Source organism: Artemia franciscana, unplaced genomic scaffold (genome assembly GCF_032884065.1).
Source record: "Artemia franciscana unplaced genomic scaffold, ASM3288406v1 PGA_scaffold_231, whole genome shotgun sequence".
Taxonomy (NCBI): domain Eukaryota; kingdom Metazoa; phylum Arthropoda; class Branchiopoda; order Anostraca; family Artemiidae; genus Artemia; species Artemia franciscana.
This window is the reverse complement of record NW_027062650.1, coordinates 28,462-100,550: the sequence shown is the minus strand read 5'-3', so window position 1 is coordinate 100,550 and position 72,089 is coordinate 28,462. Positions and strand designations below refer to the sequence as shown.

The window sequence follows — 72,089 nt, the reverse complement described above, 5'->3', positions numbered from 1 at the left end:
GTTTCCACATGAAAGTTATGATGTTTTCTTTCGGGAGGGAATTGAACTATTTAAAGTTTTGATTCACAAAACTAAACCCAATCGGTAGATTTCATCTAAAATTCGAAAGGGGTTCGTATCTCATTTGATAATAGCTAGCACTTAATTTCTAAAATTACCAATAGAAAATATTCTATATTAGTCTCTAACCACCTACAAGAATTTTTATATCATTGTTTATATAAGCTGTTTATTTTAAGGGAGCTAAAAGCAATGGTGTCCAAATATATTTGCAATTCATGAAATGAACAATTAATGAAAGAACTGAAAGCGCAACCATAGAGAATATTGCATAACCAGGTAAATGAAAAGTAAAGCATCGTCTTGATTGACATCATTGACCTTGTCAGCAGCATTTTTTATAGGTGGATCATTTTTGAACTGACAGTTATTATTGGTCAGTCAATATAACTGGACAGCCTTCAAATATTCCAACGGCTATAATTGGCTGTCAAGTCAGGGATGACCCTGCTGCTGACAGGGTGAATGATATCAATCAAGACGAGGATTAATACGATCTGGTATAGTGGCAAATAACAATAGCCTGATAGGATAGTAGAATATAATCATTTGCATTACTTCTACCGTATATAAGTTGCTAATAAACATTCTTAATCGCTTTGTATTGCTGCTTTTAACTCAATGTTTCTCTTTCCACTTTCTGCATATTTCGGAAGTAGTGGACTAAAGCTTCTTTGGTGTTTTGTCACTTAAATTTTATGTTTTCAAAGCACGCGCCTTTTATTATTTTAGCTACATTTTGCTCGCTTTTATCGTGTCCAAAGACCCCGCGCTTTCCTCCCACATTACCGCCTTTGCTTTCGCCAACTTCGAAGACTATCAAAATTAATTATAACTTGGTAGAATCTGAAGATTTCGATCGAGAAGAAATACCAACGTATGAAGAAGTGGCAAAACTGTATCCAAGGCCGGGGTATTTTAGACCGTTGGTTTTGATTGGTCCACCTGGTGTTGGAAGAAATGAACTCAAACGGCGGCTCATATCACTGGATCCGGATAAATACAAAACAACCATACCATGTAAGTATCTTTCTTTTTTGTACAAGTAATGGGAATTAGATATAACAAATCTGCCATGTACTGTAGTCGGATTCAGGGGCACCTACCAACTGGGCAGATAGAACATTGAGCGACGAAAGCCTTCTAAAAAATTCTTCATAGTGAATTAGACTTTAAATATAACTTTTTTGTTAAAATCTAGTGTTAACTTACTACTTTATGCTGTTCAGACACACCCTAATTTCATTTTCCATTTTTTTTCAAGGAAATAAACCACGCTAAAGCCAACGGCCTGAACAAAGTGGTTGAAGCCTTAAAAAGTTTCAAAAAGATTACATCGGAAAAGTAGACATAATATGCAAAAAAGTTGTCGCACAATATTCCGTACACTAGCTATTGGTTTTCAGTAGCGCAGAAAATTTCACAGGAAACGATAATGGAAAGAAAAGAGTTAAAAGATTTGTCCAAATACAACAATAAAGTGCAGCAATTTGGCTCTTGCCAAAATAAACTAGTCTAAAATAATAACTAGTCTATAAAAAAATTTTACGCTACAAAAGCCTGCTAAAAATTATTCATAGTGAATTAGACTTTAAATATAACTTTTTTGTTAATAATAATTATCAAAATAATTAATTGCCGGCCTTTTCATGTGTACTGGTGTGCATGCCATTAATTCGTGCTATTATTTCTATTGTTCAAAGGGAGTCGGAGCACAATCAATCATTTAATCAATTAATCATTTATGAATACTAAAAAAAAAGATTGCAAACGAAAAACGTTTACTAAGCCCAAGAAGCTGAGCTTGTAATGGGTGACACAATACAATGATATAATAATAAATTTTTACAAAACATTAAAACACATACAATAATAAAACACTGGAATAAGATAAGGATATTTAACAGATAGGAAGGTTTTTGAAAATGATTTTCTAAAAAGAGAAGAGATACATATAAAATGGGATAGAATTAAAAAAATTCCAATTTTTTTCTACAGGTGAATAGCCAATTTTAACCCATAGCCAGTCAGTTTTGACAGTTTTATCCTCCCAGGGGGTGCCAATTCGGGGGGGGGGGGACTATCCTTCTATTTTTTGCAAAATACCTGCTTATTTGTATTCTAACTAAATAAAACAATAAAAAATGCCCCCTATGTATTTGCAAAAACACGATTTTTTGTATTTCACTAAAACAAAATTGAAAACATCATCTCTCCCACCACATTTATGTGAAATGGCGGAGGCCTTCTAAAGACTTAGCTGCTGAAACGCTACCAGTAATGGCGACTTCACATCAAATGTGAAGTATGTGAATTCTGAGGGGAGCTAATTTGAAGCTTGTTACATCATCCAGAGCATTGGAGGATAAAAGGACAAAGATCTTCAAAAAGCAATACTGGCGCATAGGGCGTAGAATCCACGTTTCCCTGTGCCATTTTTATAGGGACTTGTAGCAAGCCCGGTCCCCGTATTGCTAAGTAGAGCATCAACCCATTGTGACATCATAGGGGAGGGGGGCGTAGGAGACAATAGTTTATTTAATAAAGCTGTTCAGGTTCAGTTTCTGTTTGCAAGGTCGTAGTTTTTCTTTTTTTACAGCTGGTTATTTCTTTGTATTTTTTTTATATTTTTATTGAAATAAAAAGCAAAAAAAAATTTTTCTTTGTAACCTTTTTCGTTTAATATGCTACCTGATCGTGGTTCATGAACATAAATAGTAGCTAATTCATAGTGAGATGTTACAGCATATTCACAAAAAGAAGTATTTGGCAACTCCAATATCGTATTAGAGAAAACCTTATAGAGAATGAGTGGGAAACCGGGCTATATTAGGCTACCAAAGATTATATAGGGTGGGAGGAAATAGTAAAATGAAAACATGAAATAATATTGGTTTCGTTTAACTTTTTTGCCTCACCCTAAATCTAACTAAATCGCTAATAGGCTATTTTAACAGCAAATGCTGCCTCGTAGCTTAAATAGATTTGGCTGCCAATTAGAGCGGGTTCTGTCATGTAATTTTAGAACACCAACAGACCGAAAAAAGCTGTGATAACGTTGTTGACAGCGAAAAAGTAAAGATAATACAAGAGGACCGCTACCCTCTCTCAAAGAATTACTGTTATACAGGATTTTTCTGTATTGTCCTTTCTATTTTACATTAGATACATCTCGATCGCCAAAACCGGGTGAAATTGAGGGAGAAGACTATCATTTTGTTAACCGCTCGCAAATGGAGAAAGATATAGCTGCTGGCCGCTACATTGAATATGGAGAATATAAAGGAAATTTGTATGGCACTGCCGCCGACAGTATCCAAGAACAAATGGATGCTGGCTATCTTTGTTTGCTCAACCCGCATTATCAAGTAAGATTTATTCTATTTCTCAGTTGTTATTCTCAACTTTCTTCGTTTTTCTTCCTCTTCTCTTTGCACATGCGTAAGAAAAATTTTACTGATCTATTCGTCACCGCTGAGAAATGAACGTACTGTCTTTTGATTGTGGAAGACTGAAGAGAAACTAATTACTTTATTGACAGTACGGTTATCCATTAGTGTAGCTAGTTTGCTAGGGGATATACCTGTCCCCTGGTACAAGATCTTCCGGCGCGCTATTTCGATAGTTTTTATGGAAAACGGTCCCACTGAGGCTGTTAAGGGGGCTGGAGTAGATTCAAGGGATTGTTTTAGGGGCATATACCCACCAAAAGGGTGAAAATTGCACTAATCTTTGGGTTAGAGGGACGAAAAATACCCATGGAAGAGCCAAATTTTATGAGTGTTCCTCAAACATTAATTCTGTATCCGCCCCTGAAGAGGGTGAGGGATCTTGTGCTACAAATTTTTAATATAATCTTGTAAATAAAGTAGAATTGTGGAAAATTCTTTCGTTGTGGTATCGTTTCCATGAAACTGTTGGTGTGAAATTTTGTTATAATAGATGTCGTTGTAATTATAGATAATTGTTTGTAAGATGGTATATACGAAAGAAATCTAGTAGTATCCAACAAATGAACGCTGGCTATCTTCGTAAGCTCAACCCTTGTTATCAGGTGAGATATTGTCGCATTTATTTTTATTGGTTTTTATTCTTTTTTTTACTTCTTTTTACTTTTTTTTCGTTATTACTTTTTTTGCTTTTTTCACTTTTTTTTACTTTTTTTCTTTTTACTTCTTTTTACTAGTTTTTTTTTTACTTCTTCTTTTTTTTATAAATATAGATAAAGGAATAAATCTATTGGCCCGGTTATTTCACGTAAACAAATTCTGAAAATGGTGCACAAATGAAGGGAAAAACACCATAAACTAAATGAGACAAAATCTTTTGTTAGACAAAAATAATAAATCATCGTAAATTAAAATATCATGTGGGATATTAATTGTAACACATTCATATTCAAATGACCTTAAAAACTTGGCAGGGTGTTTAATTACTGTTAAAGTCATTTATTTTTATTCAACCATGTTAAGATTAATGTTTACTTTCAGAGTTATAAATACAATAGGCTATATTAAGATTAATTTTGTTAAACTTTATCATAATTAATCATAATTAAATTAAACTATATAAATAGATTGAATTAATATTATTTATATACATTAAATAATAATAAGTTAATGAATACATAAATTCATATTAAAAATACGAAAAATTGATTTAAGAAAAAACGGGTTCAATTTCTATAAAGCAGTGAACAAAAATAAAATATATAAACTACACTTTAACTAAAAAAAATAAATAAAAATACTCCGAATATTTCGGCCCCACGTCCGGGAGCCTACCCAACGGGGGAAAAAAATTAAAAAAATTACAAACCGACTATTTAAGACTTTTTTAAGACGTCGTAAATAAAAGACCACGACAAATAAAACACCACAAAAAAACCCGTTTTTTTAAAATCAATTTTTCGTAAATGGAAAAGCAGCGTGGCTTAAGAAATTATTAAAAATACGTATTTTTATAAAATTCTGAAAAAGTTATTCCAGCTTTGCCTCTCACGGAGATCATCTGTCTTGGCTTTACTCTATTTAGCTGTGACTCTCAAGTTTTTATTCACATCCACCAACTTATTTTTAATTCAAAACTGGTTAATTTTTTTAGATAAAATCAGCTTGGTGGAAGTGAATAAAACTTGAGATTTATAGCTAAATGGAGTAAAGCCGAGACAAATGATCTCTGTGGGAGGCACGGCTGGCGTAACTTTCCTGATTTGTGTAAAAATGATTCATTTTACTTTTTGATAGATCGTCTATCATCCATCCTAGGGTAGAACTAAAGTAGATAGGCATAGAGTAATAATTTAATATAATTAATAATAATAATTTATTTAAACCCTTTTTACATACATAAAATGCACTTAGAAGAGCACAAAAATACAGCAAAATAAAGTGGAAACAATAAACAAGAAAAAACTCACAAAAGAAAAAACAAACAACATGTCAGCTACTTTAGCAGTACAATTAAGTTAAGTGGAATGTCGACAACATTTTCTTAACGCTTGTGGAACATATCCACAAGCTGGTCCATTTTTGAGGAAATATCGAAAGCGCCATGTCTACTGGAAATGTACCGGTTCCGAGTCCAAAGCGGCAATTGCAGAAGATATTTGCAAAAATGGGACCAAGAAAAAGACTTGCGGTGCAAAAAAAAGTTTTAAAGTGTGTCCAGTTTTATTTTGTGAAACTGGCCTTTAACTCGATCAAGCAGCCCATACGATTTTCTAAGCTTTTCCTTCAATGCCGAGACAATGAGTGTTTTAGTATTTTTAACATTTGATCCAAACGGGAGACCTAAATAGTTCAGAGAGGACGATTTAGAAATAGTTTCTGGCCGACATTGACAGTAACGGAAGGTTGTTGAGACGAACCGTAGACGAGAAGCTCAGTTTTAGAGGGGACGACTTGAAGCCCAATCGTATTAAGACCAGAGCAAACTGTATGAATTGTTTTTTGAAGAACCTGGAGATCATCCGATAATTGAAGGATATCGTCTGCGTAACCAAGATGGCTGAGAAAGCTTTAGATTTAGGTAAGACAGACAGACCAAGTGGAAGTGACGGCAGAAACATTTGTGTAAGCGGCAGTGAAGGGTCATTCAGATTCATGTTGAAATGACCACAGATGACAAGCCACGTGCTGGTAGCTTGAATTCTGTGTAGAATCTTTGATAGTCACGCACAAGCTGATGCAAACTTCCTATCAGAATTATGGGTACGGTAATTAGTTGGCATATAAATACACAACACTACAAAACATTTTAGATCAACAGCAATATAAATGTTACTTGAATCTAAAAAAAAGAAGCGGCGAACTTTTATTTATCCCAATAGCTACACCACCTAAAGGTCTGCCAGTTCTAATATTTGCTGGCGTGCAAAAAACTGAGAATTAGGCAAACGCTCTAACAATGACACATTATTTTCACTTAAAAGGTGCTCAGCAAGACACACAATATCAAAAGTATTATACAAATTTTCAATGATTCCTAGTTTATAATGGGCACCATTTATATTCTGATAAAATACTGACATAAATTTTTAACGCCCTGGGGCTGTAACATTGTTTCTTTGGCCTTGAGCGGGAAAGTGTTTTTTCGTTTCTACACAAATCAAGCTGTTAATTCTGTGGGTTTTTCCAAAGTTTACACATTTTATGTCTGCTTGGCACGCATGATCCTTATTAGTATGATCACCCGCACATCTACTACACTTCGTCGGATTTGAACACTCCCGAGCGAAATGTCCGAATCCTTAGTAGTTGAGGCACTGCTTGGGTTTTTTGATCGGTCGAGTGACACGAAATAAACAATATTCGATCCTCATTCCAAACTTCAATGCATGATCAGGGTCATCATGTTTTAAACTTCAGTTGCACAACTCTTGAATTTCCGAAGCGTGTCGCAGAAATTATACTTTTTGCGAGCACGGAGATTTGAGAAACATTAAAATCAGTGTCAATTTTCATAATACCTGCGTACTCGGTTCTTATAATCCTAGCCCGAATTTTCTGAATACTAGGTATTGCAGCCACTGCTGCTACTGCAGAATCTTCCTGAATCATATGGACTGCCAGTCCATTTTGGCGACTAACAATATGTTTCACCTTGTCAGCACAGCCAAGCTTTCACAAAATCACGCTGATTTGTAGGGTTTCGCATATTAATATTGTAAGGAATATTTGACAGCACCACAGGAACAGAGTGGCATTGGCGAGCTGGCATCAGTGTCCAGATAACTGGGCTTGAACTCTGCAAACATGATTCCTGTTTTTCGCCAGAAAAATTAGGCGTGAGGCCACTGTTGTAGGGGGGTCCGTTGGAAAAGAAGGCACATCCGATGGGTCAAGTATTGCAATCATCTGCAAATCTTACTTTTCTTTGATGCCGCATAGCAGTTCAAAAATGTCCGACAAAAATGATGACGCTGGATATGATCCTTTTCTCCTCTCAAGTATGTCAACCGTTGGTGCAACTTTGTAGGTTTCAATTGCCTGCTTAATTGCATCTTTTGCAAAAAATTGAGTACAAACCTTTAACATAGTGTCTTTATCTTTGGAAACTGACTGTTTTAAAAAGTTCAGCACCAGACAGACATGAATAGAACTAGGCATGTATATAATATGATATCTTCTCCGAAAAGTTTATTCGATGCGCATTCAGTAATCATAGTCCATATAGCACGCCAATCCTTTAGTAAGCACACATTAAGCGGTGGACCAAGTCCGTCCAGGAACAGGGGAAGCGTAGGGGCCACTAACCTATTCTCTACAATTTAAGGGTAAATAAATGCTAGCAGGTACGTACGGCCCTTGCGATGGGTCCCTCCCCTCTTCTGCTTGTTGCCCGAGACACCTGCAGAGTACTGCCAATGTTCCTTAATTGCGCTCTCACTGCTGACGCACCCCAAGCATTTGGAATATGGATGGCGTTTCAGAATTAAAATTTTTAGATAATGTTAGTGAATAAATAAGTAGAAACACCACTGCAATTTTCGGAGAGGGAGATTAAAAATCAGTTCGCCACCAAACAATTTCGATAGGTGAACTAAAGACGACACATAACCTTATGTGAGTAAGTACAATATTCAATAGTAATGCAGTCCATAAATAACAATGTGTTATTTCAATTATTGCGAAAAAATTTATAATAACTGACGGTCACTGTATTCCACTGCAATATATTCAAAACTTAATCCGGCTTAAAAACATGTAGATTTTCACACTTCAGATGCCAAACGAATATTATAGCATTAATGTACTAAATAATACGTATATATATAATTGTATTGTATGATATTATATAATAATATTAGACTATATGTAATTTTATATAGAGTATTACCGTATTATATAATACAAATTATATAATGCAATAAAATAATGTAGTTGAATAATATAATTAAATTAAACTTTATACAAATTAGTTTTCCTCTCCTTTCTGTAAAAGCAATTAAAATCTTTGTATTCGTAGTAAAAATTTAAATCATATTAAAATTTTGATAATCGATTTTGGACTGCCCTAAGAACTGTATTTCTTGATATTTGGTAATTTTTTAGTATTTTCTTTGTGTAATATTTTTAGGCATTGAAAACTGTAAGGACCGCTGATTTGAAGCCTTACATCATTTATATTAAGCCACCGGCTTTTGAAGTTCTTAAAGAAACACGCCACTCTTCCTACGCCAGGTCAACTTTTGACGAGACAAACTCAAGAGGATTCACGGTACGCTTTGTTATTCAGGTTCTTTACTTAATTCACTGTACGTGGTTCAGACAGCTACACGGTCCCCCCTTCTACAAGTTCTTAATTGCTTCCCCTGTGCAAACTTGCAAACTCTTAATCCCTTCCCCCCTGAGTTCCTTGCGTAATGAAGCTTTCTCCCTCTAAAAAAATCTTAATTGCTTCTCTTGTGAGTTCCTTGTATATCACGCCCCCCTAAAAACTCTTAATCGCTTCCCCCCCTGAATTTCTTGCATAATACAGCTTTCTTCCTCTAAGAACTCTTAATCGCTTCTCCTGTGAGTTCCTTGTATTACACAGCCACCCCTAAAACTCTTAATCGCTTTCCATGTGAGTTCCTTGCATAATTTTTTGTGTACTTTTAGTTGTTGACTCTTTTTTACAGGGGCACGTAGCCGGCCCGCTGCCGAACCTTGCTTCAACGGGGATTGATTCCTGGGCCCGTGTTGCCCAGCAGAGCATCAATCCACTTTACAACCAAAGGGCTGCAGTAGAAAGCGAAATAAAAAAAGAAAAGAAATAATAGCAATGGTCACATCATAGCCGGTCCTCTGCCTGACCTTGCGTCAACGGGGATCGATTTCCGGACCCGTATTGCCAACAAGAGCATCAATCCACTCTGCAACTACGGTTACGCAGTAGAAAGGATAAAGATAAAGATCCTCCAGATCCATTGCTGGTGCATAGGGTGTAGTATTGACGTTTCAGTTGCTGGGTGCTAGAGGATAAGGATTAACATTATCAAAATACATTGCTGGTGCATAGGGCGTTGAATCGACGTTTCAGTTGCTAGGTGATTTTACAGGGACAAGGAGACATTCGAGTTAGTTTTGGTTTAGTCAGACATTTTAGTAGAGGGACAGGGTAGGAGTTTTTAGTAGAAAGCGAAATAAAAAAAAATAGAAAGAAATAATAACGATGTCCTCATCACACCATGACTTTGACTTTTTCCACAACTATTCACTTTTTTTAAATTCAAAAATCAACGAACTCGGTTGATCATAGCGGGTCCGCTGCCCAACATTGCATCAACGGGGATTGATTCTGGAGCCCGTTACGGGGATCGATTCTTGGCCTCGTATTGCCAATCATAGCATCAATCTACTGTGCAACCACAGGAGTAGAAGGAGAAATAAAAAAAAGAAACGAAATAATAACAAATGTCACATCACAGCCGAGCAGCTGCCCAACCTTGCGTCAATGGCGATCGATTTCTGGACCCATATTGCCAGGCAGGGCATCAATCCACTCTGCAACCACAGGGCTTCAATAGAAAGCGAATCTTAAAAAAAAGGTAAATAATACCAATTTTCACATAAAAAAATAATTAGCATTTTATGCTGGTTAGAAATATAATCAAATTGAAATTCAACTGTTGAAAATGGGTAAAACTTTTAATAAGACAGTGAACTTTAAAAGAAAAGAAAATATGTAAAATAATAATTTATATCCTAGTGTATTGACATCCGAAGGGTTTCATCCATTTTGTTTAATTTCTTCTACAGCATTTTAGTTTTTTCTCGTCTTTTTATGCATGCGTTAAATTACTTAAACACATTTACTTTAGTTAATTTAAGTTAATTAATCAATTTAATACGATTTAACTTTACAATTAAAATTATTTGCAATTTATATTTTTGGCCGAGTTTAATCTAATTTTTTTTGTTACTTTAAATTTATGCAATTAAGTTAATTATTAAGCTAATTAAGTTAATGCATTACATTTTTTTCTTCCTTTTATTTTACCCGTTGGTAAAGGCTTCCGGAAGGGAAGCCGAAATATTGGGGCTTTTGAATAGCCCATTTTCAGCTCATTTTGATTACAATAAAAAGGTAGTGGGGTCTTAAAAATTGTTTGCTGATTCGAAATACGTAAAGTTCATCAGTTTTAGTGTACAGATTACATAAGAATATTACATAAGGAATATTACATAATATTACATAATAATTCTTACTAATTCTTATTACATAAGGAATATTACATAATAATTCTTATTACATAAGAATATTTGCGGTACTTCAGAAAAAGGTAGAAAACATTCTCCAAAAATGCTGCTTTCTTGCTAAGAATCACTCCATCAAATTAAGCATGCTTGATAATCCTATTCAGAAATATTAAGGCCCTATCTGCAAACCAGTGAAATTAATAGTTTTCTGGGGAAGGTGGTCACGGATGTGTGTGTGCGTGTTTTTTTTCAGTGATGATTGTGCGGAATTGTTGGTCGTAAAATTTTTGGGATAGAACTCGTTCAAACCGATATCCAAGTTTCTAGCGCATTTAAAGTCAGAAAAGAAATCACGCCACAGCAAAACGCCGATTTTGGTAATCTTATGCTGTTAATAACGGTGTTTGCTCTAGCTGGCTCAAAATCCTATCTAGTCAAATTTTTAAAATAACGAATTGTAGACGTAATTGTATGATAATGATTAAATTTGTAAATCGGTGTATAGGTACGCACCAAATATTATAAAAGAGCCTACTAGATCTTTTTTTAGGTGTGGGGGACTAAGGCACCAAAAAGAGCATTTAAAGCCTACTTTTTTTTATATAATTAACATCCTTGATATTATTGTAGAAAATAGGAGAAGGGGGCTTGACTTCAAATCTCTGTCGATTCTGAGGAATATATTTGGACTTGAGTATGCAATATAGATGCTTAATGGGGATAGCTCCAATTGTAGAAATGGCAGTTTTTAACGGAAGACAGGAATTTTTAAATATGGAAAGCATTATGAAAAAGAGTTGAGCTTTTGGCGCATTGAGTGTTCGATAAGGTTGTTGGTGTCCCTCGTATTTAGGTGAATCCTGTTTTATTCAAACTCAAATTCACTTTATTTTGCCTTAATATTCTTATCAATTACAAAAATAACTGCGGAGGTCAAAAACAATTTAAACCACCAAAAAATTAAATTATTCAAACATGGTTTATTAACAATTATTTTTCCAAGTTACCATTATAATGATTTACGAAGTGCGGACCAAATGACTTCAGGTACCGCTCGGATGAGTAGATCGGCGGTTGCTCCGGCTTTGCATCGTTCTTCATTCTCTCTCTGAGCCTAGTGGAATGTTGAGTTTGGCGTGTCTCAAAACCCGGAAGAAGATCACGGCGTGTTTCCGAGTCAAGGATTTTTCGACCGAAATCCACAACCTTCTCTCTTTAAGAGACTCCAACTTTAGAAATTTGAGGCTCGTCTCGTTGTCAACATAACCACTTCCCAATATTATTTTGCAGGCCCTTTTCTGCAATCTTTCTATTTTGTCGCTTTTGTCGATGGATAGTGCTATCGACAAGTGTAATTACAAGTATAATTTATTATCTATATATATAAAAATAAGTTGTCTGTGGATCTGTGGATCGTGGATCAGGTGACGTCACCTGAAAAAACTGGATCAGGTGACGTCAAAACTGAAAAAACTAAAAAAAGGCAAAAACTACAAAAGAACTAAAAACTAATAAAAAAAATAAAAAAGCTAAAAAACTAAAAAAACTAAAAAAAGGCAAAAACTACAAAAAAAACAAAAAACTAATAAAAAAGCTAAAAAACTAAAAAAACTAAAAAAAGGCAAAAACTACAAAAAAAAACTAAAAACTAATAAAAAAAATAAAAAAGCTAAAAAACTAAAAAAACTAAAAAAAACTAAAAAAAGGTAAAAAACTAAAAAAACTAACTACAAAAAAAACTAAAAACTAATAAAAAAAATAAAAAAGCTAAAAAACTAAAAAAACTTAAAAAAGGCAAAAACTACAAAAAAAAAATAAAAACTAATAAAAAAGCTAAAAAACTAAAAAAACTAAAAAAAGGCAAAAACTACAAAAAAAACTAAAAACTAATAAAAAAAATAAAAAAGCTAAAAAACTAAAAAAAATAAAAAAAATAAAAAAAGTTAAAAAACTAAAAAAACTAAAAACTAAAAAAAACTAAAAAAAGGGAAAAACTGAAAAATAAGCTAAAATAAAGGTAAAAACCAATAAAAAACTAAAAAAAAACTGAAAAAACTAAAAAAAGGCAAAAACTACAAAAAAAACTAAAAACTAATAAAAAAAGTAAAAAAGCTAAAAAACTAAAAAAACTAAAAACCTAAAAAAACTAAAAAAAGGTAAAAAACTAAAAAAAAAAAAAAAAAAAAAAAAAAAAAACTAAGAAAAGGAAAAAACTGAAAAATAAGCTAAAATAAAGGTAAAAACCAATAAAAAACTAAAAAGAAAAAAAGGAAAAAACTAAAAAAAAATTTTCATCTAAAAAACTAAAAAAAAACTAAAAAAGGTAAAAACTAAAAGAACTAAAAAAGAAAAAAATAAATGACGACACTCAAAGAGAAAGCGACCAGGACAAAAGGAATGTTCGATTAGCAATCAACAAAGCACCGGGACACAGGGAGTATAAATGACGACCAGGACATAAGTAAAAAAAAAAACTAACAAAACTAAAAAGAAGGTAAAAACTACAAAAAAAACTAAAAAGAAAAAAAACTAAAAACTAATAAAAAAACTACAAAATCTAAAAATCTAAATAAACTAAAAAAGAAAAAAAAAGGAAAAAAATAAAGGAGAAAAACAAAACTAAAAAACGAATGTATATACAGACCGGGACACCGGGATACAAATGACGACCGGGACACAGGGAATATAAATGACGACCGGGACACAGGGACACAACTACAACGCGGACACCGGGGGAAACAGGGGGATATAAATGACGACCGGGACACCGGGACAGGGAATGGTCGATTAGCAATCACCATCAACAAAGCTCAAGGGCAATCATTAGAATCATGAGGTATAGATCTGAATACAGATTGTTTTCCCATGGACCATTATATGTTGCATGTTCAAGAGTCGGTAAACCTGACAATCTATTTATATGCAAAGACAATGGGACAGCAAAGAATGTTGTATATTCGTAAGTTTTACGTAGTTAAAACCATATATATATATATATATATATATATATATATATATATATATATATATATATATATATATATATATATATATATATATATATATATATATATATATATATATATATATATATATATATATATATATATATATATATATATCTATATTCACAGGTGGGACATAGGGACACAACTACAATGGCGCGTAACTATTATGGCGCGTAACGACTTACGTGCGCGGGGGGGCTTGGGGAGGGGGCGAAGCGCCCCCACCAACTAGGTGTTGGGGTGGCGCGAAGCGCCACCCCAACAGCTAGTAAATATATAATTTATACAAGTAAAAATTACAAGTATAATTTATAATCGACAAGTGAAAGTATAATTTTATAGTCTAAAGGAAGTGCCACACAAGCAGTTCTTTCTCGAAGCATTGTTGTACAAGTGGGCATGAAGGTAAAGAGTGAGGGGATGGTAGCTTCCTCGTATTTATGACATCCCTGAATAATGTTATGTTTATGATAGATTCTTTTTACTTTCAAATCGAAAACCGATGTTAAATCTTGAAATGATCAGAATTCGCCCTTTAACGGGGGGGGGGGCTTCCGTCTTCGTCCAGGTTCCTGGACTTTACCGTAGAATAAGCCTTTTTTCATGTCTTCTTCAGCAGCAGATTCTCTGATTCGAATTCTAGACACATGTTTCCAAAATTTTAGCATTTGATTGTAAAATTTTTATTTTGTAAAAAATTTTAATGTAAAATTTGTAAAATGTAAAATTGATTGTAAAATTTTAAAAATTTAAATCAATTGTATTTGATTTAAACCATGTTTAAATCAATGTTTTGATAGACAAGCGTAAATCGGGCTAAACTTTGTATTCTACAATGCTTTCAGGAAAGCACTTGGTAGATTAGTGTTAAGATCGGGGAGTGGAGATGAGCTACGGTGTGCCTTAAATATAGGACAATTTCTGTTCGTTTCAAGATCTTTTTTTAATTTATTTTTTAAACAATTAGATCCTACGTCCTCTCTACTCGGTGACATAGTAATCTTTTCGTTTAAATTTATTTTCACTTTAAGGTCACCTACATTAAATTCGAATCTTCGATTTATTTATTTTTACAAATTTGGGTAGCCAGACATAATTGGTTAAAACAAGGTATGCTACTACAAATTCTCAATATGCAAAACTGATAAATTTAGCTAGCCATGATGGTAAATGATAGAGTACGGGAAATAAAAATTAATTTCAGGTAAATTCGGGCTCTAAACCAAAAATTTGAATAATTTATGAAGTTATCATGCTATTTGGAATAATAAGTCTAGAATTAAGACATAAAAGCACTGAAAAATTGCAGCCTAATTCATTTAAGAGCTTCAACTTGGCAAATAAAAGTGCTTATCTTTTTTCCATAGATTTTAGGAAAATCATGGAAGAAAATGAGAATAATAAATATTTTTCGGCCAGAAGTATTTCAACTTTTGGCCTCCAGTAAACTCGGCCGGCACCTTAGATAGCCATGATAGGTTATCTAACAGCACACATTATCAGAGTTGAATAGACTCCATCCTCTATAATATATATAAACAATTCAAAATGGAACTTGGGAAAATTAGAGCGGCTCAGAATACTTGAGTTTATTTTTATTCGCAGCACTGTTCCGTCGAGCTTTTGAGTTTGAGCTTTTGAGTTTTGAGCTTTTGAGCGTCGAGCTTTTGAGTTTTTCTCAAAATTTCGGGATTTCAACGCTGAGCTGGGGATCTTGGAACACGTATACTAACATTACTCTCAAAAACTGTATTAATATCATGAAAAGAGAAATCACCAATGCAACAGCACAAACACAAAAAAAAAGAGAGAGACAGAAGGAGAAAAGGAAGACTGTTTTCCTAAATTAGTGATTAATATAGACCAGCACTTGAATGAGGCCTTAACCCTACTCATCCATACAATCACATAGGTCAAACAGCATAGTCATACACAATCAACCATAAAGAATAATCCATGGACAGGCAGTCATGTCGTCAATAAGTATAAGTCGTCATTTACCAAACAATAGAAAAAATAATATAGACAAATAATTCAGAGGTAACACCCAACATAAGGGCTCATCAGGAGAATACACTGGCCTATATAGGGTTTCGCCACTCCAAATTCTCTACCCTGCAGTGTTGTGGCTACCACAGAATATCCATGGCACCCCCGCGTCAGGTATCCCCCCCAAAATACATGCCTATGAAAGAAAAAAAACAGCAAATGTAAAACAACCAAGTAACTAATATCTTGGGATTTTTCTCAAATGCGGAAATTCTTGCAATTAAATATTCGATATTTTGTTGTGTCAATGGTAGCCCTGCCGTAGAGAACGGATGCGGCCCCGTATGCGTACTAGCCACATATATTCAGTATTTCTCATTCTAGGACGATGAATTCCGTGACATGATTCGAAGTGGCGAGCGAATAGAATTTCACTATTCTCATTGGTTTGACGAAATAATTGTCAACTCTGATCTGTCAGATGCCTTCGATCATCTTTTGCGTGCAGTTACCCGAGTCGAAAGCGAACCTCTCTGGGTTCCTTCCTCCTGGGCTCTTTAAGTTTGTATATTTATATTCGATGTACACTTGTTAGTTTAGCTCATTCAAGAATTCGTTTAGAGGAAGGGCATGTCTTAAAAAAATTGAGCCCTTCACTTGCCAAATTACTTCCATAAACCAATAAACTGAAACTTGAGGAAGATAATACATGCTGATTTTGACCATTGTGTATAAATAAATAAAGAAAGTATATTAATGGACTTAACAGCCATTACCGGTGGTTTTGATTTCTGTTTCACGGCTCTTCAGCCAAGAAACGCAATGAGAGGCTGGGGGCCAGCGATGCCAGGACTCGAACCTTCGGAAAACTTTTTGACGAAAATTTGTATATTCATCTATTTCTCCCGTTCGAAAAATGTAGAAATCCTAGACATTGTTGGGGTTTTCTAAAAAAAAACGGACATTAGGCTTTGGAGGAGTCCAATCCAAACACTGAAATTTTGATATTATTTGCTTAATTTATTTATTTATTATTATTATTATTATTATAATAAATGCTTGAACATTAAACTATTCCTGCAGAAAGTATCAAAATCCAGTTTTTAGATTTCTCATAAAACTGTCGAAATGGGATGTAGACCCACGCCTGTTTGTTTTGAGTATGATGAAAAAATTAAAGTGTTTTTTGGTATAATGCTAGTCAAATTACCCATAACCTAAATGGTTTATTAGTCATAACTCTAAAAAATATCTCTCGTTTTTGGGGCATTTGTCATTATTTCTAGTAGACTTTATTTGGGTATTCAAGTTGTAGGGCAACCAGGTGATTTAATGGAAAAGCCCTAAGAAAATTATAATTTTAATTATTTTAAAATTTAAAAAATTTAATTAATAAAGGTTTTAATTAATAAAATTAAAATTAAAATTTAATGGGAAATTAAATTTAAAGATTTAAAGAAAATTAAAGTGGAGGTATTTATGCTTTTGAATCACTCAATTGTCAGACAAACAAAACTTAGAAACTATTGGAAATTTTTTCAAGACAGTGGAATTCAGTTCAGTGAATATTTTGGCCCTATGGCCGAACGCCCTTTCGACCTTAGGGCTGATTGGAAAAAGCTTTTAAAAATATTTTTTGTTTTAATTTTCACATTTTAATGTAATTATGTATACATATAAACTATATATATATATATATATATATATATATATATATATATATATATATATATATATATATATATATATATACTACTACTACTACTACTAATAACTCACTGCAGCACCAAGCCGCCTGAGGCCAACACAGCTACGCACGCTCCTCCTCCAACCTAATCTATTTAAAGCCTCCCTCTTTACACCCTCCCAGGAAGTTCCCATTTCCTTTAAATCCTTATTTATGACATCCTCCCAACCCAGACAAGGACGACCTGCTTTTCGTGTAGCCCCAGACGGTTGGCCAAAAAGGACAATCTTCGGTAATCTGTCATCCTTCATCCGTAGAACGTGGCCTAGCCATCTCAACCTTTCTTTCATTATAGCCCCAGAAAGCGGGATTGAACCACACTTTTCGTACAACCTACTGTTTGAAATACGGTCAGTCAGCCGGGTACCCAGAACAATCCGTAGGCAATTTCTCTGGAAAACATCTAGTAAATTTTCATCTGCTTTTCGGAGTGTCCATGCTTCAGAGCCATATTTGACCACTGTCATCACTGTAGCTTCCAATATTCTAATCTTGGTTTGTAGGCTTATCTTTCTATTCTTCCAAACTTTTTTTAACTGTGAAAAAACGCCCTGAGCTTTAGCTATTCTACTTTTAACATCTTCACTGCTCCCACCATCTTTACTAATAATACTACCAAGGTAACTGAAGCTCCCAACCTGATCAATCTTTTCGTTACCTAAGGTCACCTGTTCATCTTCACTTATTCCTAACCTTAGTGACTTAGTCTTCTTAACATTAATTTTCAAGCCTATTTTAGCACCCTGAACTCGTAAAACCTCTAAAAATTCATTCATTTTGCTCACACTTTCATCTAATATGCTTAAATCATCAGCATAATCTAAGTCCAGGAGCGTTCTTCCTCCCCATTTGATTCCATGGTCTCCAATTGCCTTTCCTGTGCTCCTTAAGACGAAGTCCATCAAAATGATCCATATAAAGGGGGATAGAACACAACCCTGCTTAACTCCTGATTTAATACAAAACCAGTTGCTAACCTCATTTCCTACCTTAACCGCAGCAGTATTATTCTCGTACATAGCGCAAATCACTTTAATGTATTTTTCTGGTATACCATATAACGATAAGACCTTTGTTAACGCTGTTCTATCAACAGAATCGAAAGCTTGCTCATAATCGATAAAACTAAGGACCAAAGGTGTTTGACAACGAAGGGACTTCTCAATTATTAACCTAAGAGTGAAAACATGGTCGACACATCCTCTACCTTTTCTAAAACCGCATTGTTCTTCCCTTAAAACTTTGTCTACAGCATGTCTCAGTCTAAAAAGTATCATATTACTCAGTAATTTGCTACCTACAGAGACCAGACTAATGCCTCGATAATTCCGACATTCACTCTTGTCACCTTTCTTATACAGTGGTTTAATTAAGGTTTTCCTAAAATCATTGGGTACTTCCCCTTTTTCAAAAATCATGTTCATAATCTTCAGTAGCTTATTCCTAACCTCAGAGCCACCATATTTAAGGAACTCATTAATCATACTATCAGCACCTGGGGCCTTATTATTTTTTAATCCTTCTAGTACTGTCGCTAATTCTTCCTCACTAAACAAATCTTCCTTCACATCCAAGGTATCACAAACTTTTTCATTTTCATCTATATCTTTTCCTGCAACTGTATCTCGGTTTAGCACATTCTCAAAATGTTCCACCCATCTTTCTTTAACTTTTTCCTTATCACTAATTGTGACCCCATTTCTATCTTTAACTGGGACTAGTCCGGATCGGCTACTCCCTTTCAATTTATTAACATGCCAGTATAATATTTTACTATTATGCCGTCTAGCCGCATCTTCCAGATCCTCAGCAATTTTATCCATCGCCTCCATTTCACATCTCCTTAGTTCATATTTTAATGCTTTCTCCACTTTCTTTACATTCCTTTTGTTTTCATACGACCTATCGCTCAGATAATTCTTATACAAACCCCTTCTACTCTCTATTAAACCTAAAGCTTTTTCACTAATATTCCTAGTTGCTGTCTTAGCACTCTTCCCTAGGACACCATCAGCAACTTCACAAATTGTTTTTCTGAAATTATTCCATCCATCTTCCACATTGTCAAATTTTAAACCCTCAAGTTTAGTACTCAACTGTTCCTGGAATTTTTTTCTCAAATTTTCATCCTGAAGTCTACCAACATCATAACTTCCCGGGAGGGAGTTACTCTTCCGAAATTTCAGCTTTAAATTAACCTTAGACACTACTAGATGGTGATCTTTACTTTTAACATCAATAACGGCACTCCTATACACCCTAGTATCTTGTATTGATCCTGCTAGTCTTCTGTTTACAATAACATAATCAATAAGGTTTGCTGTCTTACCATCACGTGAATACCATGTCAACTTATGGGCCATTTTGTGACCAAACACCGTATTGGTTATAACTAGGTTGTTATACCTACAAAATTGCAAAAGTCTATAGCCATTACTGTTTTCTTTTCCTACACCAAAATTACCTAGGCTAGGATACCATCTATCCCTATTTCTACCAACCTGGGCATTAAAATCTCCTAGCAAAAACACCATATTTCTACCTGGTACCCTGTCTATTTGCTCCTGTAACTGTAAGTAAAATTCATCTGAGTCACTAGTATCTCCATCAGTTGGTTCAATGGGGGCATATACTACTATAACTGATACCCTAAACTTTTTAGTCATAAAATGAGCAATTAGTATTCTATTATTAATACCTTCCCAGCCTAAACAAGACTTAGCAGCTTCCTTATTCATCATGAGCCCTACTCCCTGTCTATGTACCCCATCCTTCCTTCCTGAGTAAACAAATTCTATGTCACCTAATTTCATGCTTCCTACCCCTGGGATATGAGTTTCTGAAACTCCTAATAAATCCAGTTCAAACCGTCTGAATTCGTCAGTCAAAATGTCGATGCGATAGTCATTTTTTAACGTCGTAACATTCCAAGTTCCAATTTTCATGTTCTTTAAATCTTTGAAATTATTTTGGCCTCAAGAAAAGCAGTGATCCCGGATACCAGTGCAGGATGGGGACCAACATATCTTCTCAAGTCTACACCGAAGCGCTTAAGCCGGCTTAGAACCGGACAGCAAGAAGTCCCTGTGACCTCCAGTAAGTTGGAGGCTTTGTGCAATCCTGGGCCCATCTTGGTCACAACATGGTTTTCAGCACTTGGCGATGCTCTTCTATCAACAAGAGTCGAAATCCTGCACAGACAGTCCCAAGCCTATTACCTCCGACTCATTATATATTCATGCCTACAAATATTATGCTACTACGGGGAGGCAGCCCATAGTAGATAAATTAGCTAGGAAGAGGTTTTTCAGCCCGAAAACGCCCATCAAAACAAACCAAGCCCAGAAAATTATCCAATAATCAGAATCCCGTACGAGTGCTGTGTTGTTTACTAGGCTATAATTTCCTCGAGGGGTGCCACTCCTCAAGTGGGAAAAATTGACCGCAAGTTTCCCAGTCTTGCAGGTACCCCGAAAGGGTCGAGGCAGCCCTTTACAGAGGCCGTTGTCCATAAATCTGGATCTTACGCCCTGCCGCAGTTGTCCTCCTATAGAGGATCCTCCCACGATGGTGTTCTGCTTCACCATGCAATTTAACCCATTACTGGGAGAAGGTTTGTAACTCATCTGACGCGTGAACACGGCATTTGGCCCTGCTGAGTGTACATTTGAGGGGCCTTCTTCCTCCTCCACCTGAAATTATGACCCCCAGGGGAGGGTTTCCCAGTTTCTATTATGGGCCCCACTGGGACAAGGTCCTACTTGGCCTAAGCCTCCTATGGAGCTACTCTACCTATCTATAGGGCTTACATATATACATATATATATATATATATATATATATATATATATATATATATATATATATATATATATATATACATACATATACATACATATACATACACACATACATATACACATACATACACATATACTCACTAACGTGCAAATATATACCCTGAGTTGGTATAGGCTAGGTCTGTATATGGTGAATATTAATTTCCTTTCTGATGCAAATGCACAATAACTTTGGATTCAGGATGCAATTCTGACTATAGAGATAAGTATTTTTCTTACTTGTCAAAGCTTGTGTAAGATCGATACTTGAGGTTTTACCCGATAGCTATATTAAAAAAAGGTATCAAAAATTGGCATGAAAGAATAGTACACGTTAAAAGCTGCTATTGATTTCAATAGTAATGATCAAGAACATACGCGGGATGAAGAGGGGGAGGGGGGCTTGGAGATATTCCTCCTACGAAAAACGATATTTTTGATGTTCAATTTAAACAATCTCTATAGAACTCGACTTGTTTTTAGATTAATTATTTTAATTAATAATAATAATTACTAATTATTTTAAATTTCCTATGCTTCCATGGAACTCGACTTGTTTTTAGATTAATTTTATTCCTATCTTTTAATTTGGAAGCAATGATAGTTTAAAAAAACGATTTATGGATAAGATAATTTCAGTCCAGCTTAAAGTGTATGATTAGTGAGATTGAAACATTTAGTTTCGCTATTACAGTATATACACACCTAACTAGAACATTAGAGGACAGTGTGTTTGCAGTTAAGTGTATCATGTATGTGTGTTAATTTTCTTAGGCAGTTAACTGTGTTTGCATTACCTGACACACAAACGTTTATACCTTTTTGGTCAGATGCGTACTCTTGATGTTGGATCAGGACGGGGGAGGGATTTAAAGCGTCAAAACTTCAAAAAAGAGGGAAAAAGGTGAATTACATGGAAAATAATAGTCAATATAAAATAATTGTAGTAATTTAGAGGTTTTGGGGAGGGTAAGGGTAGTAGCTGTCCTGGCCGAGTGGGCTGGTGCGCTGGATTCGGGATCCTTTGTCTGAGAGGACGCGGGTTCGAATCCCAGTGTACTAAATTCTTCAGTTTGGGACGGGGTCAGTGGCTTGACACTGTAAGCTTAGCCAGAGTCGACCCAGCTCTAAATGGGTACCTGGATAAATCTGGGGAAGGTAAACAGGAAGGGTGTGCGAAAGCACAGGGTGGCTGGCCCCCAACCCCCCAGTGCACTTCCTGGCTGAAGGGCCAAGAAACGGAGATCAGCACCGCCAGTAGGGATTGTAAAGTCTAATGCCGTATCCTCCTTTACTTTTAAGGGTAGTAAGGACGTCTTTCTTGTGTATATGCTTTGTTGTGGTTATTTTTCTTTTTATTGTCTTCAGCGAAGTTTTTCCTAAATACAACGTTTAAGCTTCTTATACCAAATTTGTAGTCTTGAATCTCAAAGTGTTCCCTCCTATAGTTGAAGAAACGTCTCAAATTGCTATACTGTTTTGACCTAACATGTACTCTGGATCTAGATCTGAGTCGTGGAATAGTGAGATCTGTCGGGAGAGGCATGGGTGGGGTAGGGAGGTGTGGAATTTAAAGAATTCACAAGCTCATAACGTAAAAAGCAGTGGTGTCAATGTGGGGGAGGGCATATGCCTCCTGGGTTTCCTCTACCCCTAGTTTTTGAAAAATATCTTTTTTTGAGGGGTATTTTCAGTGAAATTGCCACTTTTGTTTGTTCTTTTTTTCTACTAAAAAAATTGGAAAAAAACGACGAAGTTGTCACCCCATATGTTTTGAAAAATACTGTTATGTCCTCCTCTTAATGTTCACGAATTGACGCCATTAAAAATAAGGTGCTTAAAAGAGTTGACTTAAAGTGAATTTTCTGGAAAATATCAAAACAATTGTACTAATTTAAAAACATTAGAGGGCGGGGGGAGAGGAACACGATTTGTTTGTTCTTCACGCATCCGTGTTTTGTTCTAATTGTATGCTTGTCCTCAACAAATTTTTAACCTAAGTACAAAGTTTAAACCTCTTTTCCCATTTTTGTTGTTTTGAATCTCGTCTTCTCCGGAAATTTCGTAACCGTAAATCCTTAGAAAAGTCAGGAGAGGCGTTTTAAAAATTGATGTCAATCAAATAAATGGTTACCAAAAAAAGTTCTTCCCTCAATTTTTTTTTATTTCCTATCAGTTTTAGGAGTTGATAGTAATGAAACGATGTAAAATATGTCATTGTGGATTGCAATAGGCTCTTTTTTTGGATTTGTGCATATGAGAAAGGATTGTCGAAAATTGTGTGTTTTAATCACAATACATAATAATAAGTTATTATATGCTGCTTCGTATGAACCGACTAAGTATGAGTGGTTTAAACCCAATATGTATCTTTCATTTAAATCCAATATGTATATCCCCAATATGCAGATAACCAATAAATGAAGAGTAAAAAAAATATATGGATAAAACATCTAAGGACAAAAAAAAATAAAAAAACTAATTTTAAGTGATTAGAAGAATCTTCTTTTTTTTTTGCTTCACAATTTTTCCTTCTAACCGTATATTGTCTACCCTTTATGTAGAATGATGACGGTTGAGTGGATGTCTCGACCGGAATATCTGCACATTTATCCATCCTTTTTTTACTTGGCTGAAATTATCCTCGTTTTTCTCTCCTTCACGTTTTTTTTTCATTTTGTCATGCATAGTATTAGAAAATATTCATATCAAAGAAGGTGCAAGAATGGAAGGAGACAAGGGGAACTCTCTGGATAAAATAGGGTTGGTAGTTTTGTGGCCTCAAATGGTTTTGTCCTATGAGGATTTATCAGTATTAGTTGGTGAAACTTTAGTTTCTGTATGGAATGTTCACAAGTACAAATTCGGAAAGTGGTGATTATCTATCAATCATTAAACATTTTTGTGAATCGTTAAAGGAGGGATACAACTATTTGGTAACCATTTACTGAGCTCTATTAAGTTTTATCCTTAATAGATATATATTAATTGATATAATAAGTAATTAAGTTAATTACGTTGTCCATGCTTGTTCATTCCCTTAATTAGTTTTTCAGGTTAAAATCATTGAATTGTAAGAACTAGCCTAGTTATCAAAAGCTATGTGTGTCTAGTCTAACAGAGGTGCTTAATATATGTTCATGTCAACCTTGTTTAATATAAAAGTTGTTGTAATTCTTGCTTTATACTTCCATTACTGTAGCTTTTCGATTTAGGTATCAGTCAAGGCTTGTATAAAACTGTACTTGTCAAAGAATCTGTCCTTTGCCATTTTCCGTCAGTGAACTCTCTTTGAAAAGTCTAGAAGGTCCTCCTCTTTGAACTGTCAATCAAAGGTCCAGGAATCTCCCAAACAAAGGTACATTTAAACCAGACAAAACTGAGGATGGTAAAGCCAGCTGTCGGGGTGAACACTTACCCTGCGGCCAGGTTTTGACCTTAGATGAGTGGATGAAAAGGAAGATCTTTGGTAATCTATTATCTTTCATCCACAAAAATTATTCTACCCATCTCAACCTTTGTCTCATTATAGCCTTAAGAAGCGGCATAAAACCAAATTTATCGTATGTTAACAATTAAAAAGTTCCCCTGGAAAGTATCTAATAAATCCTTCGTCGTTTTCTGAAGCGACCACGTTTCAGAACATTACTTGACTTTAGACATCAGTGTAGCTTCTAACTCTGGTTTTTAGACTAATCTTTCTATTTCATATTTTTTAAATATTGGATTTTTAATTAACATAATATTTGAAGGTTTTTCAACTATGAAAAAAACTCTGAGTCTTATTTTTTCTAATTTTAATATATCCACTGCATCTACCATGTTTACTAATTAATTCAAACAAAGTTTTTCACCAAATTTCCTTTTCAAAGAAAAGTAAAGAGTTCCATTAAGCCAAAAATGTGCAAAAATAAAGTAAAATATTCCTCCAAGCTTAAAACTACTACAAATCACCAACAATCAGTAAATGAAATTCAATACAAACAGAAATTACCATAGTCAAACTCAAAACTGGTAGAAATTAATTTGATTAGGGGTGACAACCCCCATGCCATCTCTAGACCAGAACACAATTTGTACTTTACTATAAAAAAAAAACAACAACAAATGAATATGGATTGACAGTTTATTATACACATACTTTTATTTATTCCTTAAAGTCTTAATAATTTTTGATTTAATAAAGCTAAAAAAGTGAAAAAGCTTAAAACGCATTTTATTTTCGGTAATTTGCAAATCGTGTTCTGGTCTTGAGAAGGCAGGGGGATTGTCAGGCTACTCACGTTTAATTTACCTCGCTATGAGTTTGATTCAGGTATATTATGTTCAGGTAATTCAGGTAATGTATGTTCGTTTTCAGGTAATGTATGTTCCTTTGTATTACCTAATGTATTACCTAATGTATTACCTTTCATTATATTTCCTAATGTATTACCTTTCATTCAGGTAATGTATGTTCGTTTTGGGTTTCATTTATTTATTGATGGTGCGATTGGAAGAATATTTGACTTTATTCTTTTTATTTTCTGTTTGATGGACCTCTTCTTTTTAAATTTATAAGAAACTATTTTGTATAAATCTCTTTACTGTATATATATTGCATAAATAGCGCAACCTCTTTGCTGTATAAATAGTGCAACTTCTCAAAAATTTGCTGCTGGCACTGGTACTAACAGGCTTTTCAATGTTGCACAATCCACGTCGCACAAGAAAATGATTAACTTTGTTATCACCTCGAAACGTTGGAGTTCGTCAATGAGGAATTGCAGAACGTACAGATCAGTCGAACTTGGAAATGCTGACTACAGACTTCTCTGCGCTGAAGTTCAGCTTCTCTTGAAAGCCCAGCGATCAGAAGCGAAGCCAACAGTTATTGATGTCTAGAAACTGAAGGAGTTGGACGCCAAGTGAAAGAACGTCGTCGAGGTATCAAACCGATTTGAGGTACTTCACACTCTGACGAACAGCGAAGATGCCTGGAAGTATTTTAAGTCTCAAACGCATAAAGCCGTGCAACAAGTCCTAGGCAAAAAGAGGCACCCCAAGAAAGCTTGGATTTCAGAAAAAAACTTCGCATGTTATAGTACTGAGGCGGGAGGCTAGATTACATGGTGACATGATATCCTAAAGGAGCTAAAAAGCATCTGCAACAACGTGAAATCGTGAACGAGAGAAATTTGTCCAAAGCAAAGATGACGAAATCGAGAAAGAAAGACAAGAAAGATGGAAAAAAGACATAAGATGGAAAATAAAGATGGAAAGAAAGAGGAAGAAAGACATAAGCAGGGTGTTCAAACATCTTCGAAATCTTACTGACAGCAAGGTTTTCCTTATTTTTAAATTCTTCAACAAGAAAAGTTCGGTAAAATTTACCTAACTTTTAACATCATCCATCTACTATAAAAGTGTAATATTGATTTTAGTTAGGTAAAATTTAGTTAAAAAAGTAAGGTAAAATAAATTAGGTAAAATTTAGTTAGGTTGTCTACTTTGTACAGCACTTTCACTATTGTCAACTACCCGGCTTCCCACCCTTAAAACCCACTAAAACACAAATGGTGCTTACTATCTAAAATGGGAATTCGTCCCACAGAGTACTTTCTTATTATATTTTTTTCCATAGAAGTCTTTGCTCATACCGCAAAAAGGGGATGAAAAAGAAAAAGCCGTCCAATCTAGATTTTTCTTTCTGTTGGGAAATTGAAAGCAAGAGACAGCAATGCTTTTCTACACTGTCATCCGGTTTTTCTACAAAATAGACTGTCTGGATTATTTTAGTGTGTTCGGACACTTGGGACTGTTCCTTGAAAATACTGAACAGAATGCCGCGGACGTAAGTTGCATCTGTATGTAGTGTTTGACAATAATTTGACCAATTAATATTGATACTTTCGACATATCAAAATCAATGTTTGGATAAGGTTTTTGCTCAGATTAACTCTTGGTTTTGCTAAAATTCAAGTCTGCATGATAAAACTACTGACTGTTTTTGGCTATTAAAAAAAGCAACATGTCAATTTTTTCTGTCTGAGGATCAGTTCCATTTTTCAGCGAGTAACCGGCTAATCTTGAAAAACACTCTCAAAAAAGATGTAGGTGGTGGGCACGAAAATTAATTTCGTGGCAACTTCGTATAGGTATTTCTGATACCCCATGTTACGATGCTTGAATGGATCGTTTTTCTTGGAAATATAAACTCACTTTTGAAAATCTAAAGAACCATGATAGATCCAGTTGCTGGCAAACCATGCTTGGGACTGACTACTAAAACTTCGTCGTGTGAACCCCACAAACTGGCTTGAGTTTGTTGTGGCTGAATCATAGGAACTGTCACGATACTTGCATGACCTGATGCAGATTGAGCAGCCAACAAGGCCTTACAGTCTTACTTTCAACTTAGAGAATATTGTCAGATGAGTTATGGATTTTTTACAAATCCTTATAAAAGTTAGGATTTTGTGAAGGATAAACAGGAAGAAGGCCATAACGCCATAATTTGTTAGTTCAATTGAATGCTGGTTTGCTACCTCAATACTAAAAATTAAAGAATAGCGCGATTAGTATGCTAATGTTTAATTCGAGAATCACATATATACAAGAAACCTTCCGCATGTTGAGTGCCAGGGACTATGTGAAGCTTGATCTTCTGGTACTATTCATACATGGGAAGAAACTTAGTAAAAATCCATAGAGGGCAAGAGCTACCCTCTTACAAGTTCATTTTTTCTTTTAATGGTCAAGTGGGTTTGGCTAGTGTTGTAAACTTACCGTAAAATAAAAATTCGGTAAGTGAAATAGGTAAAGGTGGAAAAAAAGATAAAATTGGTAAATAAGATGAAATTGGTAAAATAAGGTACTCCCTGGGAAATAGAGGGTAAAATTGATTTTTTAGAGTTGCCCTGTAGCTACTAAACCAGTTGAGCCTTTCTTTTTAAGCATTACTTTCAGCTTTTAATGATTTTTTTTTAATGATTCGGATTTTATTGGGCTTAAAAAAGGTTATGCTCTTCATCTAGAGTTTTATGAATTTAATTAACCTTCTAGTTTATACCTTTGGTAATCTTTTGCCTAGGGTAATACCTCAGCAATTGGACAGTGCCTGATTTTGGGACATCTATTTTGTATAAAAATAAATGAATAAAAAAATAAAAAACAAGATAAATTAAGTTTACCATTACTTAGGAGTAAAATCCTATTAGTAATTTTTTCTACTTTTAAACTTAAGAAATGTTACCCTAAGAGCCTTACATATTTAAATAGCCGTATTCAGCTACATTCCTTATATCATATATATGTTATTTTTCATTTATGTATAAAAGTACCAAATACAATAAAAAAAGGGGTTTGTGACACTTTGATGACTTAGATTATATAAGCACTAAATCATAAGAGTGGAACACACAGTCACTTTCAAAGTCGTTAAGACTGTCTTCAACAGGATTTCCTTACATATCTAGCTCCTCTCCTTCAGACTGAGATTGTCATTCAGGTGACTGCGTGTTCAAAAGCTCTCCCCTTCCCCGAATGAAAGTCTTGTATACGGTTCTGATGATTATATATCTATTTGTACCTCCACCCTCCCATCTTCTCTCCCTTAGACCTAATTCTATATTTATGTGAAGAATCTTTCAAAGTAACTGCTAAAACACAAGGGCCGATAAACTAGAATAGACATTTCTGTTAGACACTGTTGTCAGTAACATTCCGTAGCAATTGATTGAAAAGCAGGCTAAATCTTAAAAAGGGGACTGAAATTTTCGACTTTCAATTTTCTCAGCCACCTCCAAAGCTTATTTGACCACCCCTTCCTATAGAAATGCCTCTGGGAAAAATTAAACGAACAAATATTAATACATTGGAGAAGACGGCATGAATACAAGATTTTTCTGAGATGTGAAATTTAAGATAAAAATGAGGATTTTGATTCTGCTTTGACCCTCCACATTGTTGAAAATCTAGATCATGTAGTTCTTTTTGATGAGACAACTTTAATGTTTGAATCAAATGGCTTCCCACATAATTTTAGGAAGGAAATTTAAATTTAAAAAGAATCTATAAATAGAGGCCTTGCTTTAAAAAGAGATACTGAAGATATTCTTATAAGTGCAATTTACAATAACTTAAAAGTAAAGGATTCAAATAACTTTTTTCTTCAGTTTAAATATACGATCATGTGATCACACTTTTAATGAAAGTTGGGTCAGTAGACAAGTTCAGTTAATCATTAAGCGGAGAATTCTGGTCCGATCTAATCGGTGAATAGTTCTTCATTTATTCTGACTTTTTTTTTATTCAGTCTTGTTTCTGATCAGTTAGGTTTAATTCAAAAGGTTAATTTCCCCTTCTTTTTTTTTGAGCACTGAAGACTGCTGGGCGGAAGTCTCTGAAGAAGCATCCATCTCTATCATTTTCGCTTCTTTTTCTGCTTGACATTACCCTCATTTTTCTCAGCTATTTAATGTTATTTATTTTTTTTCGTGTTTTTCTTATGTATGTGTCACCATTTTAAATTTATAATTGCCTATACTATAATACACTTTATCGTTCTGATAACAAGAGAGCTAAGTCAGACAAACCGCCTTTTACACCGGGGAACACAGCTAAACACAAAACAAAATAATATTCAACGTTTTTTCTGCCAGCCTCTTCGCACTTTAGTGCTCTGAAAACTGCAAAGCGTCATAAAATATGTCAGTAAAATATGTAAGATGCCGGAAAAATACCGGTGTAATATGTAAAATAGGTAACATACCAATTTTACGGGGATTACAATTTTATGTAATCCATAAAGTTACGGTAAAATAGTCAATTTTACCGTGACGGATTTTACCAGTTACAATACTAGGTTTGGCATCAAAAACAATTAAAAACTAAATTATGCCAGTAAGGTTTTCCGGATGAAAGCTGATACTGATGCTAAAGTTTATTATTAACCCCCTCCTACAATCTCCACTCTACTCACGAAGCCATCAATAGTTGTATTTATACATATATGGATATATTAAAAAAAAAAAAAAACAGTTACACTTTGGTTTTGTTTTTTTTCCTTTTTTTTTGTTCCTAGCACCCCGATTTCAGCTTATTCCTAGAAAGTGGTAAGGGTCTAACCTCTGCGGTTTTTATGAAAAAGGTGGACCTTAGGCTGGATTGATGAATATGACTTTGTATTTTGGAAGGCTTCGTAGAATTCTTGCCTGGGGCAAAAATTCTATTGTTTCTACCCATTTCTGTTTGTGATTTCAGATGAGTGTATCATTCGGTTTTTTGCAATTGGGATTGCGCTAGAGAAATGGTATCAGATGTGCCTCTTAAGCTTTGAAAGTTCTCTCATTGCTAAAAAAAAATATGGGTTTATTTTGCTCCTTTCTAAGTGATGATATTAGAAACGTGGCCTATGGCAAAAAAGTCAACTTTTTAACTAAGACAGATAGTTTTTTGTTTTTTTTCGGCAGTCGATAGCTCTTGATGAGCTGATCAAAGTATATCTCGTTCATTTTTTGGTAGAAAAATTCCTTCATGATATATCAGTTTGAAAATTTAAAGGGGTTGACAACTTCAGTAGTAAGGTACACACTGAAACCAAAAATAGGCTGATACAGAAATGGTATCAGAAGTGCCTCTTAAACTTTAAAAGTTCTCGCATTGCTAAAGAAATTATAGTTTATCCTTTGCTCCTTTCTAAGCGATGACGTTAGAAACTTGGCCTACGGAAAAAAAAGGCTACTTTTGAACTAAGACAGATAGATTTTTTTTTAATGGCAATCGATAGCTCTTGGTGAGCTGATCAAAGAGTATCTCATCCATTTCTTGTTAGAAATATTCCTTCATGAGATATACCAGTTTGAAAGTTTAAAGTGGTTGACCACTTCAGTAGTAAGGTACACACTGAAGCCAAAAATAGGCCTATACCAATTGTGAGACATATAGGGGAGTTTTAAGCAACAGTCGACTGTTATCTCATGGTCATCTTCGGCAATAAGGGGTTTGTAAATCTTGTTAGTATGTATACCCATTATTTGTTTCTGGTGTATTTGATAGTAAGACCAATTTGGTTCCAGTGGTAAGACATGTGGGGGATTTGTAAGTAAAAATGGGGTGTTAGGCTGCAATCATCTTCAGCGATGAAGGGTTTGCAACTTTTGCGAGTTTGTGTGCCTAGTATTTATTTGAAGATCCTTATAGATTAACAACTTCAGCGTTTAATCAAAGCTAGGGAACAAGACCAAAGTGTTGCTCTAACAACACTACTCGGCGAAGCCGAACAAAGGTTGCCGCAATACCTCACGTTGCCCATGCAATGTAGATCTAGTTTAACAATAAATTTCATAAGCAAAAAACTACTTCGTAACAATCTCCCCCATAAGGCTCCATAGCCGGGAAAGAACAGGAGATAAAAAAATACCAACACAAAAAAATATGGACAAAATGCAAAAAAATCTAGTCGCCCATCTTAATAATCCCCAAAATGACAAGCTAGGCAGGGGTAGCGTATAATTTCGCCAACTAAGTTAAATATCCAACTCAAACCGGAGACATCAACTCCAAGGAAAACCAGAAAATACTTTTTGATAGCTAGAAATTCTCTAACATAATTTTTGAGAGTACCAAACGAGGGGCCGCTTCATGCAAGCTCAGGGAACGTGTTTCAGATCCTGTTGCAAGCTGTTGGAAGGTTGAAGTCAGACCTCTCTGATGGAGTGTGAATAATCTGTAAATTGTTGGAATTGCGGAGATGATAAGTCGATTGATCAAAAACAAAAGATTACATAGGGTAGCAGAGAGATAACCGTCAACTGTAAAAAAAATGAAAGAAGAACAAGGAAGAAAATAGAGAGATGTTGGGGGCCCTGGCTATTCTACTTTTACCATCTTCACTGCGCCCACCGTCTTTACTAATAATACTACCTAAGTAAATAGAATTGTCCACCTGGTCGATATTCTCATTTCCAGTATCACAATAAACAATCAAGAGAGATAAAACTCTACAAAAAGAAAACTTCAAACGAGACGACGGCCAGTAGAATTAAAAGATTAAACAACGCGGATATTTCGCCTGTATAAAACAAGGCGTCTTCAGCACAAGATAGAAAATTAAAAGAAAACTAATCTAAAAACAGATAAAAACCACCACCAAATATAATAAATACAATTGTCGCTACTTATCCACGTAGGGAAAAGCAGCTATGCGAGTGACTTCAATGAGAATCAAAGAGCAACTGAGGAAAAATTTATGAAAATTGAAACTTAGTTAATTATTCTGTTGGGAGCTAGACCAAAAAGAGTTGCTTCAATGTTAGCTTACAAGAGGATTATTTCGCAATAGAATAATTAACTAAGTTTCAATTTTCATAAATTTTTCCTCAGTTGCTGTTTGATTCTCATTGAAGTAACTCGCATAGCTGCTTTTCCCTACGTGGATAAGTAGCGACAATTGTATTTATTATATTTGGTAGTGGTTTTTATTTGTTTTTACTTCCCCATTTGGTTTCATACTCTCCCATTACATTTGCTGTGCACCTTAGGACGACTTTTTACATGCTGACCAATGGTTTGCGCTGCGAAGGCACCGATATCCTCATTCACTGTCTTAGAGTGCAATCCGTGTTTGGGAGCAAATTAAATAAAAAAAAACAAGTTTTTTTAACTGAAAGTAAGGAGCGACATTAAAACTTAAAACGAACAAAAATTACCCTGTATATGAAAGGGGCTGCTCCTTCTTCAACGCCTTGCTCTTTGCACTAAAGTTTGACTCTTTCTCTCAACTCTACTTTTTGAAACAGTAAAAACTTTAGCGTAAAGAGCAGGGCGTTGAAGCAGGAGCAGCCCCTTTCATATACGGCGTAATTTCTGTTCGTTTTAAGTTTTAATGTCGCTCCTTACTTTCAGTTAAAAAAAACTTGATTTTTTTTATTTAATTTCTGAACGTTTTTTAGTTAATCCATGTTCTGATTTCGGCTCTCCGCAGATGAATAATTAAAGCGAAATTTGCATATTTATTTATTTGGCTCAATGGCTTTCCCATAGTTTTGATCGAATGAATTTGCGAAAAAAGGAGGGGAAGGAAGCCCAGTTGCTCTCCAATTTTTTGGGTACTTAAAAAGACAAGTAGAACTTTTAGTTTTTACGAACGTTTTCATTAGTAAAAGATATACGTAACTTACAAATTAGCTTACGTAACAAACTTCTATGTTCGTATGTTTTTATTACGTATATGAGAAGGTTCGCCCACTTGTCAATACCTCGTCAATGACTCTTTGCATTAAAGCTTAAATTTTGTTCCCTGAAACACAAAGGCCGTAGAATAAATAGTTGAAATTACTAAAAATCCTTTAGCGTAAAGAGTGAGGTATTAGGAGGAGGTGAACCCCTTATATGCGTAATATTTTCTGTTTGTTTTAAGTTTTAATGCTACTCCATACTTCCAGTTGAAAAAACCTTTTCATATTTATTTTCTCATTGTTTTTTTAAATAATGCTAGAAAATGCTGCGCCCCCTTTATGGAAATCTTCTTTCCCCATGACAAATTCCTCCATGGAAAATTTCCCCCACATAGCCCCCTCTTCTCAACCCCCTCCTCCCAACAAAAAAATCCCCCTGAAAACTTCTCTACATTTCCCAATAACCATCAATATATACAAACACTGATCAAAATTTGCAACTTGCAGCCCCTCCCACGGGGACTGTGGGGGGGGGGGTAAGTCATCCCCAAAGACATAGTTATTAGGTCTTTAAACTATGGTGAATAAAATGGCTATCTCAGAATTTTGATCCAACTACTTTGGGAAAAAATGAGCGTGGGAGGGGGCCTAGGTGCCCTCCGATTTTTTTGGTCACTTAAAAAGGGCACTAGAACTTTTCATTTCCATTAGAATGAACCCTCTCTCAAAATTCTAGGACCACTGGGTCGATACGATCACCCCTGGGAAAAAGAAAAACAAAAAAATAAAATAAACACGCATCCGTGATTTGTCTTGTGGGAAAAAATACAAAATTCCACATTTTTGTAGATAGGATCTTGGACTTGTACATTAGGGTTCTCTGATGCGCTAAATCTGATGGTGTGATTTTCATTAAGATTCTATGACTTTTAGGGGGTGTTTCTCCCTATTTTCTAAAATAGGGCGGATTTCTCAGGCTCTTAACTTCTGATGGGTAAGACTAAACTTGATGAAACTTATATTTTTAAAATCAGCATTAAAATGCGATTCTTTTGATGTAACTATTGATATCAAAATTCCGTGTTTTAGAGTTTTGGTTACTATTGAGCCGGGTCGCTCCTTACTACAGTTCGTTACCACGAACTGTTTGATCATCCGTCATTTCTCATGTTTTTTCCTAGATTTCTCCAGTTACCCATTAAAGAATGTGCTACAAAATATTTTGAACATTATCTAGCAAGATACGTCTAATGTATTACTTCACTATATTCAGGAAATGTTTTTCTCGCCATTCGCTTTTTTTGTCAAAAAAAAAAAAATTAATCTTGAAGTGGCTATGAAAATCCATAGATAGCAATTTTTTGGGTATAAATATAGAATTGGGAATATTGAGATAGAAACAGGTTACAAAAACAAGTCTCACTTCATATTATACATAAAAATTGTAGTTAACACATATTGAATACTCTATCACTACATTTTACCCCATATTTAGGGGGAGGTACCCGGAAAAAAAGTACACAGGAGGGTTAACTTCCTTCCAATCACCTTCAGCTATAAAAGAGGCACTAGAACACTCAATTTCTGGGCAATAAATCCCCTCCTACGTTTTAACACCAACACCTTCCATTGAAAATGGCTGGAGTAAAATAATAAATAAGAGGCGTTACTGTGTTGCCTCTGAAAACGTTTCAACCTTTACGGAGTTCCCCCTTTCATCACCCACGCACCTAAACAGATAATCTTTGCTTAAACATTTGAGCCAAAACCGTAGAGATCCTGGAACTGTCTTTCTATTTCAAACAATAGAAATAGAATCCTAAAAGATCCCACACTAGAATTTCATGTTCTTACATTCTGAAATAAACAACTGGAAAAAGAAAAGCGTTCCACGTTCCAGCTATTGGAATGGGTCCAGTGACACGGCGAGTTTATATTTGTCAGTTAGATTAGCTAGTTTAGCGCACCAATGTATCTAATATTCCAAGGATTATCAACAATGTGGTGATTAAAGGAACAATATTGAAATAGTAATTAGCTAACGTCTATATTCCAATCATTGATTATTTATTATTGCAAAAAAAATATTTTTCATGTGATATTAATTTGCATCTAGTAATAAAACATAAAAATCAAAATATTTTATAATTAGAAGTACATCTTCCCGGATTCCCCCTCTGTACGCTAAAGTTTTGCCAGCCCTTGACTGAAACAATTTTTGAATGTGATAAATATAGTTAGTGAGCCGTTATATAAGTGTTGTGTTACTGATTCCCCTTCAAAAATTTTAAACGGGAAATTCTTGTTGTTGAACACAAATGAGCGTCCATTAAGTCCTTCTATTTGAGCATTTGCTCTTGAATTATTAGCAGGAAAATTCAAACTTCATTACAAGTAGTGAGGCTGTGCAAGGTAGTCCTCTGTAGAAGTCTTACATAGAATAATTCACGTGTGTTAAAGCTTAAACTTCTTTTGTTCCACCAAAAAAAAAAAAAAATTATTTTATTTACGTTTGACTTTAACACCATACCCAGGATTGCTCTAAAAATGAGGGAAGGGGTGGGCGTATACTCCCTCTAATATACCTCTATTTGTATTTTAACTTGTATTGCAACTTTTACTTCCAACTTTGAGAATAAAGTTATGTTAAGCATATTTTCGTTCATTTTTTTATTATTTCTTCGCAATAATTTCTATTAGGACTATTGACCTTCAAGTCATGCCCCTCAGCCATTGCCTATATTGGGGGGATTGCCGTTGTATTTAGGTCGATATACTTGTGCTAAGGGCAAGACATGCCCCTTTTTTGTGGAAACTTTGAATTTGACAGGAAAATTAATTCTTAAATATTGAAGAATGGTGAAGAAGTAGATCTTAGCCTAGAGAAATTTCTCACCTTATATTGAAGAAACTTTTCCTCACTATTTAGAGTAAATATACGTAAATCAACACCGTTTCCCGTAGCATTGTTATCAAAGCTAAACTACAGCATAAAAGAGCAGGGACCTGAGAAGGTGGGGATATAATCCTTAATCCTCTTTGAATTTAGACCGTCCTGAATACCCTATTAAAAAGAATTGAATTGAGTAAAAATATTTATAAAAATTGTAATAATATATATATATATATATATATATATATATATATATATATATATATATATATATATATGTCAGCGTTGCCAGTCAACCTTTTCAGTTTAATGAAAAGGTTTTATGGTTAGATTGGGCTAGGTTAAGTTAGGTTTTTAACCCATTTCTGATATTGTAATCAAATTTAATCTAAAATAACCTAAATAAACATAAATTTACTTTAACTTTTACCATCATAGCTTACCATTATATACTTTTTACCATTATATATTTATATATATATATATATATATATATATATATATATATATACATATATATATATATATATATATATATATATATATATATATATATATATATATATATATATATATATATATATATATATATATATAATATACATATATATATATATATATATATATATATATATATATATATATATATATATATATATATATATATATATATATATATATATATATATATATATATATATATATATATATGTATATATATATATATATATATATATATATATATATATATATATATATATATATATATATATATATATATATAATATACATATATATAACTTTTACCATCATAGCTTACTTTTACCATCATAGCTTACCATCATTAATTAACTTTTACCATCATAGCTTACCATTATATACTTTTTACCATTATATATATATATATATATATATATATATATATATATATATATATATATATATAAATATATATATATATATATATATATATATATATACATATATATATATATATATATATATATATATATATATATATATATATATATATATATATATAATATACATATATATATATATATATATATATATATATATATATATATATATATATATATATATATATATATATATATATATATATATATATATATATATATATATATATATATATATATATATATATATATATATATATATATATATATATATATATATATATATATATATATATATATATATATATATATATATATATATATATATATATATATATATATATATAATATACATATATATATATATATATATATATATATATATATATATATATATATATATATATATATATATATATATATATACGTATAATGTATACATAATTTAGGAGTAGCTGAATTATCATGGCTTCCTTCCTCCTCTCCCAGTGCGCCAGAGACGACGCTATGGAGCAAAATGTCAAACCTCTGCTGACTTGGACAGCTTCCAACGCGCGTCAGAAATGGCCCACTCACTTTCAAATAACCAGCATTATTCATTAACTAGTCAAATACCACATAGTCATGGAAGCTCAATCACCAAAACTGTACCTCGGGCTTCAATATTAAATGACATTTCTGTGAACTCTATAAACTACCCGAGAGCGGGAGAAAAAATACAACCTAAAGTAGAGAAAAGTCAAAAAATAAATTATACTTCGGTAAGTTCTATAAACTATCCGAAAATAGGAGGAAAGATACAGCCTAAACCAGAGTATAAATACTCTAAAGAGAGAATTTTTGATACAGAGCAAAAACCCCATTTAGAATCAGTTTCAGGAAGAAGGTCAAGTTTAGGCTCAACCAAAGCCACAGAGATTGGTTCCGAGAAATATGCTTATAGCACAATTAAATCAAATTTAAGATCTGGAAAAAATGATCTAAGAAACAAAATGAAAGATAGTGAGAAACCTTTTACCGTATTTAATACTAAAGATGCTACTGCTAGGAGAGCCACCTCTACTGAGGCAAAAAAAATATTATCTACTTTATCAGCTAAAGCCGATATTAGCAAAAGTGATGCTCTAATTCAGGAAACGGGAGTAGCTCAGAGTGGCTTCATAACTCCACATTGTTCTGAGGTGGAAAAAAGTGACCATACAAAGTCCGTACCTGATGTAATTAGAAGTGCAGAAAAAGAGTTTGAAGTTGGTGCAGACGAGTCTAAACAGTTCAAGGACTTAATAAATCAGCATGCTAAAAGAGGCGTAAGGGTTTACCAGAAAAGAAGTGTATCTGATAAATACCTATCAGGTAAGTACAGAACATTTTACTACATTTCGATAGGTCTATGTAATTTTATACATCCAGATCAAAGGGGACAAGAAGACTTGCAAAGTATTCTTGGGCCGGTCCTCCATTATTTTTAGGGTTCTTTCAGCTTGCAATCTTTTTAAGTACTTTGGTAATTCGCCCCTGCCCAGCTCCAAATTGGACTCCACGAAGTGTGGAGGAGACTCTACTATTAACCTTAAGCTTCTTAATAGCACTTTATAGTTTTATAAAGTTTTTATTTTCTCGATAGGTTGTGAAGATAGCTAGGAGACTGGATAGAATATCAGAACCTTAGCGTCACCTTGTTCACTTTTTCTCGCATATTAGACTAAGGCTACTGATTTTCTACAGCGTGAGGGTTATGTTTCCGTGTTTTATGTTCATTGTTCTCTTATCCTTTTGTATGTATTGTGGAATCAAACTTAAAATCTGTAGGTGTCATTCAGTAAGTTGCTGTATATTTTTACTTTTAATCCAGAGACCATGGGAAGTTTTTGAAGTTGGTTTAATTACGAAGCCTATTCCTAAAATAACAGCCTTTAAGCACAGGAAATTGTTCATTTTAAAATCCCCAGATACGTGCGTGAATGTTCTGATATTGTTTTTTTATTAAGAATTGATACCGAATCAAACAGCTTATTTAAAAAAAAAACCTGCGCAGGCTAACAATAAAACATATCGAAGCGTAAAGTAGCATTAAACAAATTTTTTAGATGTACAAAAATAAGGCTTCATAGAATTCAAAATTGGTAGCTTTTACTTGTGTTGGTGTTGGCTTAATAGAAGTTCATACGGAACAAATAATTGAAGAAAAAACGGGTTTAATTTTTTTAAATAAAGCAGTGACAACAAAATAAAATAAAAACTACACTTTAACTAACAAAAAATAAAAATACTCCGAATATTTCGGCCCCACCTCCGGGAGCCTTTTTCAACGGGAAAAAAAAAACAAAAAGGGAGAAAATTACAACAATTTAAGACTATTTTTAAGACATTTTAAAAATGCCACGACAAGTAAACCAAACTAAAAAATATAAACAATCAAATATAAAAGAAACAAGAACTCACATTTTTAAAACAAACACTCCCGCACTTGACTGTAACTTTAGAAAAACTGCAACAATTGTTTCTATTGGCACTTTCCTCTGCCACAATCGCTGTATAAATGGGGATCTATCAAAAATGAAAAATATAAATACTTGTAACAATACGAAAAAGAGGTCACCCAACCCCCAAATCCAATCAAAATCTTACAGGTTTATGAAACACAATTATGAATTATAAATTGAATGGATTTTTTCATTGGCTATTTTAGCTGCCGTCCGTTGACTTCTTACAGCATTGACCATGCTTTGACCTCCTTTCGCAAGGTTATTACTTGTTTCAGGACAATTATGCAAATCAATACTCATTGAAGTTTTTGACTGGTCTTTAATTAAACTATTATAAATTGAATTTATTTTAAATTCCCCCTCATCTCTATTGATACTAATACCCCCATAGATAATCTTTTTTATTTCTATAATTTCTCTGAAACTTTGTAAAAGTCCTACAGACTTATCAATAATTTTTGTCTGATCAAATAAAATACTATGATGAGGAAAATTATACACGTGACCAGCTATAGCGGATTCAAAAGTATCAGGTTTTTTATTTTGTCTTAGCGAGCAATCAATCGCATATTTGTGTTGCTGTAGCCTATTTTTTAAATTCTGCTGTGTTCTACCTACATAAAATTTACCACAAGAGCATGGAATTTTGTATACCCCCTGTTGTATATTTCTTGGAACTTTATCTTTTCCGTTATTTAGCCATGAGCTTATATTTTGTCCTGATTTAAAAGCTGTTTTTATATTATGTTTCTTTAATTCTTTCCTTAATTTCTGTGACAACCTTGGGATATAAGGCAAAGTTATGTAATTTGGTTTTTGATTTGATTCATTTTCTTCTAATTTTACAGGTTCCAGTAACTTTTTTTTCCTTTTTTCAATTATTTGAGAAATCATATTTTCGGGATATCCATTTCCTACTAGAATATCCTTAATAAAAATTAATTCACTACTAATGTATTCTGGTGAAGCTAAATTTAACACTCTATCCACTAAAGAAATAACTACCCCCCTTTTTACTTGGATCGGGTGATTTGATGTGAAAGACAAATAGCGGTTGTTATTAGTTGGTTTACGGTAAATTGAAAACACTAGTTTATTATTCTTTCTATGGATCCAAATATCCAGAAACGGTAATTTTTTCTCTGTTTCATTTTCAATTGTAAAAACTAATTCCCCTCCCAAATTATTTAAATGTTCCAGAAAACCTTCAATTTGTGATTCCCCATAATTCCAAATAACTAATACATCATCCATATATCTGCCCCAAAATTTTGGTTTAATTTCTTTAGTGGATGGAGTGTTAAATTTAGCTTCACCAGAATACATTAGTAGTGAATTAATTTTTATTAAGGATATTCTAGTAGGAAATGGATATCCCGAAAATATGATTTCTCAAATAATTGAAAAAAGGAAAAAAAAGTTACTGGAACCTGTAAAATTAGAAGAAAATGAATCAAATCAAAAACCAAATTACATAACTTTGCCTTATATCCCAAGGTTGTCACAGAAATTAAGGAAAGAATTAAAAAAACATAATATAAAAACAACTTTTAAATCAGGACAAAATATAAGCTCATGGCTAAATAACGGAAAAGATAAAGTTCCAAGAAATATACAACAGGGGGTATACAAAATTCCATGCTCTTGTGGTAAATTTTATGTAGGTAGAACACAGCAGAATTTAAAAAATAGGCTACAGCAACACAAATATGCGATAGATTGCTCGCTGAAACAAAATAAAAAACCTGATACTTTTGAATCCGCTATAGCTGGTCACGTGTATAATTTTCCTCATCATAGTATTTTATTTGATCAGACAAAAATTATTGATAAGTCTGTAGGACTTTTACAAAGTTTCAGAGAAATTATAGAAATAAAAAAGATTATCTATGGGGGTATGAGTATCAATAGAGATGAGGGGGAATTTAAAATAAATTCAATTTATAATAGTTTAATTAAAGACCAGTCAAAAACTTCAATGAGTATTGATTTGAATAATTGTCCTGAAACAAGTAATAACCTTGCGAACGGAGGTCAAAGCATGGTCAATGCTGTAAGAAGTCAACGGACGGCAGCTAAAATAACAAATGAAAAAATCCATTCAATTTATAATTCATAATTGTGTTTCATAAACCTGTAAGATTTTGATTGGATTTGGGGGTTGGGTGACCTCTTTTTCGTATTGTTACAAGTATTTATATTTTTCATCTTTGATAGATCCCCATTTATACATGGATTGTGGCAGAGGAAAGTGCCAATAGAAACAATTATTGCAGTTTTTTCTGAAGTTACAGTCAAGTGCGGGAGTGTTTGTTTTAAAAATGTGAGTTCTTGTTTCTTTTATATTTGATTGTTTATATTTTTTAGTTTGATTTAGTTGTCGTGGCATTTTTAAAATGTCTTAAAAATAGTCTTAAATTGTTGTAATTTTCTCCCTTTTTGTTTTTTTTCCCGTTGAGAAAGGCTCCCGGAGGTGGGGCCGAAATATTCGGAGTATTTATATTTTTTGTTAGTTAAAGTGTAGTTTTTATTTTATTTTGTTGTCACTGCTTTATTTAAAAAAATTAAACCCGTTTTTTCTTCAATTATTTGTTTCGTAAATGGAAAAGCAGTGGGGTCTAAGAAATTATTCATACGGAAATAAAATCCTATATTAGAAAATAGGGAGAAACACCCCCTAAAAGCTATAGAATCTTAACGAAAATCACACCATCAGATTTAGAGTATTGGAGAACCCTACTGTACAAGTTATAAGCTCCTATCTAAAATAATGTGGAATTTTATATTTTTTGCCAGAAGACATCACGGATGCGTGTTTATTTGTTTGTTTTTCTTTTTCCCAGGGGTGATCATATTGATCACCTATATGCAGTGTTTGGATATAGTAATGGTTATTGGGAAGTGTACAGACATTTTCAGGGGGATCTTTTGGTTGGAGGGGGGGGGGGTGAAAAGACGGGGTTATGTGGGAAAACTTTCCATGGAGGAATTTGTCATGGGGGAAGAAGATTTCTTAGCATTATTAAATAAAACAATGAAAAAATAAACATGAAAAAGTTTTTTTTTCAACTGGAAGTAAGGATTAGCATTAAAACTTAAAACGAACAGAAAATATTACGCATATAAGGGGTTCACCTCCTTGTAATACCTCACTCTTTACGCTAAAGTATTTTTAGTAATTTCAGCTATTTATTCCACAGCCTCAAAATTGAAGCTTTAGTCTAAAGAGTGAGGTATTGACGAGAGGGTGAACCCTCTCATATACGTAATAAAAACGTACGAATATAGAAGTTTGTTACGTAAGCTAATTCGTACGTTACGTATATCTTTTACTAATGAAAACGTTCGTAAAGAACTAAAAGTTCTAGTTGCCTTTTTAAGTACCCAAATAATTGGAGGGCAACTGGGCCTCCTCCCCTCCTTTTTTCTCAAAATCATTCGATCAAAACTATGGGAGAGCCATTTAGCCAAATAAATAAATATGCAAATTTCGCTTTAATTATTCATCTACAGAGAGCCGAAACCAAAACATGGATTGACTAAAAAAACGTTCAGAAATTAAATTAAAAAAACAAGTTTTTTTTAACTGAAAGAAAGGAGCGACATTAAAACTTAAAACGAACAGAAATTGCCCCGTATATGAAAGGGGCTGCTCCCTCTTCAACGCCCTGCTCTTTACGCTAAAGTTTTTACTGTTTTAAAAAGTAGAGTTGAGAGAAAGAGTCAAACTTTAGCGCAAAGAGCAAGGCGTTAATAGAAAAAAATATTATTTTGATTCCATAAATGAGAAACATTCGTTAATTAAGGTGAATTGTTGTGAATGTTTTAAAACAGGGGAATGTTTTCTTTAAAATTTTTTGTTGTAATTTTGACGTTTTGAAGGAATACTCAGCTGGTTTCACATAAATGTGGTTCATATTTCTTGTAGTAGAAGGCCTTTAAGAAAACAAGCAGAATTTTTCAATTGCTTTTCTATTGCAACAGATCTTTCAGTATACAATGAGTTTGCAAGATCCATGATTTAACTAGATTTTTCTAGTTAAAACAACCTCCTTGGACGTCATGTAACTTTTCTAGGTGATGCTTCTATCCTTTTTGACTATTTAAAAAAAAAACACAAGTAAAACCCCTTCACAGTCATAGAAAATGGTTGCCAATACCTTGTTGACAAGCATTTCACGTATTTTTTAAATGCCCCTCGTATTACTCTATTTTGTGGTACCGGGAGGGTAAATTCAGTCTCAGGAGTTAGAGTTGAATATCGGAGTCAGGAGACAGAGTTGAATGTCGGAGTCAGGAGTCAGAGTTGGGGACGATACCAAAGCTGCATTGGTAGCCCATAAAAAATAAGTAATAGAAACTTCTTGGTTTTGAAGTCAGGTTATATGGTATAATTTCAGAAAATTTTATGATAGATACAGATATCATTTTTAGGTTTTGAAAACTTTGAACAGTAAGGAGAACACTTTTTTGCGTCGGTCGCATTGATGTGTCTCTTTCTTTCTTTTTTCTCTTTTATGCTCTTACAGAACATTTTAACAAGTACTTGAAGTTACCATGGCACAAAATCAAGCTTCCGTGAAAGCCAAATTGGTAGCTTATCAATTTATATTCAGATTATTTTAATGTAAAATAAAAAGAGCAAGTTTTTTCAACTGAAATTAAGGAGAAATTTATTAAAACCTAAAACGAACAGAAATTATTACGTTTATGAAGAGGGTTGCCCCCTCCTCAACACCTCGCCCTTTACGGTAAGGCTTTTTAGTACTTTTAAAAACTAAAAAAGTGTATTATTGTCCTAATTAAACGGCCCTCGTATTTCGGGAGTCATTTTAAAGAATTTGGACAAAATTCAAACTTTAGCCTAAAGACCGAGGTGTTCAGGAGGGGGCCAGCCCACATATATACGTAATAATTTCTGTTTGTTTTAAGTTTTAATGTTGCTCCTTACTTTCTGTTGAAAAATTTATTTTTTCTTTTTTAATTTCTGATTATTTTCTGAATAATGCCTGGAGATATGGCCCAAAATCCCTGGAAAACCCCCTCCCCACGGGAATATCCTCTAGACAATTCAATCCCGGTGAAAATTTACCCCGGACAATTACTCTTAGCCACTCCGTGCGTAAAACTGAGACGGAAACGAGAGCAAGACATAAAAAAGAATTTGTTTAAGAATCCTGACAAATTCGCGCGGTTTATAATTTTCCCTGATAATTTCACTCCCTGGAAACTTCCCTCCACATGGAAAATTCCCCCGTGGAAAAACCCCCAGCAAAAAATATGTTCCACTACCCGAAAATGTTTGCATGCATCCCACTAACGAATACTATGCGTAAACAATTGCAAAATGCTATAGCTTGAAGATCTTTCTCCTCGGGATGTGGGGGTTCATGTTATAACCAAAGGTATAGTTATTGGGCCTTTCAACTATGATGAACACAATGACTGTTTCAAAATTTTGATCGGGCAATTTTCGGAAAAAGGGGTGGGAAAGAGGGCCTAGTTGCCCTCCAATTTCTTAGTCACTTAAAAAGGCCACTAGAACTTTAATTTCGTTTGAACGAGCCCTCTTCTGATATTCCAGGACCACTGGATTGATAAAATACCCCTGGGAAAAAAGACAAAACAAAAAACAGTTAAACACACATTTGTGATTTTTCTTGTGGCAAAAAATACAAAATTCCACATTTTTGCAGATAAGAGCTTTAAACCTATACGGTAGAGTTCTCTGATACACTGAATCTGATGGTGTGATTTGTAATACGATCACTTAACTCATAAGGGGTGTTTTTCCTTTTTTTGGAAAATCGGGGGAATTTTCTTAGGCACGTAACCTTTGATGGGTAAGGCTAAACTTGATCAAGTTTATACATTTGAAATCAGCATGAAAAGCGAATTCTTTTGATTTGTCTATTGGCATTGAAATACCATTTTTTAGAGTTTTGGTGTCTGTTGAGCCGGGTTGCTCCTTACTTACAGTTCATTACCACGAACTGTTTGGTATGTTTTATTTAGAAACCCATATTAATGTTGAAGAAAATGTGATTACAAATTGTAAGCTAATATTGTACGAGTTTTTGGAAACATATAAATGAGCTTCCATGAAAAGTAAATTGGTAGCTTATTAAATGATGTTCTGACTTTTTGGTATCTTATCTTAATTGACAGAGGATTCTAAGATGCTGTTTGAAAAACCATGAGACTGTTAAAACAGTTACAAAGTGTGAAGTATGATTATACGAGCTTATAGATGCACATAAAAGAGCTTCTATGAAATATAAATTGGTGGCTTATTAAATAGTGATCTGAATTTTTATTATTTTACACATCTAAATTAAAAGAGAATTCAAATATGTTGTTTAATAAACTATATGACTGCTCGATTTAAGACGGTTACAAAGTGTAAACTATAATTATAATTATATGAGTTTTTAAAAGCACAAAGATGAACCTTCATGAAATACAGATTGGTATCTTATTAATTGATGTTCTATAATATTTTAATTGAAATTGCATTCAAAGGTAGAATTTGAAATACCGTACGGCTTTTAAAACTAAGGATAGTTACAAATGCTGAAGTATAAGTAGTTGAAGTTACAGTGACACAAAAAAAATCTTCGTTGTGAATCCAGAGGCGTAGCTCTAGCATTTTTATTAGTGAGCAAGAGGGGTCTTCATCTGGAGGGTCAAGGGGCACAGGCTTTATAATAATTTTTCTTCAAATTATTGTGGGGAATACCCCCTTTTCCCATAAACGACGCCACTTATGATATTCAAATTGGTGGCTTATCAATTTATAATTGGATTTTTGTAATCTTAAGCCTTTTAACTTACTGTGAACTAAATATTTTATTTGGAAATCTTATATTACTGTTGAACATAATATGATTTTAAAGTGTAAACTAAGATTGTACGAGTTTTAAGAAGCACAAAATTGAGCTTCCATGAAATATAAGTTTCTAGCCTATTAAGTGATGTTCTGAAATTTTTCTAATCATAACCATCTTAATTGACAATGAAAAATGTCCTGTTTGAAAATCCACATTCAACATAGCAACACAACACCAAACATAAAATGGTTACAAAGCACAATATCTAGTTATACGAATTAATGGAAGTATAAAAATGAGCTTCTATAAAATATAAACTTCAAGCCTATTAAGTGATGTTCTGACTTTTTGTAATCTTAAGCAGCTTAATTTATAGTAAGGAATGTCTTTTTTGGAAATCCTTATTCAGTATAACATTAAAACACCACACATAAGATAGTTAAAAGCATAAAATATGTTTATACGAATTAATAGAAACACAAGAATGAGCTTACATCAAATAAAATTGGTAGCTTATTAATTGATACTCGTTCTGTGATCTTAAGCATCTTAAGAGAATAAAAATTTCCTTTTTGAAAACCTATATTCAATCTAGCAACATAAAATTAAACATAAGATGGTTTCTCAGCATAAAAAATATGATTATATGAATTAATAGAAGCACAAAAAGGGCTTCCATGAAATGTTTGTTTCTAGCTTATTAAGGGATGTTCTTAATTTCTGTAATCTGAAGCATCTCAATAGACAGTGAAAAATGTCCTGTTTGAAAATCCACATTCAACATAACAACATAACACCAAACATAAAATGGTAAAAAAAAAGGTTATACGAATTAAAAGAAGCACAAAAAATGAGCTTCAATTAAATACAAATTTCTAGCCTATTACGGGATGTTTTGACTTTTTGTAATCTTAAGCATATTAATTAAAGGTAAAGAAATGTCTTCTTTGAAAATCCATATTTAGCATATGAACATAACACCAAACAAGATGGTTACAGAGCATAATTTTTTTTTGCACGAATTAATAGAAGCACATAAATGAGCCTCATTGAAATATAAATTTATAGCCTAGTAAGTGATGTTCCAATTTTTTTGCAATCTTAAGCATCTTAATTGATAGTAAATATGACCTATTTGAAAAACAATATTCAGCTTAACAACATAACACCAAACATAAAACGGTTACGAAGCAAAAAATACACTTATACAAATTAGTAGAAGCACAAAAATGAGCTTCCATGAAATATAAATTCCTAGCCTATTAAGTGATGTTAACTTTTTGTAATCTTAAGAATATTAATTGATTTTTAAGATTGAAATACGAAAATGTGTTTTCAAAAAGTTTTGTTTGAAAATAAATATTTGGTATAACAACATAGCAACAAACACAAAATGATTACAAAATATAGAATAAGTTTATACGAGTTAATAGAAACCCAAAAATGAGCTTCCTTGAAATAAAATTGGTAGTTTATTAATTGGTGCTCTGACTTTTTGTAATCTTAAGTATTCTAATTGATAATAGAAAATTTCCTGTTTGAAAATACATATTAAAAATAACAACATAATACCAAACATGAAATGGTTACAAAACATAAAATAGATTTATACGAATTAATAGAAGCACAAAAATGAGCTTCCATGAAATATAAATTTATAACCTATTAAGTGTGGTTCTGAATTTTTGCAATCTCAATCATCTTAATTGATTGTAAAAAAAATGCATTTTCTGAAAAGCCACATGCAACATAACAACATAACACCAAACATAAGATATTTACAATTCAGAAACCATGTTAATACGAATTAATAGAAACACAAAAGTGAGCTTCCATGAAATGAAATCGGTAGCTTATTAATTGGTGCTCTGAATTTTTGTGATTATAAGCCTCTTAAGTAAATAAAAATTTCATTTTTGAGAACCTTTGCTCATTATAAAAACATAACATTAAACATAAGATGGTTACAAAGCATATTTTTTTTTTTTTTGCAAATTGATAGTAATACAAAAATGAGATTCCATAAATATATAAGTTTCTAGTCTATTAAGTTATGTTTTATACTTTTTGTATGCTTAAGCATCTTAAATGATAGTCCCGTTTGCATCTTAAAACATATCCCGTTTGAAAAGCCGCATTCAACATAACAACTTAAAACCAAACATAAGATGGTTACAAAGAGTAAAATATGTTTGTACGAATTAATAGAAGCACAAAAATGAGCTTCCATGAAATATAAATTTTTGGCCTATTTAGTGATGTTCTGACTTTTGTGTAATTCTAAGCATCTTAATTCATAGTAAAAGTGTCTTTTTTGAAAATTCATATTCAGCATCATAACATAACACCAAACATAAGATGACTACAAAGCATACAACATGTTTATTAACAAGCACGAAAATGAGCTTCCATGAAATATTAATTTTTTGTGATCTTAAATGAATGAAAAACCTATATTCAATATAACAAAATAACATTAAACATAAGATGGTTACAAAGCATAAAATATGTTTATACGAACTAATATATACACAAAAATGAGCTTCCAGCATAACAACATAACGCCAAAAACAAAATAGTTATTAAGCATAAAATGTGAATTTACAAATTTATAGAATCCCAGAAATGAGCTTCCGTGAAAAATAAATTCAAAGAGTGAACTATGATTATGACTAAATTAAAAAAAAAAGTTTTTTAAATGAAAGTAAGGAGCGACATTAAAACTTAAAACGAACAGAAATTACTCCGTATATGAAAGGGGCTTTTCCTTCTCAACGCCCCGCTCTTTACGCTAAAGTTTGACTCTTTCGCTTAGCTCTACATTTTAAAACAGTAAAAAACTTTAGCGTATATGGGTAATAATTTCTGTTCGTTTTAAGTTTGAATGCTGCTGCTTACTTCCAGCTGAAAAAAACTTTTTCATATTTATTTTTTCATTGTTTTTTTTTTTTAAGTAATGCAAGTAAATCCTGCGCTCTCTTCATGGAAATTTTCTTCCCTCATGACAAATTCCTCGATGGAAGGTTCCCCCAGCATATCCCCCTCTTCTCAACCCCTGCCTCCAACCAAAACATCCTCCTGAAAACGCCTGTACACTTCCCAATAACCATTACTGTATGTAAGCACTGGTCAAAGTTTTGAACTTGTAACCCCTCCCACGGGGACTGTGGGAGAGTAAGTCGTCCCCAAAGACATAGTTATAAGGTTTTTTGACTACGCTGAATAAAATGGCTATCTCAGAATTTTGATCCGTTGACTTTGGGAAGATAATTAGCGTGGGAGGAGGCCTAGGTGCCCTCGAATTTTTTTGGTCACTTAAAAAGGGCACTAGAACTTTTCATTTCCGTTAGAATGAGCCCTCTTGCAACATTATAGGACAACTGGGTCGATACGATCACCCCTGGGGAAAAAAAAAAAAAACAACAACAAAAAAAACAAAAAAAACAAACAAACAAATAAACACGCATCCGTGATCTGCTTTCTGGCAAAAAAATAAAATTCCATATAATTGTAGATAGGAGCTTGAAACTTCTACAGTAGGGTTCTCTGATACGCTGAATCTGATGGTGTGATTTTCGTTAAGATTCTATAACTTTTAGGGGGTGTTTCCCCCTATTTTCTTAAATAACGCAAATTTTCTCAAGCTCGTAGCTTTTGATGGGTAAGACTAAATTTGATGAAACTTATCAAACAGTTCGTGGTAACGAACTGTAGTAAGGAGCGACCCGGCTCAATAGTAAACGAAACTCTAAAAAACGGAATTTTGATGCTAAAAGATATATCAAAAGAATCGGATTTTTATGCTGATTTCAAATATATAAGTTTCATCAAATTTAGTCTTTGTCATCAAAGGTTACGAGCCTGAGAAAATTTGCCTTATTTTGGAAAATAAGGGGTAACACCCCCTAAAAGTCATAGGTCATCTTAACGAAAATTACACCATCGCATTCAGCGTATCAGAGAACCCTATAGAAAAAATTTCAAGGTCCAATCTACAAAAGTGTGGAATTTCGTATTTTTTGCCAGAAGACAAATCACGGGTGCGTGTTTATTTGTTTTTTTGTTGTTTTTTTCCCAGGGGTCATCGTATCGACCAAGGAGTCCTAGAGTGTTGCAAAAGGGCTCATTCTAACGGAAATGAAAAGTTCTAGTGCCCTTTTTAAGTGACCAAAAAAATTGGAGGGCACCTAGGCCCCCTCCCACGCTCATTTTTTCCCCAAAGTCAACGGATCAAAATTTTGAGATAGCCATTTTGTTCCGCATAGTCGAAAACCATAATAACTATGTCTTTGGGGATGACTTACCCCCCACAGTCCCTGGGGGAGGGGCTGCAAGTTACAAACTTTGACCAATGTTTACATACAGTAATGGTTACTGGGAAGTGTACCGACGTTATCAGGGGGATTTTTTTTGGTTTGGGTGTGGGGTTCAGGGGAGGAGGATATATGGGAGGATCTTTCCTTGGAGGAATATTTCATGGGGGAAGAGAAATTCAATGAAAAGGGCGCAGGACTTTCTAGCATTACTATAAAAAAAACAATGAAAATATAAACATGAAAAAGTTTTTTCAATTGAAAGTAAGGAGAAGCACTAAAACTTAAAAGGAACAGAGATTATTACGCATATGAGGGGTTCTAAAAATACTTTAGCATAAAGAGCGAGGTATTTAGGAGGAGATAAACACTTCACTCTTTATGCTAAAAATTTTTAAAATAATTTCAACTATTTATTCTACGGCCTTTCTGATTCAGGGGTCATTCTTAAAGAATTGGGATAAAACAAGATTTAGTGTGAAGAGCGAGGTATTAACGAGGGGACCAACCCCCTCATATATATAATCAAAAATATAAGAATATAAAAGTTTGTTACGTAAGTTAATTCTTAAGTTGCGTATTTTTTTTTTTACTAATAAAAACGTTCTTTAAAAATAAAAGATCTAGTTGCCTTTTTAAGTAACCGAAAAATTGGAGGGCAACAAGACCTCCTTCCCCACCCCTTATTTCTCAAAATCGTCTGATCAAAACTAAGAGAAAGCCATTTAGCCAAAAAAAGAATTAATATGCAAATTTCATTTTAATAATTTATGTACGGAGAGCCAAAATCAGACATGTATTAATTAAAAAACTTTCAGAAATTAAATAAAAAAATAAGTTTTTTTAAATGAAAGTAAGGAGCGACATTAAAACTTAAAACGAACAGAAATTACTCCGTATATGAAAGGGGCTTCTCCTCCTCGACACCCCGCTCCTTGCGCTAAAGTTTGATTCTTTCTCGCAACTCTACTTTTTAAAACAATAAAAAACTTTAGCGTAAGGAGCGGGGTGTCGAGGAGGAGAAGCCCCTTTTATTAAACATTCTCATTAAAAATATAATAATTAAAAAATTAATATAATCGAAGGATTACAGTTAAAAAAAAATATGACTTTTCTAAATGAAATGGTTACCAAGTGTAAAGTATTATTACCTAAATTTATAAAAACACAAGACATGGCTTCTAAGAAATCTAAATTGCTAGCTTATTACTTTTACTTAAAGATTACTAAAGAGGTCATTATCACTTAATTAATTACTGGTTATTTTTACATTTGTTTAATAACAGTTACACGTAAACCTAAGATGATAAAAATTATTGAATTAAATTAAAGAAAAAGAAGGGATGATGTAAAGCCCATTTGCCTCTACTTAAAAACCCACAATACACAAGAAGTGCAACATATTTTAATATTGTAAGTAACATGACTTTTTGGGGAAAAATGCGTCTTTCAACTTTTCTGAAAGTTTTAATTTCTTTCTAAACAAGATAATCTAAATTGAACTGGATTGGAATTTAGTGACGAATATATCTACTTGGCAATCAAAAAGCTGATGTATTTATCGATGGCCTTTCAAACACTTTTGAACTAAGAATTTTACTGTTTAATGGAAATCAAAAAAAGAAACCTCTCACTCTTGAAGTATCGTGACAATTATTATTTTTTTTTTTTAACAATGTCCCGTATTATCTTTTTCACGCTTAATCTGCCTTTTCTTTATTATTTCCCTTACAAATTTTACAGGATAGCCTTAGGAAAATAAAATATTCATCAACTGCAATAGTTTGCTATCAATATACACAGGGGAACAAATTTCAAAAACTCTATCAGCCCCAATGCCCCAAAAGACTCACTATTACAAAGCCTTTATCCACAAAAGTTTCAGCTATGCAGTGTTATATAATTGCACACCAGCTATTAGGGAGGATAAGTGTATTTTTGAGATGGGTGGTATCTATAACCTCAAAAACTGCAATACGGGTATTGTGAGGGGCGAAGATGACCTTTTATTACGAAGAGAGCCGTTTTCACAGGATATATTTGTTTCAATTATGATAGACCTGTAGTAAAAAGTTTCGTTTAAGCGCAAAGGGCAAGGATTTGAATCTCTTTTATATTAGAAGACAATAATCTATTTTGAAAAGTTTTCACACCTAAGCAGTTTTTCTTAAAGTGAAAACCTCAAGGTAAAATATTATATGATGCTAAGAATTGTGTATGCGGAGAGGGGGAAGGGGAGGAGGGTTAAGGGAGGATGAAACCCCCTTCCTATACAAGTTAGATTTTTTTCTCTGTAGGTTAGGTTAAATTTTTTAATTTTCAAATTAAAAAATTTTCAGTTCACAGTCGCTAAAGTTATTATATAAAACAAAAAAAAATATTTACGGTTTAGCAACGATCTTAATGTTTTACTTCAAACTAGAAAAATACCTGAACAATTTTAAAATTAGTTTTTTTTTTTAGATAAAATCAAATCGTTACGTAATACTGTTATCGTTACCGTAAGTCACATGTGTGGAGCTTAACACGTTTGAACCCGTTTTGACGTATCTGGTAAAATGATCAACTGTTTAAACCCAATTGACGTTACAGTATTTTGGCAATTTATTATCCTGAAACTGTTTAATATTTTGCTTGGAAGTTCTCTGTATCCCTTCATAATGCCATGTTTTAAGTATGTAATGTTTGGACATCTTTACACTAACAATTTTGGTTCTGCAAGGTTACAAACATTCAGCAGCGTTTTTCTCGAAGTTTTGTGTTCTTTACTAGCCAATTACTTAGCCAATTTCGCATTCAGGCGACGACTTTAATATTTCATTTTACTATATAAAATTTTGCTACCATATTACGTTGCAATTTTATCGTATAGTTTTCAGTTATTTAAATATTCAAATAATATATTTTATGTACTACTTTTAAGTTGTGGGTTTTTGATTTCAACCTCTAAAATTCCACAGTTGGCTTGTTTGAATCTGCAGTTTGTCATTCACCTACAAGAATCCCTCCAGATATGAGTTAGATCAGAGGTCAGATCTTTATTTGATTTAATCATGGAATAGACTAATTATCTGTGGATAATCAAGTCTTCGTCTTTGTTAATGAAGCTTTCAGATTGTTGAAGACGCTCTTTTTAGAAAGGCTCCCTTTAGAAACTCCTCCCTTTAGAAAGTTACCTCCCAGTTAAAATAATAAAGATTATATGAACAAATCACGGGCTTCAGTTCCTTTGGGCTTGAGTTTGTTCCTTACTGTTACATATAACAAAAAGACCAACGCATTGATCAGTTAGAACCTAACGAAAAACAAAACTAATTTTAAAACTTTTCAGGTATTTTTCGGATTTGAATGAAAAAATTGAAACTATTGCTCAGATATATATATATATATACACATATATATATATATATATATATATATATATATATATATATATATATATATATATATATATATATATATATATATATATATATATATATATATATATATATATATATATATATATATATATATATATATATATATTGTTTGTTTGTTTGTTTGTTTGCTTGTTACGATCAATATATATTAAAAAAAAACTAAAAAAAGAAAACACTAGAAAAACTAAAAAAAAACTAAAAAAAAATAAAAAATCTAAAAAATGAAAAAAGGAAAAAACTATAACAAAAGAAAAAAAAACATACACAGTTAGAAATTAGCACCTTGCATACGTGTTGCTGGGGCGTACAGCGCCCCAGAAACGCATGGCAGGGGTCAGCTTGTCATAAATATTTTTACTGCTTGCGGTTAAGTAAAATAAATTTATCTAAAATTTCCAGGAATTACTCTAGTTTCAGTTGGCAAATCAGTTTTTTTGTTGAAATCCCGAAAATTGCTGCATTTTACATAACTATGTCTCCTTGCTTTTTGAAAGAAAACGAAGTTTTAATCTTAAAAATCCTACTTTGATTTTCGTATGTAGGAATATGTTAATAACACTTGCTACAACTGAGTTATAGAAAATACAGTTTTTCGTAAATAGAAGTTCTTTGTAAAAATTAAATTTAAAAAAACAAGTTTTTTTAACTGAAAGTAAGGAGCGACACTAAAACTTAAAACGAACAGAAATTATTCCGTATATGAAAGGGGTTGTCCCCTCTGCAACGCCTCGCTCTTTTACACTAAAGTTTGACTCTTTCTCACAACCCTACTTTCTAAAACAATAAAAACTTTAGCGTAAAGAGCGAGGCGTTGCAGAGGGGACAACCTCTTTCATATATGGAATAATTTCTGTTCGTTTTAAGTTTTAGTGTCGCTCCTTACTTTCAGTTAAAAAAACTTATTTTTTAAAATTTAATTTCTGAACGTTTTTGAATTAATGCATGTTTTGATTTTAGCTCACCGCACATAAAATAATTAAAACGAAATTTGCATTTTTTTTTCGGCTAAATGGCTTTCTCATAGTTTCAATTAGAAGATTTTGATACAAAATAGGAGGTGGGGGATGAAGCCTAGTTGCCCTACGGTTTTTGGTTACTTAAAAAGGCAACTAGAACTTTTCATTTTTTTACGAACCTTTTTATTAGTAATAGATATACGTAACTTAAGAATTAACTTACGTTACGAACTTCTATATTTGTATATTTTCATTACGTATATGAAGGGGTTTGCCCCCTAGTCAATACCTCGCTCTTTAGAGTAAAGCCTGAACTTTGTCCTAATTCTTTAAGAATGACCCCTGAATACCAAAGACCGTAGACTAAATAGTTGAAATTACTAAAAATACTTTAACGTGAAGAGCGAAGTATTCTGGATGAGATCAATCCCCTTATTTACGTAGTAAATTCTGTTTGAATGCTCCTTACTACCAGCTGAAATTTTTATTTATTTATTTACTCATTGTTTTTCTTAAATAATGCTAGAAAATCCTGCAGTCCCTTCATGGAGGCTCTCTTCCCTCATGATAAATTCCTTTATGGAAAGATCCTCCCACGTAACCCACTCCCCCATTTAACACGAAAAAATCTCCCTTCTGTACACATCCCAATAACCATTTCTATATGTAAACAATGGTCAAAGTTTGTAACTTGTAGCCCCTCCCCTAGGGACTGTGGGCGATTAAGTCGTCCCGAAAGACAAAATTAATAGATTTTTAGACTATGCTGAACAAGATGGCTATCTCAGAATTTTGATTCAGTGACTTTGTAAAAAAAATGAGCGTGGGAGGGGCCCTAGGTGCCCTCCGATTTTTTTGGTCACTTAAAAACGGCAGTAGAACTTTTAATTTTCGTTAGAATGAGCCCTCTCGCGACACTGTAGGGCAACTGGGTTGATATGATCACCCCTGGCAAAAAAAAACAAAAAGAAACGGAAAACAAATAAAATGCATCCGTGATCAGATCACGGATCCGTTTTTATTTTTATTTTTTTCTGAGACAGATTCTGTCTTCTGGCAAAAATTTCAAAATTCCACATTTTTGTATATAGGAGCTTTAAACTTCTACAGTAGGGTTCTTTGATACGCAGAATTTGATGGTAAGATTTTTCGTTAAGATCCAATGACTTTTAGGGGGTGTTTCCCCCTATTTTCTAAAATAAGGAAAATTTTCTCAGGCTCGTAACTTCAGATGGGTAAGACTAAACTTGATGAAACTTGTATATTTAAAATCAGCTTAAAAATGCGATTTGTTTGATGTAACTAATGGAATAAAAAATCTTTTTTTCGAGTTTCGGTTACTATTGAGCCGGGTCGCTCCTTACTATAGTTTGTTATCACGAACTGTTTGACTATGTTGTTGTAAATCGAACACCGGCTCTGGCAGGGTCAGAACAGGACACTGGGTTAAACATGAGTGTTATTACTGATGTTAAAAATAAAGATCATCATTTTTATAATGAACCCAGTTTGTGAAACCATTAAAATGATCATAAAAAAATAATTGTTATTACTGTTACAGACTCACTAAGCAGAGGCTCAGGCCACAAAGGCCAATTAAATAGACACACAAACACAAAATAAAAACAAAGAAAACGCACATATAAATAGCTCCTCGGCTGTTAGTGTTCCCTCAGAAAAGAAAGGTCTATAAATTAATGTTCAGAAGGCCGAGTTTTTAGACTAGGAATAAATGAAAACACAAAAGAGATAACGAAAAAATTGACCAGTAGTATAGCTTCTACCCGGATTACATAAAAAAACTAGTTTTTCTAACTGAAAGTAAGGAGCTACATTAAAACTTAAAACGAACAGAAATTACTCCGTATATGAAATGGGTTGTCCCCTCCGCAATTCCTCGCTCTTTATGCTAAAGCTTTTAATTGTTTTAAAAAGCAGAATTGTGGTACAGAGTCAAACTTTAGCGTAAAGAGCGAAGGATTGCGGAGGGGAAAACCCATTTCATATACGGAGTAATTTCTGTTCTTTTTAAGTTTTAATGTTGCTCCTTACTTTCAGTTAGAAAAACTAGTTTTCTTATGTAATTTCTGAACGTTTTCGAATTAATGCATGTTTGATTTTGGCTCTCCAGACATAAATTATTAAAATGAATTTTACATTTTAATTCCTTTTTTGGCTAAATGGCTTTCTCTTAGTTCTGATCAGACGATTTTGAGAAATATGGGATGGGGAAGGAGGCCTAGTTGCCATGCAATTTTTCGGTTACACAAAAAGGCAACTATAAATTTTAATTTTTAACGAATTTTTTTATTAGTAAAAAATATACGTAACTTAGGAAATAACTTACGTAACAAACTTTTATATTCTTAAATTTTTATTATGTATATGAGGGGGTTTGTACCCTCGTTAATACCTCGCTCTTTACACTAAATCGTAAGTTTTGTGCCGATTCTTTAAGAATGACCCCTGAGTTAGAAAGTGCGTAGAATAAATAGTTGAAATTACTAAAAATACTATAGCATAAAGAGCGAGGTATTTATCTCCTCCTAAATACCTCGCTCTTTATGCTAAAGTATTTTTAGAACCCCTCATATGCGTAATAATCTCTGTTCGTTTTAAGTTTCAATGGTACTCCTTACTTTCAATTGAAAGAATTTTTCCATGTTTATTTTTTCATTGTTTTTTTTTATAGTAATTTTAGAAAATCCTGCGCCCTTTTCATTGAATTTCTGTTCCCCCATGACATATTTCTCCAAGGAAAGATCCTCCCACATAGCCCCCTCCCCTCAACCCCGCCCCCAAAACCAAAAAAAAAAATCCCCTGAAAACGACTGTACACTTCCCAATAACCATTATTATATGTAAACACTGGTCGAAGTTTGTAACTTGCAGCCCCTCCCCCAGGGACTGTGGGGGAGTACGTCATTCCCAAAGACATATTTATTATGGTTTTTGACTATGCGGAACAAAATGGCTATCTCAAAATTTTGATCTGTTGACTTTGGAGAAAAAATGAGCGTGGGAGGGGGCGTAGGTGCCCTCTAATTTTTTTGGTCACTTAAAAAGGGCACTATAACTTTTCATTTCCATTAGAATGAGCCCTCTTGCAATATTCTAGGACCACTTGGTCTATACGATGACCCCTGAGAAAAAAAACAACAACAAACAAACAAATAAACACGCACCCGTGATTTGTCTTCTGGCAAAAAATACGAAATTCCACATTCTTGTAGATAGGAGGTTGAAAATTTTGCTATAGGGTTCTCTGATACGCTGAATGCGATGGTGTGATTTTCGTTCAGATTCTGTGACTTTTAGGGGTGTTTTCCCTTATTTTCTAAAATAAGAAAAATTTTCTCAGGCTCGTAACTTTTGATGACAAAGACCAAATTTGATGAAACATATATATTTAAAATCAGTGTGAAAATCCAATTCTTTTATGTATATTTTAGCATCAAGATTTCGTTATTTAGAGTTTCGTTTACTATTGAGCCGGGTCGCTCCTTACTACAGTTCGTTACCACGAACTGTTTGATATTGTATTTATTTTAAATATTTTGTTAAATTCAAAAGCACGTAGATGTGACAAATTCGGTATGTGATCATGTGAACATGAGCTATTAGAGTGTTATTGAAAAATGCAGTTTTTCGTAAAATAATTTTTTAATTCTTTTAATTAAAGAAGGTCTTTAACCACACTAATTTCCTTTCAAATGAGCCATTAAACAACTTTCTACGATGTTCCAGAGCCAAGCTATCTGAGGAGGGGAAAAATATTTCGCATCATATATAAAATATCTCGCATGATAATATTTCGCAAAATATATGCAGAATATCCTGGTTGCAGCCACTTTTCTTGATTTTCAAGCCAATATATTTCCCTAGTTGTTCAAGCCAAGGAACGGTAAGTCTCCTATATAGGGGTGTCGGTCAAGATGGTTCTAATAGTCTACTTCATGTTTTAATATGACTCTATTTTTAGGAGTTATGGGTTATTATATTTCTAAGAATTGGACATGATCGTCTCTTACATGGTTTCTAGCTACCGCTGCAACCCGTAAAAAGGATATTATTATCCTGTGTAGAGTAAAAGACGTTCCTCATGTCAATTTATATTACCTAGGTTTCAGTACTAGATTTACTAAGTGATATTCTATCTTATGAAAGATCCTTTGATTCTATGGACAACCTGCTTGGACTATATTTTAAGGACTGTCCCAGAACAGTTTTTAAATGTGGCTAATCAAAACCTGACATATACAGACATAAAATGTAAGGATAGCCTACTAGAAGTTTATACCCCCTTTAATTTTTTTGAACCCTCAACGCATTTACCCCCCCCCCCCCCCTAGATTTTGACAATATATCTTTGGCTTTCTCATTGGAAAGTACCTCGTTTTTGTATTTTATCTTGAAGAATCAAAAATACAATAAAATGCAACCCCCCATACCTAAGAAAATACACTTTGCTTTACCCTCCCTTTACATGGTTATAAATTGTTACCCATAAGTGTAATGTATTATCTAGTTCATTTTTACTTGACTTTTTGCTGTTCTTTGCGCCATCTATAGCCTTGCTAAAATGCTTAACGACACGATTTCTGAGGTCCCAAGAATGTTTGATTTTGTATGAATAACAGTAATAGAAAACTGAAATGCTTATAAATACCAGTGTACACTTTGCAACTACTTTTGTTAACAAGGTAAATATTTTTCCCTTTTACTATATATTCTTCATTCGAATTAAAATTCGAGGAAAATTCACACGCTGTGAAAACAGAAATATGAGCTTGGACATATGTTTTTATACTGTTTCAGTTACTATTTAGGGCCCCTTATTTCTTATATCAATAGGTTTGGCACGAAATCCCTGAGCCAAAAATAATACCATCAGATCAAACCGTTTTTTTTACGTTTCAATACAAATATACAATTATGTCCAGTCATTTGGGCGTACAGATCCCGTCAGACGCGTGAAGACAAGAAAATAAATTTTTGATTAACAGTATGATTCTGATTGTGCTGAATTTAGCTCACCTTTTTTGCATAAAATCTTAGGTTGTGTACATAAAGACGGAGAAACATTTTGTAAAGGGTGAGTCTACAACACTGAATTTTGGCAGCGTTCCAATTCAAAATTTAACGTCTCAGCACAAAAAAGTGCAGTTTTTGCAATTAGTAGCTAATGCCACCTAAGTACATGCTCACCACTTTCTTTTTTTTAAGTTTTTTGTTCTAGGTAGTACAGCCAATGTTACGACAGTTAAACTGAGTCTACAATCATTCAAAGAGAGGTCAAATGGTGTGAAATTGATTGAGTTGAGCAAAGAGTGTGATAAAGAAAGGCTGAAGTTGTTTATTACAAATTGTCATAAAAATGAGTCCATTGACTGCTTTATTAATTTTACCGACGAGCGTGGCAAAGTGAGTATCAACTTTTATTATATCAATTATTCATTATTTTGTCGTTATTACGCATGTCTTTATAAAAAATTGTTATTTTTATCATTATCTAGTGTTATTATTCTATTATTATAATAACTGAATTACTATTTATTCTTCAAATGAATAATTTGTTCCTAGGTTTTTACCTTTTTTAATCAAAGTTGCTTTAAACTAGTACCTACAAGACATTACATTTTATACGTTTTCTTATTTGCAAGTTTCGGCAATTTCTTATTGAATTTTGGCTCACCGGTATCTAATTTTTTACACTTTTATGTTATACTGGTGGGTTAGTGGGTTAATTAAGGTAGACAAGAGCATGCTCCCACAAGCTTTTCCTTTATTCTACGTTACAATAGTCTTGAGTAAGCCAAGGCTAAGTTAAGAACTAATAAAACTCCAAGTAGTTCCTTATCCCTCAACTATGTGTGCACATACAAATCCAATCCCATTTACCATTGTGATTTGCTACTTTTTCATGTACTTGCTATCTTCATTTTGACTTACTATCTAGATTTGTATCTTTTTTCTGCTTGCTTTTGTTATGAAATGTTCTATTATATTTCGTTTTTTTATATATGATAAAATTAGATTTTATTACCAATATCGGTGAAAAAAAACTCCCCAGGAAAATTTAAAATTAAAATGCAATATTTTACCTACCCCCGCTCTCGTGGGGTCAGTCCACTGACCAAAACTCTGAATATAGTTTTAAATCTCATAAGAAAAATTTAAACCAGCATTTATTATTTTATGATCTTTCGAATTGCAGTCATTTCATTTTAATGCTTCCTCTTAAACATTCCCTTTTTACTACAGTTCCGCAAGAACGATTTCTGTAGCTCCAAATAAGCATTTGCTGAGATTAATAAATATGAGCTGCAAATAATCTGCAGTCCAAGTTACGGAATAAGAGTTCTGAATCTTCTAATGCGTTACAAAAACAAAATATTATCTAGGCTTCACCTTCAAGTGATTCAGAAATACATTAAATTTTTTAAAAGACAAAAAATTTGTTATGTACAAACAAATTATACAAAATGAAATAGCCGAAAGATACATTGCTGCAGAAAAAAAAGAGACGAAAAATTTCAACCAAAACGGATTGCAGAACATCAACAGATTGCCTCCTAATCAAGAAAAAATAAATGAGAGGAAGGAGAAGAAAATGGAGAGCAAATATTTAGAATTTGAAAGCGGAGAAAAGGGATAATTATCTACATTTTTCATTTTTTTTTTTTGAAATTGATTCAGTTACAACCACATTCCCTAATTTTACGGAGCATTACCAAATCGACAAAAATAAAAATACAGTAGAGGGAATAATGAGGACTTTTTTCCCAAGACAGTGAACGAACAAAACCTATTTAAATATTTCGGCTCTATATCTAAGAGCCGTCTTCAGCAAAGAAAATAATAAAAAATTACACAAAAAACACTTACAATAAAAGTTCTTGATTAATTACTTCATTACTTCTTAACGAAAAGCTCAGAAAATTTTATTATTTTGTTGTTTAATATAAAGTTATTTATTTATTATACAAAATTTTATTGTTTTCTTTGCTGAAAACGGCCCTTAGATATAGGGCAGAAATATTCAAATAGGTTTTGTTCATTCACTGTCTTGGGAAAAAAACTTCTCATTATTCTCTCTTCTGTATTTGTATTATGGAAAGGCAGTGTGATCTTCGTCATTATTTTGACAAAAATAACTTTTTACATTATAGACTATACATTTTTTTAAGCCAATTTGTCCAAGAAAGTGTGTTAAAAATCAAAAGAAAATGAGCAAAAAATGTATCACCATGAAGCTCTAGAAACTGTAACTTTCCCAGTTGATGTAACAGAATGAAAACACAGCCATTAGTTGGCAGTAAACTGGATAAGAATCGAGTGATTCGATGAATAAATATGGGCTAACTTTAACATCTTGTCAACAAATAGGAATAGTATAAAAGTAATTTTATTGCTTGACTTATATCAAATAAAATGCAAATATTAAAAATATTGTTTCACTTCAGAAACCAATAAAATAAATGAAGAGATGGCATACTCAAATGTAACAAAGACAGATTAAAACTTTTCTGACGTTAAAACTATTTCAATAGTTCAATAGTTAAAACTATTTCAGGCAACAAGTAATCCATCCAAAAACTCCCAAGTTTTGGAAATACTTTTGCCCAGTACTCCCTTGATCTTTCAATAATTATTATTTTCCAGTCTTCTTGATTATTTTACTGTTTTATTTTACTGATTATTTTTGTGAAAATTTTATTGTCTAGATTTATTGTTTTACTTCAGAAAACAATAAAATAAATGAAGACATGACATATTCAAATCTAACAAAGAGAAATTGAAACCAACCTTAGCTACCGTAAGCTATGACTAAGTTTCTGACTAATCTTAGTCAATCTTCCGTTTTTGGCTTTCCGAATTAGATGCTCGTTTTTTATTACGACTTGAAATGCCGGCTTGTTTTGATCTATTGCCATTGTGACATATACTGGCTCTCTTGTTTCTAGGCTCCTATCCATTATTGAGTCAACTATTTCGGGCAACAAGCAATCCATCCAAAAACGCTCAAGTTTTGGAAATACTTTTGCCCAGTACTCCCTTGATCTTTCAATAATTATTATTTTCCAGGCCTCTTGATTATTTTACTGTTTTTATTTTACTGTTTTTACTGATTGTTTTTTTGATTATTTTATTTTTTAAATTTATTGTTTTGCTTCAGAAACCAATAAAATAAAAGAAGACATGACATATTTAAATGTAACAAAGACTGAAACCAACCTTGTTTCATTGAAAGCACGATTGAAACCAACCTTGTTTCATTCTCGGATAGTTTGGCTAGTGGCATATACGATAAGCAATTAGACTAATGCATGGAGATAAATATAAACTATTGCGTAATGGAAGAACAATATATTGTGTATTAAAATAATTATCGAATTTACCAAATTAGTTTCTAACTATTGTTTTTTAAGGTTCACTTTGGAAACGCTGGTAAAATTTCTCTGCAAGAAAACTGACCTTTGATATTTTATAACAGCCTACAACAATCATAGGAAATCCTGGTTTTTCAGATACGGACCTAAGGTGGATCCAAGTGGCAAAGAAATGTTTTCGTTTTGATATTCTTGGTGCTTCAAATGTTGGCTACTTATAAATTACCACCATGCTGAAACATGCTAGGAAACTAAAGGAAGCAAAAAAAGTTTTGGAAATTTTCTACCAGACGTTGTGTATTAAAATCCACATCAGCACCAAATCTGCAATCTGATAGCGAAAGGCAATCAGCTGGTTGCCTTTGAACCAACTATGATTGGCCTAATAACAGCAAATAAACAAATATATCCGAAAGCTATTCGTATTTAACTACCTACTTCTCAGCTGTGCACAGATACACAGTCTAATCTACATTAAGGAAAAATTGCGGTGAAGGAACTCAAAAGCTACAATATTAAAATGATGATGTTTGGATTATTCAAATAGTTCAGTTTTTGCTCTTAGAAAATGAAGGGACGATTCGCACACTTAGCCCCAATAGTACTTATAATTTAACGATTTCAAGAGGTGTTAAGACTTTAAGCGGTGGGAGGTAAGAAGTGCCTTAATGTTTGAGGCAGTTGTGTTTTCTTTAAATGAATAATGAATAAGACAAAAGATATTTATGGCAGAACCGATGTCTGTTACCAATAATTGACCTGTACGCAATCCCGATTTTCAATTTTACGTGGCGCTCATGCGGACGACAGGTATTTCCAAACAGGCGCTATATACACTTCATGTGGAAGGGTAATGGCATTATACAGAGACACAAGATATTTATGGCAGAACCGATGTCTGTTACCAAAAATTGACTCGTACGCAATCCAGATTTTCGCTTTTACGTGGCGCACAAGCACGTAAAAATGACTGATGTAGTCTCGTTGTCTTTTCCTGTGAAGTTTGGTATATCTCAGGCTCTGCGCTGGGCTCTTTACTTTGTCTATTTTACATGGAAATGATGCGCTTTTGTCTGCTGGATGTACGTATCACTCCTTTGCGGACGATATAACACAAAACCTACCAATACACTAAAAAAATTGGGGGTTTTTTTGAGCTTAAGTTTGCTGTGTGGGAATATCAAGAGGGCATTTTTGCTGACATTCTGCAGAGTAAGTGATTCTGTTGATGTAAATGGTAACGTTTTGTTATGTGGAATGCCATTTGTACAAGTAAATTCGCTAAGGTACCTTGGCTTCCATGCTGATTCTAATCCACGCGTTGATTCTGCACGTGGAGTAGAAACTCTCAGAAGACTGAAGTATATTCTACAGGAACGTACTTTTCGCGCGATATATTTTGCAATCATCTACCCTTAAATATCATTTGGATATGTAGTATGAAGCAGCAACTTTAAGGTTAACTACAAGCGTGCGCAAGTGTTGGCGATATTTGCGTATAATTATGGGTATAATCTAGTCCCGGAAACTTTTAAAGAGTTTTACCGTTTCAGAAATTTTGTTCATAACCAGGATGCAAGAAGTTATGATATCTTGGTTGTGGAGATAAAAATAGTGTGAGGTCTTATTGTGCTTTGAAGTATCTATCCCCTTCTGTATGGAATTCGCTTCTTGTGAGTGTTAGGGCAGCTTAGCACACCCCACAGTTTAAAAATAGATTGGATTAGTATTTTGAGGGATTAGTCAGGTTTTTTCAGGAGGAAGGAGTGAGATGGGAAGTGGGGCTGGGGGAAGGATTGGATGGAAAGAGTGCAGGATCTTTGGAGTCGTATTTTGATGTTGGCTCTTGCCCTGGAGCTGTATGGGAAAAGGTGATTGTTTTTTTAATTATTAGTTTAGGATGTTTCTAAGAGTGTTTATGTAGGTAATCGTTCCTCGACAGCAACGCTCTTTCTTTTTTTTTGTAAGAATACAAACAAATATTTTGACATTAAAATTGCTTGAATTTTGAAAATTAGCTTTAAATTTTCTTACCAACATAAAATTTTTTATGAACAGATATTTTTATGAACTTGCTTTTCGTTAAATTTGGTCTATTTCTGGTAAGTTCTTTTTTACAGGTTTGCAGAACTTTCGGCCCAAGAAAGCTTATGTATTTTAATTTATTTCATATTAGCTGTTGGTGTGGCATTTCGCGCCACACAAACACCTAGTTGGTGGGGGCGCTTCGCGCCCCCCTAAGCCCCCCCCCCCGCGCGCGTCAGTCATTACGTGCCATATAAGTTACGCGTTATTGTAATTGTGTCCCTGTGTCCCGCCTTTGAGTATATATATATATATATATATATATAAATAAGTTGTCTGTGTGTGTGTGTGTCGAGTGACGTAATGTTTGTGTGTCGACTGACGTCATGTTTGTCGACTGACGAAATTACAGACCGGGACATCGGGACACAAATGACGACCGGGACACCGGGACATAGTGAATATAAATGACGACCGAGACACTCAAAGAGAAAGCGACCGGGACACAAGGAATGTTCGATTAGCAATCACCATCAACAAAGCACCGGGACACAAATGACGACCGGGACACAGGGAATATAAATGACGACCAGGACATAAGTAAAAAAAAACTAAAAAAACTAAAAAAAAGATAAAAACTACAAAAAAAAAATAAAAAGAAAAAAAAAACTAAAAACTAATAAAAAAACTAAAAAAGCTAAAAAACTAAAAAAAGAAAAAAAGAAAAAAGGAAAAAAACTGAAAAATAAAGGAGAAAAACAAAACTAAAAAAATGAAAATAAAAATAAAAAAAAAACTAAAAAGGTAAAAACTACAAAAAAAACTAAAAAGAAAAAAGAAAAAAAAACTAAAAAAAAACTAAAAAAAAGTAGAATCCAAAAAAACTAAAAAGAAAAAAAAGGGGAAAAACACAAAAATTTATTTCATCAGGACACAGGGACACCGGGGGGCACAGGGGGATATATAAATGACGACGGGGACACAGGGAATGTTCGATTAGCAATCACCATCAACAAAGCTCAAGGGCAATCATTAGAATCATGAGGTATAACTAAAAAAAAACTAAAAAAAAAAAAATGTAAAAAACTAAAAACTAAAAAAAAGACCAATTCAAAAACGAATGTATATGCAGACCGGGACACCGGGACACAAGGAATATAAATGACGACGGGACACTCAAAGAGAAATTACAGACTGGAACACCGGGACACAAATGACGACCTGGAAACAGGGAATATAAATGACGACTGGGACACAGTCACACAACTGCAACGGGGACGCCGGGGGGCACAGGGGGATATATAAATGACGACGGCCACACAAGGAATGGTCGATTAGCAATCACCATCAACAAAGCTCAAGGGCAATCATTAGAATCGCATGGACACAACTACAATGGCGCGTAACTAATATGGCGCGTAACGACTTACGCGCGCGGGGGGGGGGGCTTGGGGGGCGAAGCGCCCCCACCAACTAGGTGTTGGGGTGGCACGAAGCGCCACCCCAACAGCTAGTATATATATATATATATATATATATATATATATATATATATATATATATATATATATATATATATATATATATATATATATATATATGTATATATATATATATATATATATATATATATATATATATATATATATATATATATATATATATATATATATATAGTTTTTAACTACGTAAAAATTGCGAATATACCACATTCTTCGCTGTCCCATTGTCTGTGCATATAAATAGATTGTCAGGTTTACCGACTCTTCAATATGCAACATATAATTGTCCATGGGAAAAACAATCCGTATTCAGATCTATACTGCATTTTTCTAATGATTGCCCTTAAGCTTTGATGATGGTGATTGCTAATAGAATATTCTCTGTGTCCCCGTAGTTATTTATATATCCCCCCGGCTTTTTGGCATTATCTCTTTGAGCCGTTTCCTCGACTGTTTTTTCTGTCATTGTAGGATTTATACTAACTCTTTGAATTAACTCTTTGTGCAGCTTCCTCGGCTGTTTCTTCTGCCATTGTAGATTTATACTGAAATTTCTCTTTGAATCGCCCCATTATATACTTATAATGACGTCATATACAAAGCCTTATATGCTTATAATTACGTCATATGCGTACAAACAAACAAACGTACAACTTATTTTTATATATATAGATATTGCATTCTACTATGGGTCACAGTTCCCATGTAAGTTTTATAGTTTTGTTTTTACTTAGTGGAATTTGGGTATTATAAATTTTTCGTTTTTGTTGTGGTTCATTAAACTCTTTTGAAATCGTTTTGTATATTTCGTTCGAACATGGAATAAGATATTTTCAACATTCAGAGCTGTTCACTACGGCATTATTTCAGTGTTTTTGCTTGAGTATCCAACATTTTAGACCAAAAAACCTACAAAAGCCTCTTCGTAAATAAAATAGCCATAGAAAAATTCATATTACATAATCAGGGGGAAAATCCATTTTAAAACCGAATATTTTGCTGCTGACTAAAAAAGTTCAATTTGTTTCTTTGTGTTCAAAAAAGCGATTCCAAAAACCTAAATGGAATTAAAAAGAAAGAAAACATGGACCTGTACAGTACCCTCCAGACATATTAAAACATCCATAATTATTACTTCTTAACAACGAAATTAGAGCTATTTACATATAAATTTTAGCTTATTTGCGTTTTAAATTGAAAGGCATTGAATACGCAATTTTTTAATGGATTTTCAGTGTTGAATGATTAAATAATAAATTGGTTTCTCTTAATTAATTCTTAATTAATCTCTCTTAATTCTCTTAATTCTCTCTTAAGTCTGATTTGTATTTTGAATTTGTCCTACTCCACTTTATTAAAAGCAACATTCTTAAACCATTAAAGGCAAGAAAAATAATTAAAATTATTGAGATTTTTCGGTTCAAGCAAACTTAAAAAAATATTCAGTGAAAATCGGTTTATTAACTATCCTAACTTTTGAAATTGAATTTAGCTTAAAGTTTCTACCATACTAGAACGATATTTTATAGTTCTAATCGTAAAAATTATTTTTTATTTTTCATAAATAATATAATATAAGTTAATTGCGCATTGTAATTTTAAATTTGTATGAAATATATAATGTTTTTTAACACAGGTTATTATAAATTTTACAATAAATTATAAAGAAAAAATTATTGAAAGCTCAAAAATATGAAAAGTTACTTTTTATACCTTATTGCTTTTTTTTCCAGACAGCCCTCTACTATGCAGTCACCAATAACGATTTGGAACTAGTGAAAGAACTAACAAAAGTAAAAAGCATAGATCCAAACGTTCAGGATTTCGACGGAAATACATGTCTTCACATTGCTGCACAAGGGGGTAAGTTTGTGGGTTCTTGGTAATTGAGTAATTCACTATGTAAATGGACACTTCCTCCAACCGGATGAGTAATCAGTCAAAATAATTAAAATAGCTTTTATCACCTAATGCATGCAACTCAAATTTATTATGTTATTTTTTTGGTTTACAATATTGGTAAACAACTCTAGGACAGGTTCGTTTTTAAAGTCCACAAAATTCACAAAAAGTCCACAGAATACATAACTAAAAGTCGTGCAGTCGAGACTTGGTCCTTGCATTCAAGTTTGCAATGCAAGTGAAAATTTGTGAGAAAATTTCACCTAACAAGTCAATGATATATCATTACAAGTCTACAAAAACGTATATGTGTCTTTTATAACTGAATTTTGTTGAACCGAAGTTCAATCCCATACTTTTAGGTTTGTAACATTAGTGAAAAATTGTAGGATGAGGTTCATACAAAAATTCCTTTGAAGTCCACAAAAGTCCACAAAATCTATAAAAGTTTATAACCGAGTTCTTTACAAATAGGAATCAATTCTCTTTTTTCAGGTTTACAAGATAAGGGGAAAAATGTGGGACCAATTCTCATTAAAAACCCTTCAAAGCCTAAAAAAAAGTCAAAATCGAGAAAAGTAACATTAATAGCCCTAGGTAATGTACCTAAAATTTGATCCCTTACATTCAGATTTGAAACATTAGTAAACAACTTAGGACACGGTCATATGAAGATTAGGAAAGTAACCTTGTTGTAGCAGAGAAAAGTTACCTAGATCCTTGCCTTTGACTTGACGTTGTCGTTGCTTGAGTGTTTCGTGAGCACTATTGAGGAGGCTGTAATTCCTCTGCGAATAAGCTGCCAATGGTTACATGTTGGAATGTTTGTATATGCTGTTGTAATCAGCAATTATGCTTTAGAATTTCAGGAAACTATTTTCAAGTTAAAAAATTTTAAATCATAGACAATCAGTTGACGAAGCTAAAAAAAATGTTATTAGTATATAGTGAAAGGTTCTGTATTCTTTAATTAAATAGAATGAATGCAAGTTGTTTCATATAAAACTGAAAAGCGATGTAGAAACGCGATCAGAAATACCGTTTACCCGAGGCAAAGCACAACCCCTAATACATATATATATACTAGCTGTTGCGGTGGCGCTTCGCGCCACCCCAACACCTAGTTGGTGGGGCGCTTCGCGCCCCCCAAAACCCCCGCGCACGTAAGTCGTTACGCGCCATATTAGTTACGCGCCATATTAGTTACGCGCCATTGTAGTTGTGTCCCTGTGTCCCACCTGTGAATATAGATAGATTTATATATGTGTTTCAAACTACGTAAAAATTGCAAATATACAACATTCTTGGCTTTCCCATTGTCTGTCCATATACAAAGCCGTATGTACTAATAATGACGTCATATGCAAACGCTCTTTTTACAAACAAACAAACATGCATACACACAACTCGTTTTTATATAGATAGATAGATAGATAGATACAATACAAATTAACTACGTAAAACTTGTGAATATACAACAGTCTTCGCTGTCCCATTGTCTGTGCGTATAAATAGATTGTCAGGTTTACCGACCCTCAAAGATGCAACATACAATTGTACATTGGTAAAGCAATCTGTATTAAGATCTATACCGCATTTTTCTAGTGATTGCCCTTGAGCTTTGTTGATGGTGGTTGCAAATGCTAATCGAATTGGGAATTGCAATCTTTTAAATTGAAAAAGCAGATCCGTTGGAATCATGGGAATGCGAGGAATAAGAACAGCCTCACCCTCATAAGGCCCTGTCAAGATTGTGGCATCTATTAGGTTTTCCATTGTTTTTTTTTTACGGCAAGTCGCGTGCCATTGCAAAGCTTTGGTGGGTTGATATTTCTTAAAAGTATTATTGGTACGCCTATTTTTAGTTGTAGCAGGTGTGGTGGACACCCTGAAGGATCTATGGAATTTAAAAATTCAGATGGATAATTAACCGCTTCATTTGGATATTGCACGTGGGAGTTTCTGTAGAATGCAAGTTCAGAGGCAATTTCAAAGCGGAATGAGCAGTTCTTCCACCAGGCAGCAATGTTGCGGCTATTCCGGACGACGCAATTGCCAACGCTATATCATTTTTAGATCGAATTGATGCCAGAATCAGTTTTATCACAAACGTTTTACCAGTACCTCCTGGCGCATCCAAAAAGAAAATTTCTCCAACGTTGTTATCGACACAATGCATTATCGTATCATAAATGTCTTTTTGTTCCGACGTTAACTTGGAAATGTTATTTTGTAGATACGACAATAGATCACTCGTACTGTAACTTTGTTCACGATCCAATTCTACACATGTCGAAACAGCAGCGATACGGTTAGGTGAAGGCATTCCCAAATCCTGAAGAGGTTTGTATTTTTGACTTATATTTTTCCCATAACTCTGTAGGAGCTGATGGAGAGCAAGTTGTTAAAATGATGCCAAACAATGCACGAATTTGACTTGGGGTTGACGTTTCGCACGCGTCATTGATGCAGTTATCCCAGTGTTGGTCATTCTCCAATAAATTCAGAGCTTGGCATGCACTACGGTAAGTGTCATGTATAGTACCATTTACAGTCCTCAAATACTCAAAGGATGTCAGACCGGGTACATTCACCAAAAGCAGGCGTAGAAAGAAGCATTCATGTTGATTGGGGTGAACGGTGTAGAGTCTTCCTATCGTGGTATCTTTGAAGATGGTAGGTTGGCCGTCGACTGACTTACCCTGTTTTCGACGTTCAAATACTTTATTTTTAGTATTCCACGTGTAATACGAAGGCACTTCAGTAGGCTATACAGCAGTTTTTTTGCAAAAGAATCATTTTTGCAAAGCGAAAAAAAAGCTGTTAATGTTGTATCCGGTGGATTCAGGACTCTTTGTTGCACGTTGGTTTCCGTGAAATAAACACGTTGACCATTCTGTAAATGTACCGCTAAGTGAACAACAGCTGGACTACGTTCATGTATCGGAAATGAAAGAATTC

The 72,089-nt window shown here is 33.4% G+C and overlaps 2 protein-coding genes across 2 annotated transcripts; both read left to right on the top strand.

The window, feature by feature from the left end:
• Positions 1 to 792: 792 nt before the first annotated feature.
• On the top strand, positions 793 to 17,415 carry LOC136041537 (MAGUK p55 subfamily member 7-like; the record flags this gene model as incomplete). The annotated part of the gene is given in 4 exon segments (XM_065726230.1): positions 793 to 1,080; positions 3,226 to 3,428; positions 8,641 to 8,781; positions 16,127 to 17,415. Coding segments are annotated over 4 exon segments (809 nt in total), but the record flags the coding sequence as incomplete, so codon positions are not given.
• A 17,988-nt stretch (positions 17,416 to 35,403) lies between these two features.
• On the top strand, positions 35,404 to 70,475 carry LOC136041535 (uncharacterized). Its single transcript, XM_065726229.1, has 4 exons — positions 35,404 to 35,516; positions 37,749 to 38,652; positions 60,546 to 60,730; positions 68,960 to 70,475. Exons 2-4 carry the CDS (start codon positions 37,863 to 37,865, stop codon positions 69,110 to 69,112), a joined length of 1,128 nt encoding a protein of 375 aa, XP_065582301.1. The 5' UTR covers positions 35,404 to 35,516; positions 37,749 to 37,862; the 3' UTR covers positions 69,113 to 70,475.
• Positions 70,476 to 72,089: the final 1,614 nt, after the last annotated feature.

Coding starts and splice junctions, on each gene's coding strand:
- LOC136041535 (XM_065726229.1), top strand. CDS start 37,863: ATGGCCCACTCACTTTCAAATAACCAGCATTATTCATTAACTAGTCAA. Junction 38,653..60,545: donor ATCTGATAAATACCTATCAG/GTAAGTACAGAA, acceptor TTTTTGTTCTAG/GTAGTACAGCCAATGTTACG. Junction 60,731..68,959: donor TTACCGACGAGCGTGGCAAA/GTGAGTATCAAC, acceptor TTTTTTTTCCAG/ACAGCCCTCTACTATGCAGT.